A 72,089-nucleotide genomic window follows, 5' to 3' on the forward strand; every position below is an offset into this window, starting at 1 on the left:
CTATTACCATCGACTCTAATTAGACCTAACACAAGAAGTATTCCACAACATCAATTCTATGTTAACACAAGACTATCGCCTGTGAAGAAGAGAATGTTAGCATTCAACACCATCATTTCTATGTTAAGAAAAGGCCATATAAGATTTTATGTGGTTGATAACCTCTAATTTTTTATTTTATTTTTTTGAACACAAACTAGAAATTTATGTGTTTGAAAGTTTTATATCTGTGTTTTATATCCTCTAAATTTTTTTCATTATGTCTATGTTTGAGAAATGTCCTTAGCGACAGAACCTTTTGGCGGCTGTATTTCTTGTAGTGTTACTTCAAACCCAAATCCCCTGCTTGCCACAACCCTCTCCTCATCCTTTACCTCTCCCATCAATCACACGACCACCCCTCCTTCCCTCTCCACTAACACCTATTCCGCCTGCATCTCTCCACCAACTCCTATTTCCTTCTATCTCTCCACTAACACCTATTCCGCCTGCATCTCTCCACCAATACACATTCCCCTTCCACTTCTCCACCAACAAATTTTTCCCTTCCATCTCTCCGCCAAAACCTTTTACTCACCCTTTTCCCTCACCTCACAACCCTTCCATCACCCCTCACCTTCTCACCACTTCACCCCGTCGTATACTCTCTAAACACTTATATGGCCGTCTTGCATCAACTTAGCATCAGAGCTGCATGTGATTTTTCTATATCCTTCATGCATCAGTAAGGCAATAACATGAGTGCACACTACCCACATCTTTGACCTGAGCCTCCATTGCCCAATAACCATCCATTACGAGACTTTCAATAAGAAGACCATAAGCTGCCCCACTTAAGTATTCCAAACATTTCTCTACTACAAGACAAGCAAAAAAAGACACTAGTCAAGAAAGTCTGTCAACAAACATGGAGGTGATAACTTGCATGATCCTCACTCAAGAAATATGGGTTAGACGCATCACCACCCAAACTAGATATGACACCAGGGGAAATTCTTTTTCTTGCCATCTGCCCCAGCCAACTTCTATCAAGGCCCTAATGCTAAGATTCTGAGCAAGAACTGTCAGCCGCGATCTCAAAAGCAACAGTAGCATCAACCCTAGTCCAGAAATTCTATGTCATCAAACAGGGAGGTGACAACTTGCATGACCCCCACTCAAGAAATATGGGTGAGACACATCACCAGGGGAAATTCTTTTTTCTTACCATCTCCACCAGCCAAAATTCCATCAAGGTCCTTACTAAGAATCCAAGCAAGAATTGTCAGCAGGGATCGCAAAAGTAACAGCAACATTATCTGCACCACATTCTTCACCTCTATAAACGTGTTTACATTCTCCCAATAAATGTAGGAGAAAATAACCCCAAAAAAAAAACAGAAATCTGAAATAATAGTGGTAGAATCAGATCTAAATCAAAAGAAGAAAATTGGACTACACTTCAATTGAAGAACAGCTGCAATAGCATCAGGTTTTGTTAAACAAAATGCCAAAACTACACATAATTCCATCCAAAAGAATTATAGCTATCGCTCTAAAACCCTAACTTAAGCTCCAAACAATCCCAACCCTTGATATCAAACAATCCTAAGAAACCTATCTAAGATTGGAAACCAAGTTTTAACAGTATTTTATCTGAGCAAGTCATTCAGAAAAAAGCTAACACTATAGGAAGCACCCAGTACGACCATAACTTGGATGATGGTTTGCAAGTCTCACCAAACCTGATGGAGCTAGAACAGATGAATCTCTCCGTGGAAATATCATTAGAGCACCATCTCCAAGGTCTCTCTCTCTATCTCCCCCCCCCCCCCCCCCCCCCTCTTCCTCTGTTGATGTAGGTGTCATGAAGCATCCCATTAAGCTAGCCAACAACCCAATCATGTGGTCAACAAAGTTGTGGCAAATCCCAAGTGATTTTGCTTTTGAATGGCACCAAATTCCAAGTGATTTCCCCTTCATCTATAACATGGGATCAATCACACTGTTGTTTATGTCCGTAGCCGCCCTATGCCCCTATGCAAGGCAAGATGAGATTCATTGAGATGAGCATCACAATATCATGAAACCATCCAAAATCTAGCTATGCCGCATGCCACGATTCTAAATCTTATAGAACAACATGTCTGCAATGCCACTAATGGCCCTCCAAAGCTCAAGATCTATTGGAGCTAGGCAAGTTAGAGCTACTTGAGAGAATTTTCATCAACAAAATTTTGGCGCTTAATGTATGCTAACAAAAAATACCGTTTGGGGCTTAATTGAAAATAAAGTTTAAAAAGTTTGACTTCTTAGCTAAATCATGACTTTTTATTACAAATTGGGATGTACTTTGTAAGTTGAAGATCTATGGAAAGAAATATTCAAATAAAAAAAAGATCTATGGAAAGATAACCAACGACAATTACAACAATAATATGAAATTAATGTTCCATTCCTTTTGGGCACAAAGTTGTGATCGAACTTGCAACCTCAATGTTGCTGCTTAACAGAACCCAGTTAAAAAATGGCTCAAGCTGAAAATTAATATTTCACATAGCACAAATTTGAATAAGCAAAGAGATTAAGGCCATGCACAAACTTCAAACTACCCATCACATTTCAACAGATAATGAGAATAAAAATTTTGGACATAGTGGACGTAAAACCTGTGCAAAATGATGCCAAAGGTACAAAGGATTAGGTGCCAATCCACAATTGTCAAGAATTATGACACGTACCTAGCTAGACAAGGACAAGTATGCTCAGATGTGAATGGTTTCAAGCAACCCATGTCAGTTATGCTTGAAGCAATTTTTCATAGGGCCTTTTGGGTGATCCGCGCCCAACTAGAATAAGGGCATGTAGAGTGAATTTTTCTTGACCCCTCTACACAGTAGCCAAACGAGACAAACGTAAGGGCTCTCTTAGAAGATTTCCAAATATTTTATTAGAATCGATGTGACAGATAAATTGTTCAAGGCGTCAATTGGACCTCTAAACAACTCAAGATCCATGGATATTGGTGTAGGATGCAGATGAAACGTAGGGATTTTATCTTCGTTAACAGATGTCATTTGCTGCCAATAATGTGTTGAGGAAATACGTTGGAAGGTTTATTAGCTAGCGAAGAAGTTAGTCATAATCCATAAACAACTCCAACAATTTTCGAATCTCTATAAAATATATTGAGAATTGAATAAATGAAAAAAAAAAAAAAAATATCTTCCCATATATACATCTTTTCTGTTTAATGTGAACAAATTGCAAAAAATATCACAAATAACTTGACTTGTGACGTTATGAAAAAATATTTGAACATATACATACAAATAGATGATAATAAAAAAATGTAAAACTAAAACAACTAATGTCAGCTGTATTACTTTTAGAAGGTAAATTCCTATATAAATAGCATCATAATAGTATACTACTCAAGTTTATATGATCAAGGTTTTAAATTTCAGATTCAGTTTCGGTTTCGGTCACCAAGGAAACAGAAAGATTTCGGTTTAGGCTGAGAATTTAGGTGGAAATCCTATAGAATCACAAAAACATAAGCAAATTGTTAAAAGTTAGGCTAGGGTTAGAAGAGAGGAAGGAGTACAGATGAGATGATGGAGTCTCACCATGGTTTAAAATTTCGGACCGAAATTTCGGATTTTGGATTTCGGTGGGGACCGAAACCGAAATTTTCCGAAATTCAATTTTTTGCCATTTACCAAATTTCGGATTTCGGTCCAAAATTTCGGTAATTTCAGAAATTTCGGTCCGAAATTTCAATTTAAAAATTTATTAAAAAAAAAAGTGTTACAAAATTTCGTCAGAAATTTCGAAATTTGGGTCGGAATTTGGACCCAAATTACCAAATTTCGGAACGAAATTTCGGTTTTTCGTGGGGTCCAAAACGGTTACCGAAACCGAAATTTTAAACCATGGTCTTCACTAGGGAGCTCCTCATGTATACAATGTATATATAGGTCCCAAATAAGGCAACAGTGTACAAAGACTACAATAATCCTAATACATGTAATGCCTAAACTATCATTACATGTTATTCAACACTCCCTCTCAAGCTGCTCTCAAGCTGGAGTGTATATACTATGAAACTCCAGCTTGCTACAAAAAAATTACAACAACAACTATAAGTACAACAAGAAGGACCATACAACAAAAGTACAATAATCTCACACACAGCCAGCTTGGTATGAAACTCCTCCTCAAGCTGGTGTGGTGAATACATAATGAAAAAGCATAACAAAAATATAGCAAGAGCCACCGTGAGAGTACAATCGTCGTCTGTCGAGATAAGCGGCTACCAAAAAGGAACAGCTCCCCCTAAAGTAGCACTATGGCGAGAGCGATCAGAAAAGGGCCTCCTCCTGAATGAGAGCCCGGCGAATAAATCTACAAATCATAAAGGATTGAACAGATGCACCTCGGCGGGGAAATAGCAACAATCCATCTAACAAAAAGGGCACACCAAAGGCGCACATGAGCAACGGCGAAGCACCACGAGCTAGAACACCAGCTAAGTAGCACAACGCCAATAGAGAAAGATAACTAATGATGGGGAAAGCATCGGTAACAAGGTCGACGCGAAAACCGTCGCCTGGAGAGAACCAACCAACGATGGGGAAACCATCGTCTGGAGACAAGGTCAACGGCATGAACATCATCGCCTGAAGATAAGAAGAAGATAACCAACAAACGATGGGGAAACCATCCTCTAGAGACAAAGTCGACGGGGAAACAGTCTCCTTGAGAGAACAAACCAACGATTGGGAACCATCGTCTGGTGACAAGGTCGACGGCATGAACATCGTCGTCTGAAGAGAACCAGCTAAGGATGGGGAAACCATTGTTTGGTGACGAGGTCAATGGGGAAATCATCGCTTGTAGAGAACTAACCAACGATGGGGAAACTATTGTCTGGTAACAAGGTCGACGGCATGAACATTGTCGCCTGAAGAGAACCAACGATGGGGAAATCATCGTCTGGTGACAAGATCGACGGCATGAACATCGTCGCCTGAAAAGAACCAACCTGGTGACAAGGTCGACGGCATGAATATCGTCGCCTGAAAAGAACCAACCAACGATGGGGAAACTATCGTCTGGTGAGACAACTAACAATGCAAAGAGCTGATAATGCCAAGAGGCAACTAACAATGCGAAGGAGAACTAACAACCAGGAATTGTGAAATACATCAAAGAGAAGAAAAAAAAAGGCAATGCAAAGAGGAGACAAAACAACCATAGAAGGGTGAACAAAAAGAATCACAACAACACTCCCCCTCGGGGGAGACTACATGAGCCCTGAGACAACAAGACATACGAGAAAGAAGAACACCAACCAAAGACAACACTAAGACAACAAGACAAGAAAAACAAGACAACACTCCCCCTCAAGAAAAGACAAAAAAGAGGACAAAACAGCGAAAAAAGACAACTCAAGAACTACATGACAACAATACAACACTCTCCCTCAAGTTGAACATCGAATACCTTCAACTTGCAACGAAAACAAGACAATCAAGGCACCACACCTCTCTCGGACATTTCATCGAACACTTGGTGTTCGCCTTGAAGAACAACCCAAAGGCCATGACAACCAAGAAAGAGAAAGAGAAAGAGAAAACACAGAGATGACAACAAGACCAGAACCCAAGACATCTGTAGAAATGGGTCCTCGGGTTGGGTTGGGTTGGGCCTCATCGGGTTAGAACTCGGGTTGGGTCGGGTTAGGGTTGCGTATATGGTTCCTCGGATTGGGTTCGGGTTGGCCTCAACCCGACCCAACCCGACCCGAGTTGCATCTCTAGGGGGAGGTAATCGCAAGAACTGGACATGCGATTAATAATCGAAAGAACAATGAGCAGTATGTTATTAATAATCTCAGAGATAATCAGAGAGAGAGAGAGAGATTGTAGGAGATTTTCTTTCTTTTTATTTGTTGGGTTTTCGGCAAACCATAAAAAAGGGAGAGAGAGATGCGAGAGATTTGTTGAAAGAGAGATGAGCACAAATATGGCCTTCAACTTGCCGTAAAGGAAGAGAGACGTGCGTGAGTTGATGTTGGAGGAGAGATTTTAGGGATTTTGTGTCACAAATAGAGAAATATGGAAAGAGAGATATGCGCAAGAGAGGGAGAGAAATCAGAGGGTTTTGCAAATGCGCAATGCACAAATAGATGCACACGACTAGAAAAAAAAGAGAAGTGTGAGAGATGGAATGGCGTAAGATACTCTTCTTCTCTCCTTGAGATCAGCCTTGAAGCTCGGATACCATGTTAGAAGTTAGGCTAGGGTTAGAAGAGAGGGGCGAGGAAGAATAAGAGTATAGATGATGGAGAGTCTCCACTAGGGAGCTCCTCATGCATACAATGTATATATATAGGCCCCAAATAGGGCAATAGAGACTACAATACGCCTAATACTACATGTAATGTTTAAACTACCCTTACATGTTATTCAACACAAATAATAGAATTTTAAGATTAAATTCCAGGAAATGCTAGAATATGAACAAATGCACTTAGAAATCACCATCACATAAGCAAGACAACCATCCATTATGGTTTAATAACATCGAATACCTAGTGGCATGTCTGATAATTCAATGCATACCACATTTCACATGTAATTCATATAAATACTTGTACATAAACTACAATTCACATGCAATTTCTATAAAAATAATTATATAACACATACTGATTTAGCATACCACTAATGCAATTATGATATTAGTTTCAATCTGTTTTTTTATTTCAGCATCATTTCGATAAGGATGGAAACTTAAATATTTCGATCATTTTGTGCCAGTTTCGGTAGATACTAAAATTATCTTAGTAACTTTTTTTTATATGAAGTTGTCATAAGCTTCTTTTTTTCAAAATAATATTTGAAAGCTTTAAGTTTACTAACTCTACCCTTTACATCAAAATAATATTTGAAAGCTCTAAGTTAACTAACTCTATCCTTTACATTGCCATTTCAGAAAAAAAAAAAAAAAAAAAAAAAAACCTCTTTCCTTTACATCTCCGTTTTCGTTTTTTTCAAATGGTTCTTTTCTTCTTTTTTTTGAAATGGCTTTCAAATGGTTCTTTATATCTTTATTTACAATTTATTTCCTGTTTTTCTAGTTTCTGATACATTCAACTACTTTATAAATACTTTTTTAATGTTTTCCATTATTTCCTACCAAAGTCTAAGAAAAACTAGCATATTCTCAAGAACTACGATTGCCAACATTTAAAAAAAAAAGTAAGAATCATTGAAAAGAAATTCTTGAGAACAATATTCATGCGTATTCAATAGTCTAGTTTTTATGTATAGAGCAATTAAGGCCCTCTCACAGCTCTCTTCTTTCACTCGATGAAGTAATCATTTATCAACAAAAGAAAGTTATTCATTGTTGAGAACTGAGTTTTTCGCCATTCAACAAAAAAAGTTATTAGATAGTTTTCAGACAGTTTATTCAATAAGTTCCCAATGAGGTAGTATTCAGATAAAAAAAAGTTCCCAACAAGTTATTTTAAAATGAAAACATAAGAATCAAATAAATAATAATTATAATTAAAACAAAAACTATTAATATTGATAGGGAGATGACTTTCAACCCCCCCCCCCCCCCCCCACACCTTGTAGGATAGGTACACCCCCCTTTTAACGTGATTTGACGTCAAAAAGCGTTAAAGTCTGCCCACAATTCACGTAAAATGGGGGTGTACCATCCTACAGGAGGGGTGAAAAAATCATCTCCCTATTGATATTGTACTTTTAAAATTAAGCTTCTAGAATAAATACACCATTCCGCTTCGAAATAGCTTGGCTTGAAAATCCCAAGATGGAGGAGAAATTGGGCGGGTGGTGGAACGAAGTTTCAGTATCAAGATCGGACGATGTGAGATTATGGGGAAAAAACAAAGGTATATATAAAAAGCAAACTGAAGGAGAGCAGCCGGTAGGCTTGGCACGAAGGGTCGCAGGAAAAACAGAGGGTACTCGAACGAATTCAGGAGATTGCTAGAGCATATGAAAGTGGTGTGGCCATCTCTCATGAGGTCCGGGAGATGGGGTCCTTAAAAGAACAGTTCAATCGCTTGCTGCTTCAAGAAGAAATCTTTTGGAGACAGGGATCTAGAGCTCTATGGCTGAAAGAGGGAGACAAGAACACCGTGTATTTTCATGGGATAGCTAGTGCAAGAAGGCAGGGCAACCACATTGACTCGTTGATAGATGGGTTTTGTCTCGCTTTCTTCCAAAGCTGCTGGGACTCGGTGAAAGAGGACCTCTTGAAGTTCTTCCTCAAATTCTACGATTCCTACAACACTACAGGATAACCTCATTCAAGAAGTACTACTTATATAGAGTGATAGAGCCTCATCGGCTGCAGATTGATATAATGATTTGTTTCAATCTGATATAAGTACTAAAAAATTGAATGTGCTGCAGTACTTCAAAAGATGTACCATGTCGCAACAAGCCATAGCCACAAATTGCCTCATGAATTCTCAGGAAGTGTAGGAAAATTTTTTTAAAAATTGTTAATTTTTGGGTTTATATCGGGAAAAAAGTAGAAAAATAGAATGTGCAAAAATATAATTTAAGGAAAAATATAAAATATAAAGAGAAAAGAGTTTCTACACACTAGTGTAGATAAGTTTCTACACACTAGCTTAAAATACAGTGGGGGTCACATTGTTTGGGTGATCCAATGCATTCATCTGATGGGCCCTCACATAGATAGGGTGTGCCCAAAAAATCAGCTCCATAGGATCATTCTAACCATTCGAACCGTGGAGGCAAAAAATGGACAGATTTATGAAGGTTTATACACGTCCATTTTACCTCCACAAATCGTAGGGCTGGGATGATCCTATGGAGCTGATTTTTTAAGCACACCCTATCTATGTGAGGGCCAATCAAATGAATGCTTTGGATAACCCAAACAATGTGGCCCCCACTGTATTTTAAGCTAGTGTGTAGATAACTTATCTACACTAGTGTGTAGAAACCCTTCTCTCAAATATAAAATATCATAAATCACCATGATATTGTGGGAATAATTTTCACGGTTGATGATATCTTTCAAATTCTTGGGATTATTTCGGGATTTTATCGTTTTATCTAAATATCCCAATAATCAGAGATATTTTTTACTACACAACTAAAGTTCAAACAGAAAAAAAAAATGGTGACTATGCAACAAGCATCGAATAGTTTTATCATTCCAGCACATAACTGGGCGGCAGACTGAAAGGTCCTCCGAGAAGACATACCCAAAAGCAGAGTCATCTTGCATGTGAGTTTCCCATAGGCCAAACGGACAAAGCTGATAAGCGGAAACTCTAAATTAGTTACAGCAACTGTTAAGTTCTAAAGTTCTAATCATACCTTAACCAAAATCATCAGCTAAAACACCAGGTAGATGATATCTGGATACCAGAGTCCATTGATTAAAGGGCCATCAAAACTGTTCAAAATGGTGAAGGTTAAAAGCACTGAACAGATGAGAACTCTCAAAACAGCTAAGTCACATAAGATGTCAGAGTGGACAATGAAGTGAGTGAAAGGCGGCAATCATATCCCTAGCATTGCTACATGACAATACTACAAATAGTAAAGTACTTAAAAATTACATTTGAATTAAAATCATAAGATAATTCAAGTTTAAAAACAAAATGAGAACCTTTACATAAGAGATTCCATAAAAAATAACCATTAAAAACCATTTTAAGATTAAAAATTTAATTAAACAAGACTTTGTCTGAATGATTCAAGAAAAATACAACAGATATTGGCATGTGAAAGCAGAAGCACGCAAAGAATGCAATGGGGAACAGAAGAATCAACATTGCTGGAGGTTAGAAATTTAAAAGAGATAGAGGAAGAGGGTTAAGCATATACAGAGTCCATAAGACTTCGTGATCCGGTAAAGATGCAGAGATCACAGGAGACGACAACTGCTAAACGTTAGCAAATATCTACACAAAAGATGCAAAATTCAATAAAACAAATATTGTCATGTTAAAGCACTAGCGCGCAAAGAATCTAATGGGAAACAGAAGAATCAACATTGCTGGAGGTTTCCATAAGACTTGGGAGCCAGTAAAGATGCATAGATCCCAGGAGACGACAAAGGGTAAATGTTAGCAAAAATTTACACAAAAGATGCCAAATTCAAGCACAACTATAAATTGAAATCTATAGTCATCAAAACTGTACCAGAAAAACCAGTGATTGTCAATACAGGTAATTTGTCCTCTGACCTGCCACAGTAGAACTGTAAAGGCACATCAGACTAACAGTATAAATAACCAATAATTAGCAGCATCAATCCATTGGGATCATAATGCCTAGAGGATTCAATATACCAAACAGCACATACCCAAAGCGTGTCAGTACTAAGACAAGGATACCTCCTGCTCTGGACATGAGAGCGGCATGCATCAGGCAGCTTCATGGACATGTTAGCCAGGTTAAATAAAAAAGCTCCCATAAAACCAGTGTCATCATTGGAAATGGAAGGGAAGTTTAGAAAAGGAACTAAAGGAAGTAGTTAAGAGAAACGAAAAAACGGAATACCATAAAATTCATCTCAAATAAACATTAGAACAGAAAACAAGTCAGTAATTAGATCATCAAGAAAGTTCAAGGTAAAATAACTACGGAAAAAATAGCATATTTGATGCATTGCAGGTGGCAAGCTGCATTCGCACGGGTGAAATCGAGCCCCATGGCCAGAAAGTGGAGCAGTGTAAAGTTTAGGAAGCTGGATGCCCATTTTCTCCAATACTATGCTAAATGAACAGATCTTTTAGCCCACCAATCACTGCAATTGTCATAACAGTACAGCAAAGTTAAAGATATGAGTCTCAAACTTCCAACAAGTTGAAGTCATAGCAACAGGTAATAGATCAGGTTCACAAGAGCTCCAACAACCTCACGCCTGCCAAAAAATCCAATCATAACCAGAAGTAGAGTTAAGAAATGCAAAAAACAAGAATATACCAAAATACATGGGAGAAAAATGGAAATTTTTTCAGCTTAAAACGATCCCATCAAGCATTATGTTCGTCTCCACAAAATCATAACTGGGATGTCCTGTGCTATGAAACATTAAAACCAATGAAACATGCTACAACAGTAAATATTCCATTAGAAAAGCAAAAACAAAAAAATATGTGGGTATGGAGACATTACTCATAAAAAAATCCCCTGAATCCAACCATTTTTTTTTCTCATTTGAATATTTTAATGGCAGTTATGATGGAACCGTTACTACCATATAATGAAACAACTGGTGAAAAACGTGACTTACCTTTCAAGCTGGAGAACAACATTGGCAACTGATCCAAATCACTTCATCTCCGCCATGAATTTCTCGTACTCTGAATCAGCAGCATGAGTTGTCGTTTCTGCGGATGAAACAGGCTGAGACACTTGCAGATTTGCTGCCCATGGTGTCTTTCCAATGCTCTGTGAATGGTCTACTGTCGAATGAGACACAGAAGGAACTGCACCATAATAAGATGGGTAACCTAAAGAAGATGGTGGGTATGTATGTTGTACACTTGGGGCCATTCCAGCTAGTGAATTGCCATAGACATTATTTGGTACAGATTGTACAGATGGATTGTTCTGAGATTGTACTCCAGGTGGGAAGTTCTGCTGAGCCTCACTAGAAGGCATACTTTGTGATGGAGCACCAGATAGAGTAATCTGAAATGAAGTGGGGTATTGGTAACCATAAGGAGGTATAGACTGGCCTTGGACAGGGGTGTACATACTTGAACCTGGAGGTGGCGGAGCATAAGGAGCATATGGAGGAGGCACGGGAGGCCCCCATGGAACTGCACCACCCATGTAGTTTCCAGGTGGGGCATTTCCAAGAGGCCCACCCGATGTGAATTGCTGTGACGGGTACCCACCAACAGCTGGATTTGAACCAGGGTATGAGGGCATTGTTGGAGGTGGCGGCCCAGGAGGTACAGTAGGCTGAGGTGGTTTGCCTGCAACTCTTACAGCTATAACCCTCCCCTCTAAACGATACCCATTCATACTAGTGGTGGCTTGAGTGGCTTGAGCAACATCAGAATACTTCACAAAACCATAGCCTTTACTTAACCCAGTCACCCGATCCTTAATAACCTTAGCCATCACAATATCGCCAAAAGGTAAAAACAATTGAATTAGCCCATCATCGTCGAGATTAGGAGGCAAGTAACCGATATACAAATTTGTATCATCATACTCCTTTCCTGTCTTCGCATCACTTGTCAGACCCGCTTGTGTCGCACTCCCAATACCCCCAGAGCTGGTACTGCTGGCCCATGGAGGATTGCTTCCCAAGCCATTCGAACCAAGAATCGGTAAAGCTGAGTTTTTCCGAGTCAAAGAATCTGGCGCACTCCCTCCTAACTCGGCCAAGAAGTTCTGATACTCATCATCCATTTTCTTGCCTGTTGTTCCTTTCATGGGGCAATCAATAGTGGGGTGTCCTCCATCCCCACAAATCTTACAAAGAACATCACTTTTAAAAGTTGTCATACGAGAGGGGCACGCAAATTGCCGATGCCCCGGTTCACCACACAACCTGCAAAACTCGTCATCTCTAATTGTCCCATTCAAAGCAGCAAGTTCCCTAAGCTGTTGTCGTTTGTGCTCATTAAGCCCTTCATCAACAGGCATTAAGAGCTTCTCTACCATTCCCGCTGCAGCATCAAGTGCCTCCTGAGTCTCGGCTTCAACCAAAACATGTAAATCCTCATTCTCAGCGGGGTCCGGTTTCAAATCACGCTTTTGCTGCAATCTACCTTCTTTCACCGACCCTTTACCGCGAATCACAATCTTTGCCCCTGTCTCCTTCTCCATTCTCTTCTGTGTGTTTCCCCTCGGCCCAATAATAAGCCCTATAAAATTATAACCCGGGAATTCCTTCATCGGTATATAGAGCTTCTTTTGAAGCTTGGGAGGACGGTAATCCGCTGGGGGTTTGAACGCAGGGTTCCTTTTGATCAATTGAGAGATTATTTCCTGTCTCTCCCGCGTGAATTTCTCACGGGCGCGATACTCGCGAGTGTTTATACGAATGCCCATGTTATCATAAATGGGTTCAGGCGAAGGTGACCTTGCACCTTCAGGGCGGTCGTCTAAAGGTAAACCCGACTGTAACATTCTACTGATTTCAAGAAGCCTAATGTTAAGAGCTTGAACTTCAGGGTCTAGATCCATACTTCCAGTCAATTCCTTCATGAAGTCAGGTAACTGAATGATAGGCTTTGGTTCGTCATCGGCCCATCGGGATTTTCTCTTTCGGCCGCCAGTAGAGTTATCATTATTCGCGGGATCTGATTCAGATGGTGGGTCCCACCTACTGCGGCGCCTTCGCCGGCTGGTCGTCTCCTCTTCCCCGCCAGAGTAGTCCTTGTCGGGGCCGCTATGAGTGAAGTTGAAACCATTTTCGGAGAGGAGCGGCTTTTCGCTGTCTGGTTTTGATGTGGTGGGTGTTTGATTATTGTTATGAGTAGTTGGGCAATCTAAAGAATATTTTTCAGGGTCTAGGGTTTCTGATGAAGGTAAAATTTGAGATTCATGGGAATTGAGGGGATTTTGAGCTCCATAGGCTTCTGCAGAGAATAGAGGATCTTTGAAAGGTAGGGTTTCAGAAGGGGGATGAGGAGGAGGAGGAGGGTTTTCATCGTCATGAGCTAGGGTTTCAGGAGGAGGTGGTGGGTTTTGAGAATCTAGAGTTTCCCAAGAAAGTGGATTATGAGAATCTAGGGTTTCTGGTGGAGGAGGAGGAGGGTTTTGATCATAATAATCTAGGGTTTCCCAAGAAGAAGGTGGATTATGAGAATCTAGGGTTTCTGGAGGGGGAGGAGGAGGGTTTTGATCTGAATAATCTAGGATTTGGGAGGGTGGAACTAGTGTTTCGAATAGGGGATGAGGGAACTGAGAATTTAGGGTTTGGGAAAAGGATTGAGGGTTTTGATAGGAGGAAGGTAGGGTTGTGTCATGAAAGGGATGGGAATTTTCAAAAGCTAGGGTTTTGGAAGGAGAAACTGCAGAATCATCCATTAAAACTGCAGAATTTACAAAAATCTAGGGCTTTTGAGCTAAGCACGATTGGATTCGTACCTGGAGGAGGAGAAATGGAATCGCGCTCTTCTATTTTTACACTCCGGAGAGATTTCTCGACGGGACAAGAAAGAAGAAAGATTTTCAACGAAAGGAAAGAACTTGTTTTCGGTCCCTTTTGCGAGACTTTATATTGGGTTTGTTGGGTCCGACAACCACCATAGGGACTCGGGATGAATCCTAGCCGTCATATTTGTGGGCCATGCCAGGGCATGCTTGATTAATCAAGACTGTTGATGATGTAGACTGACATGAATTAGTCTACATGGGATTTTAATACGTGGACACTAATGCCCACACTTCTCCGTATTGTCCACGACTCTTTGGGGACTTGGACTTTAATGTGCGGACACTTGTAACTTTGAGGACTCCGGCAGGAACTTTTTAGACTCATTCAGACATTCAAATCACCCGTCAGTCATCAACAAATTCATAAATTTGAAGTCCTAGAGTTTTATGAAAAATTATATAGTGGCCGACTGTGAAGTCCCGTCAAGGTGGCAAGTCAAACGTACCGCCCTTGATATTTAATCCAACAGCATCATCTTAAAAAGTGCGCTGCTCTTGGATCAAATATCAAGGGTGGTACCGTTTTGACGATACTTGACAGTCGGACACCATATAAAAACTCGAGTTTTATTAATCAATTTTTACTACTATTCAAAAAAAATCAATTTTTACTTTGATCTCATGGATTTGTGGGCCCTTCTAAAATATCTAAGTATTATTGTGCATTTGTGAGTCCTGCTAAAGTAGTCATTTCACTTTGGATAGTGCCAAAGCAAGACTTATCAAATGGACAAGGTGGGACACACTATACCTTTGTGGATGTGTCCTATCACATTTGCTCAGTAGTAGGAATGAATGGCTAATTTTATTTGTAAAGTAACCTTAAAAAGTAGAGAATTTAATCTCAAAAGAATTAAAAATAAATGAATGGCTAATTTTAGAGCAACATAGCTCACATTTTATCAAACACCCATGAGAAAGCTATTTTTCAAAGAGTGCATATTTCTACCACCCATTTTATCAAGCAGGAGGCTTGCACGTATTAAATTCAAAGTCAACAGGTAAACAAACTAAGAACAACAAAATTATGAGGGTTTTAACTGTTGAGTATATATAATATAACCCATGTATGTTCTAATATAAGCCCAATAGGTAATGGACGTGTAGTGGGCCCATTTGGGCTGGAGCCCATTAACCTCTCATAACCCTAGTGTATCTCTATATATAGGGGATGGAGGCAACAAACTTGGTATTCCAAACTAGATACCTTGGGTGTAATGCTTTAAGCATCATTGCTTAAACCCTAATTGCTCTAACAATCTTAAAGCATCACAAAAAAAGAAAAAAAAAAAAACTAATTTTTTTTTTCGACGTCTGCTCCTCTCGAGATTGACCATCGCTCGGTGAAATCCATCTCCAACAGAGGGTTTCTCACGGAATCTTCTATGCCGCCGGTGAAACCCATCTCACGGAATCTTCTTTGCCGGTCGGTGAAACCCATCTCCGACAGAGGATTTCTCACGGGATCTTATTTGCCGTCGGTGAAACCCATCTCCAACAGAGGATTTCTCACGGGATCTTATTTGCCGCCGGTGAAACCCATCTCCCACAGAGGGTTTCTTAAAAAGAAACCAACACAAGAATCGGTTTGGGCGTGACCTTCTTCTCTTTCAAAAATCTGTACAGAAGAGGCGAAACTTGTTGGGCACACAAGAATCGGTTTTCCAGATTGGGCATACCCATCCTCCTGTCTGACCAGCATCCCTCTCTCCGTCGGATTCTCTTTTTCCGTTGGTCTCCCCTGTTGCCGCCGGTTCTATTGGGGAGTTGCAGAAATTTGTCCTGTGTTTCTGTCTATTTGCTCGTCAAAGAAGAGGCGAAACTTGTTGGGTATAGAAGGATTCGGCATGGAAGTTTTGATGGGTAGAAAGGAAATCTAATTAATTCTCTCAACCTCTTATGGTGGGAGAATTGGTTCAGAGGGGAGGTGAAGTGGCATCACCAGAGGGGTACAATAGTGAATTGGAGAGAGAGGGAGGGGTAAAGTTTATTGTTTTTCCCTCTTACCTTCCATCTCATGTTGGTCGAATCACTTGGTGTGGCCAAACCCCCCTTGGACACATATTTGAGCAACCCTTGTGACCGAATCTTGTGAGGAGCTATAGCTTGGGGTGGAAACTACTTTGGGGCTTGATCTTGGTAACCGAAAGTGGTTCTTGCAATTCGGATCACGGATACGGTTCTCTGTTTTGGTTTGCAATTTGGTTCTCTCCAATCAGGTGCACTCTTTCTATTTTTTAATTTCCTCTGAAATATCAAATGGAAAAGATTTCTATGCCTTTTGAGATGGTCAAACTTCACTCCTTTGGTGGATCTGAGTTTAACTCATGGAAGCGAAAGACTCAATTCAGTCTAAAATATATGAATTGTTTTTACACTGTTTTGAGTACCTTTGCTGAGACGGATGAAGAAGTTTATGAATCTCAATGGCTTAGAGATGAGGATTTCTGCAAAGACTACTTGTTGAATTGTCTTTCAGATCGTCTTGCAGAAACCTATAGTAAATATAACACTGCTAAAGCAATATAGGACAACTTAGATGCTCAATTCAAGAAGGAGGCGGAATTGTCTAAGACCCATCTTGTGGACAAATTCATGGATTTCAAGTTTCAAGAGGACAAGGAAATCACTCCTCAAGTGACTGATCTAGAGAATTTGAGATCTAAGTTGAATAATGAAAAAATAGTTGTCTGTGATTCATTTCTTGTGGGTGCAATTATATACAAGTTACCATCTGCATGGCACTCTTTCAAAACCGAGATGTATCGGAAAAAGGTGCAAGTGGGACTGGATGATCTCAAACGATTCATTCGAATCGAAGATGAGAATCGAGCTAGGAATAACTTGGAGATGGTTAGACATCAACAATCTGCTGCTAACGCGGTAATATATCCCAAGAAATTTTCTCGGAAATCCAAGTCACCTAAAAGTGAACATCCCAAGTTGGAGGCCAAAAAGACTATCTTTCAGAAAAAGAAGGGCAAGTGCCACAACTGTGGGAAATGGGGTCACTTTGCTGCAGAGTGTAAACAGCCAAAGAAGGCTAAATCTGACACACCACAAAAGGAAGCTCATATAATGGTGGGCAGTGCTGCGCCTAAGAATTTTATTGCCATGTTAGGCAATGGTAAGGCCAGTACTTCTTCAGACTGGTGGTTAGATACAGGAGCCACCTGCCATGTTTGCAACTCGAAGAAACTACTTACGGATGCTGTTGGCGTGAGAGAGACCGTTACAGTGGCTAGTGGAGCTGAGGCAAAGGTGACTCACACTGGAACTGCGAACCTGGTCCTTTCTTCAGGTAAAATACTAACTTTAAAAAATGTTAAAGTAGTTCCTGCTATTCAAAAGAATTTAATTTCTATTAGTCTTTTAGACAATGCTGGCATGTGTTCATCCTTTTTGGGTGGAAGAGTAACTTTAACTGTTAACTCTTATTATTTTGGCTGTGCTTTCTTAATCGATGGTATGTATAGACTGGGTTTAACAAATGAAACCGTTAGTCAGGTTAGTTCCACTTTGATTGATCCTAAGTTGTTACACACTAGATTGGGACATGTGAACTATAGAAAACTGGTCAAACTTGCTAAAACTTATAATATACCTTTAGATACATCGATTAGATTTGACAGATGTGAAGTGTGTGCACAAACCAAGATCACTAGAAAACCTTTTCGTTCGGTTTCTAGGAGCACACAACTTCTTGAGTTAATACATTCTGACCTCTGTGATTTTAAAAGTTTCACTACTCGAGGTGGTCGGAAGTATTTAATCACTTTTATAGACGATTTTTCTAGATATTGTCATATTTATCTCCTAAAATCGAAAGATGAAGCTTTTGATAAATTTAAAATTTTCAAGAATCGTGTTGAAAATCAATTGAACTTGAAAATTAAGCGATTTAGGAGTGATCGAGGAGGAGAATACACTTTGACAGAGTTCAAGGAATTCTGTGCCTCTCAGGGCATAATACTTGAAACTACTGCTCCTTACTCACCTCAATCTAATGGCATAGCTGGACGTAAGAACCGGACGTTAACTGAAATGTTAAACTCTATGTTATTGACAGCTGGCATGCCTACTAGCTATTGGGGAGAAGCAGTTTTAACTGCAAATCACATCCTGAATAGAGTACACCACTCTAAGTTGACCACTACTCCTTATGAGTTATGGCATAAACATCCTTGTAGATATGACACTCTTAAGACTTGGGGTTGTATTGCTTATGTGAGGATACAAGACCCTAGGAGACCTAAGGTAGGACCTAGAACAAACACTTGTGTTTATCTAGGTGGTGCAGAAGAAAGTGCTGCTGATCGGTTTTTGGATCTATCTACCAATTTGGTTATAGAATCTAGAGATGCAGTATTCTTTGAGAATAACTTTCTCAGAGATCATGGTTTGAACCCACCTGGCGATACTGAAATGGTTACAGAATCGCATGTAGAGTTTGAACAGAATACTTTTGACACCTGTCCTACACTGATTTCTACATCAGAACCTTTAATGCTCTGTTTGGTTGCCGGGTTTTTTTTGTTCCCGGGAGTTATGTGGGAGAAAAAAATACCGGAGAAAAAAAAACCTTTGTTTGGTTGCTTGAACTGTTGGGTAGAAAAAAAATTCTTCTCAAGCTTATTTTTGGTTCCTGAGTTTATTTTTGTTCCTGGGGTTATCTTGGGATGGGATGAAAAGGCAATCATTACAAAAGTGGGATTAAAAAATTCACCCCACAAGTAATCATTACAAGAGTGGGATTAAAATAAACCTAGTGCTAAAAGGCAACCAAACATGGGATGGGACCAAAATTTAACTTACTCTCCCACAAAACTCCCAGGCACAAAAAAAACCCAGCAACCAAACAGAGCATAAGAGTTTCTACCAGAGATAGAGTACCCAAGAACTTTGGAGAGGACTTTGTGACCTACCATGTAGAGAGTGATCCATCAACCTATAAGGAAGCGATGAGATCTAGGGACTCTTTGTTGTTGGCAAAAGCCATTGATGATGAAATGAGCTCTCTGCTACAAAATCAAACTTGGCAGCTAGTCGATTTGCCAAAAGGGGCTAAGACTGTGGGCTGCAAGTGGATTTTGAAGAAGAAACTTAATCCTGACGGATCCATAGCTCGGTATAAAGCACGTTTAGTAGCTAAGAGCTATACTCAAGTCAGTGGGATAGACTACTTTGATGTTTACTCACCGGTCTGTCATTTGGCAACGATAAGAATTCTTCTTGCTTTGGCTTCTATTGAGAAGTATGTTGTGCATCAAATGGATGTAAAAACGGCTTTCCTTAATGGAGACCTCACAGAAGAAATCTACATGAACCAACCTGAAGGGTTTGTCATGGAAGATTTCGATAACAAAGTTTGTAAGTTACACAAATCTTTGTATGGTCTTAAACAAGCACCTAAATTGTGGCATCAAAAATTTGACAAGGTAGTAAAGAGCTTTGGTTTTCAAACCAGTTACTCAGATAAATGCCTTTACTATCGTTCTGTGTCGAATAAGGTTGCGATTATTTGCTTGTATGTAGATGATATGTTGATTCTTGGTTCCGATCTCTCTGTAGTGAGTGACGTGAAAACCACTTTGGCTCAAGAATTCGACATGAAAGATCTTGGTGTGGTTGACACCATTCTTGGTATGAAAGTGAGTTTTGAAAGGCAAGGGATTACTCTTAGCCAAGCCCATTATATTGAAAAACTACTTTCTACATGGGGATACAGTGAGTGTAAACCGATTGAGACACCATTTGATTATACCAAGAAGCTGATCTCTAATGAAGGAGACAGTGTGAATCAGTTAGATTATTCTAAACTGATTGGTAGTCTCATGTATGCTATGAGTTGCACTAGACCAGACATAGCCTTTACAGTTGGCATGCTGAGTCGTTTCACTAGTAATCCTGGCCATGAGCACTGGGATGCCCTTCTGAGGCTGATGAGATACCTTAAGAGTACTCAAGGATATGCTCTATGTTATACTGGCCATCCTCCTATCCTGGAAGGGTATTCTGATGCATCATGGGGCTCAAAATTAGGAGACAGTAAATCTACCAATGGTTATGTTTTTACACTGGGTGGAGCCGCTATTGCATGGAAGTCAAAGAGACAGACTTGTATTGCTCTGTCATCTATGGAATTAGAACTTTATGCTTTAGCTTCTACAGGAGATGAAGCAGAGTGGATAAGAGATCTGATCCTGGACATTCCATTGACCCATTTAAAGATTAACTCTTTAAGTTTGTTCTGTGATAATCATGCTACAATTACGATTGTGAAAAACTCACTCTTTAATGGTAAGAGGAGACATGTCAGGCTGAAACATGCCATGCTGAATTATCTTCTAGAACAAGGTATTATCACTTTGGTTGATGTGAGATCAAAGGATAATATGGCCGATGCTCTTACGAATGGACTGAACAAAGATCGAATATTCAAAACTGTGGGGGAGATGGGGTTAAAGACTGTGTAGACGTGTCTTAACCTACATTCCTATTATTTTGAATTTTTCGAATCTCCCTATCTTGGCCAAGATAAGCACTTGATATGTTTCAATGATGTTTACAGTTATCTTTATGTCATTCCACATTTGATGACATGTCCTTCTTGGGAAAGGTTGTTTCATTCCAAACTTGATGATACAGCTTAACTCAATTTGGATATGATGCCTGTAACATTCCAAATGGAAACATGGAATGGTTCTTTGTAAAAGAAACTATTTAGGTCTTGTTCTTGATTGAAACTTGACATTAATGCTTATTGATATTAATATTTGTTTTTCAGCCATTATGAAATTGTACTAAGTTCTTCTGGTAGAACTAGATACTTTTAGTAAAATACACAAATGATTGGATTCATTTTTTAATGAAATTCATATTTGATAATTTACAGGAATTGGCGAAAATGGAGGAGATTGCCTCAATTTGGATCTTGATGAGGATGACTTACTTGATGAGTGAATCCTTATAGCGCAGTGGGAACTATTATTTTCTTTTTCGTTGATTAAATAGTTCACCTACATATGAAACTGCTTATGATTGAGTTTAGATTATTTCTAAAACTTTTGGTTATTCTTTAAAGTATTTTGTTTTCAATTGGATTACAAATCTTTATTGATATGGTGATATGGGTGCTTCAATAATTTTGTTTGGACATCACATTATCTATCTATTGGATTGTGCTATATGTAGAACATAGGAGGAGATTGTTGGGTATATATAATATAACCCATGTATGTTCTAATATAAGCCCAATAGGTAATGGACCAGGTGTAGTGGGCCCATTTGGGCTGGAGCCCATTAACCTCTCATAACCCTAGTGTATCTCTATATATAGGGGCTGGAGGCAACAAACTTGGTATTCCAAACTAGATACCTTGGGTGTAATGCTTTAAGCATCCTTGCTTAAACCCTAATTGCTCTAACATTAACTTCAATTAAAATTGTGGAAGACCCATCCAAAAGATGGTTTCAACAACTTAGTAAAGGCTGTGAGTGGACACCTGATTAACACCAAAATACATCAAAGTAGAGAAGATTGTATTTCAATCTTCTATCGACCAACCAAGAAAATCTACACATAGACCCCATCAAGATCCCATGTAAATCACCAATTCTTCCCATCAACTCTTCAATTTAACCTATAAAAAGAATTACTAATAAGTTAGCGAATAAAATTTATCTCATTCCGCAAGAAATTTAAATGAGAGAATTATATTAACAATATGATTAATGGTTATTCAAGTTAGTGAATTTATCCAATGACAGTATATGAAAAAGTTAATTGTTGTTGGATCAATTATATTAACAATATGATTAATGGTTATTCAAGTTAATCCAGGGTAATTAGGGTTAGTTAGGTCTTTATAGAGCCGGATGTTACACCTTGGGTTCTATTCTTCTATAACCAATTTGTAGATGACATTAGCTCTCTACTTTCTCCATCTTGCTGTAACATAAATGGGAAAGAGAATGAAAGCTGCAGCTCATGGAGTGCATTTGCATCATCGTCTCTACAACTTTACAATGCATCTACAAATGGGTATGGAAAAATCACATTTGCAATAGCAATTGAATAAAGTATATAAATGTGTATGGATCTAGATATAATCTTGCTTGTTCCTCTCCTAATTAGTAAGGGCATATAAAGCTGACACGTTTATTTGAACTTCAAAACTAACGAGAGATAATTTATGATGAGAAGAATCTGAGAAGCAAAGCTTTGACAACAACTGATTGAGTGTGACAAATGGTTACACTAATACTACAAAGCACTGGTCTTCTAAAAAGTTAACCTCAAATTGACCTTGTACCGAGACAGTTTGCCAAAGATAAATTCAAGGTAATCTTTAGTCGGATTTTAATAAGAAGAATTGATATCTATGTGATATCAACTCAAAATATGGCAGATAAATATTCCTAGGCCAATACTCTCTGTGTTTACTAACATCTTGTCTACATCCTCCCAATCAACTTCAATGTATTTTTCTCCTAATGAAGTTGATTAAGGGTTGCAAGAAGAGTGGGGTACTCAGAATCAATAATAAACATGACAAAACATTATTGAACGCAATGAAAGAATTCATTCAATCCATCTAACAATTTGAGCAGTATCCATCATCTAAGGAAAGGGGTAAATGACAATAAATTCCAAGGTGCTCTGTTTGTTCATGAACAAGATAAAGAAGGTTGGCAAGAAGAGCTTCGTACTCGGAATCAACATTGATGTTTAAAAATCTCTTTTTTATTTCTTTCCCTTCCTAGAAATGACAAATTCATTTTCAATCGCTTACACAGCCTATTATTAAACCCTACAGCTTACCTCTCAGAAACCCTTGGAAGCCCTTGCAATGTCGATTCTTCTCACAGATTAGGGCATAGGCTGGGCAGCGTGGCGGGTACTTTTTGAAGTTTCACCTTTGTAGCGTGAACATTACGAGCAACATTTTTACTTATATCCCTACACGTCAAGTCCCCGCCGAGCTAAAGTTCGTGACTTTAACGGAAATTCCGACTGATGGCATATTTAATAGTTCCCAAAAAAAGTCATACACGACTAAGCTAAGGCTGTATTCTTTAAATCGGCTGAAGATCACGAAATATTGCCGCCACTAACCCCCCTAAACGGACATCTCATCCCTGAATCAAGATCTGAGGTGTACAATTTTTGGTCGTATTGAATCCGATTGGGTCCCCAAATGCTGATTGAGGATGAGTCTAACAGGATCTAAAATAGGAGAAATCATAGGGTGCCCGATTGCCATGCTCGTTTGTGCCCCTTCAAAGGATGAAAAAGGGGGTTGTTTGTTGGATCATATATCAAGGGCAGTGCCTCTTGCATGAGCATGCCCAATCGGGCACCATATAAAATCTATCTAAAATGGCTTATCTTCAATCTAAATGAGATATAAAATTTTATGAAAATACATATGCATATTTAATTGTTGTGGTATTCTAAACCCACAAGCGTCCTTCTGAAAAGGGCGGAAAGGGCGCCTCCATTGGCTAAACGGAAAGGGCGCCCTTTCGGCCCTTTTTTGCAAGGGCGCCTGTGAGTTTAGATAAACAAAAAATAATGATATGGAGACCGAGAAGGGACCAGAGTACCAACAAACAAATAGCCTCTTCACACGTCACTAATCTTTGGTCCTATTTTTTAGCTTTTCTCTCTTTAAAGGTCAAAACTACATTTATGATGTCATTTTATCTATTCATTCACCTCGGCCATTCACGGAGAGGGGAATGAATTAATTTCGGGTGATGTTCGCTCAACGGAGCTGAAATCTAGGGGTGTAAACGGATCGAATTCGAATCGGATATGGCTATATCCGAATTCGATTACAGTATACACTATTCGAATTCGGATTCGGATTCGAATTTGACGGATATTTAATATCAATTACCGAATTCGTATCCGTCGGATATTTTTCGAATTCGGATATTATCCATATCTGTTTATCCGGTCAATTCAAACATTTTATTGCAGTACTTTATCTTTCTTCTCATTCTTACTCCTCGAATAAATTTTCCAAACCCTAAAACCATACCTGTACCTTCTCTTCACAAAATTAACTCTCAAACCCTAAAATATATGAGATTCTCTTCTTCCTTTTAAAACAAAGGCAGAGAGAGAGGCGGTGGGGATGGATGATGGTAGTGGTAGTGGTCTTTGGATTTTTTCTTTTTTTATCTATATGATGGAATGGGTTTGGGCTATTTTGAACAATGGAAGTGGGAGTGCTGATTGTGGAAGATGAAGAGAAATGGGGATGGAGATGATGATTGGGTTAGAGATGGAGGTGACTGGCGATGATGGAGGTGGTTGTGAGAAGGTGGAGAGGGGCGGTGGTGGATATTGGTGGGATTGGAGGCACCAAGGAATGCCGAAGATGGTGTCTCAGCCTCCTCTTTTCTCCTCTCTTGCTTCTCCTTGCAAACCTTAGAAGTCCCCTCTTTTAATTACATTTTGGGTTTTTATATAACCCTAAGTTGGAAAATTGATCTGAGCCGTCCATTTACTATAAATGACTATGGCCTTTTTGCTCTAGAATTCTCTAGAAACTATGACATCTTCTTTCAATCACCATCATCCATTTGTCTTTTTCATCCTATAGCCCACATTTGTTGCTTCATAAAGAAGCCATGTCAAACTCCAAGAATGCCCTTAAATGAGAGATTACTTCATTTCCTACCCAAAACACTTTTTGTTTTTGTTTTTTCTAAAAAGAAAATTTACTTTTCTTTTAGAAACAAAAGATAGTGTGTCATTACTAAAAATAAATATTAATAATATCATTAATAATAAATAAAAAGAATTTACTTATCGGATTCGAATGTTAAACGGATCGGATATACCATTTACCAGATTCGCATCCGCTAAGAGCCGGATATCTCATAAATGGATTCGGATAATATCCGATTGAAACGGATCCGGATAATATTCGCTTTAAACGGATTCGGATCTGGACGGTAATCGAATTTTCGAATATCTATTTACACCCCTACTGAAATCCACTCTTAAATTAAATTACTAGAATAATACAAGTTCAGAGCATAGTTAGCAAAACTTCGTTTTAAATGGCATACTTTTGAAAAATCATGTTTTATAGGTTTGAATTTTTATACTATGTTTAAAACTCTTATAGAAAAAAAAACCCTATGTTTCGTGTTTTAAGGAAAATGTTTAAAATGAATTCTAAGCGTATTAATGAAATGTTTGAAACTTGTGTAACACTGGTTTGACACGTGCAGTAGAAGAGATTGTGTAAGATTCTTGAAGATCATATATGTACTTGTTCGTCTTCTGGCGGTTGGCTAATCATTTGGGCAGCCTTCTTTCTCCACCCATTCATGAAGTTGATAAACGGCTCCTTCGGTTCCTACCTTGTAGTTTCCAAATCATGCCGAGTGATATCAGAATCATCATCATATGTGAACTGCTTAACAAATTGCTCCATTATATCTTTCCAACTTCTTGCATGAGACTTATCCAGACTTGGGAACCATTTTCGCGTAATTACGGTTAGTGACATTGTTACGTGCCTAATCGGCCGTAACACAAATAAACAAGAAAAAAGATAGAAATGAGGGGGAGAGAGGTTGATTCAAGGTAACTGGACCTCCTAGTGGTTCAAATCGAGAGGAACCATGACTCTCCTACAAAGTTTCATTTGCTATAAAATTTTCTTTTTCTCCATTTCATTAGATGATAACATTTTAAATACAAATATATGCCACTTGGCACATGCATAATGCAACCACTACTAACAAACCCCCCCTAACTGACTACCACTACTCACATGACATCAACACCACTACTTAATAACCACACACCACTACCCACATTACATAGCACTACTTAGTAACTACACACACACAACTAACACCACTAACACGCACATAACATTCCTCCCCCCTTAGAAACAACCTTGTCCTCAAGGTTGATTTGTTGGAGAAAATAACCAGGATCCCAAATCGTATAGGACATGCTTTTATGGAACCACACAAGTAACGTTGGATAGTCAAGGTACCAATAAAGTCGTAGAAATATTGGCTTGTTGTCTCGGCGAAGTGGGATTTGATGGTCCTGTGAGCGATTGTGCAAACTCTTCACCCTTGGCCCCATTGAGGTTTCTTCATAGGTTATGTCAATAATCCCTCTGACATTCATTGTTTGGAGTGCTTCCACTCCAGCAAAGACATGTACAGAAATCTCTGGCGTTGGTCTACCGCCATCTTTGATTAGGTTCGGCTCATCATCCCCAAGCTTGTCGTCTGATTCATCTTCGCTTGCTTGAAGATTCCGAGTTTGGTTGAGGGAGCTATCCCTTTGCTCAAACAGTTGGTTGTTGGACATTTGATCAAAGTGAGCATTCATGGCTAAAAACATCTCATTTATCTTCTTAAGTATCATTTCCTAACCATTCGTTAAAGAGCTCACCTTCTTCTCCAAACGCGCCAACTATTGCTCCTCCATTCCTGGCTCTGATACCACTTTCTTACGTGCCTAATCGGCCATAACACAAATAAACAAGAAAAAAGATAGAAAAGAGGGGGAGAGAGGTTGATTCGAGACAACCAGACCTCCTAGTGGTTCAAATCGAGAGGAACCATGACTCTCCTACAAAGTTTCCTTTGCGATAAAATTCTCTTTTTCTCCATTTCATTAGATGATAACATTTTAAATACAAATATATGTCACTTGGCACATGCATAATGCAACCACTACTAACAAAACCACCATAACCGACTACCACTACTCACATGACATCAACACCACTACTTAATAACCACACACCAGTACTCACATTACATAGCACTACTTAGTAACTACACACACACAACTAACACCACTAACATGCACATAACATTTTTTTTTTTGTGCTGTAAAATTTCTCTTCTTTCATTTCATTGGATTACTACTACATAAATACAAGCAAGAGAGAGCGCCACATGGCCCACATCACAAGCACACTTACTCACTAACAAGACACATCACAAATAACTAACCCCACCTACATCTTAAGAAAATACACATAACAAATGTTATGTGTATTTTCTTAGGATGTATGTGGGGTTAGTTAGTGCAAGTAGTGGGTATGTGTTTTAGTGAAATGGTTGTTAGTTATGGCTAATGTGTTTAGCATAGTGGGAGTTAGTTATTTGTGATGTGTCTTGTTAGTGGGTAAGTGTGCTTGTGATGTGTCACTTCCTCTTGTTTGTATTTATGTAGAAGCAATTCAATGAAATGGGGAAGAGGAGAAAAATTTTACAGCACAAAGGAAACTTTGTATGAGAATCATGGTTCCTCTCAGTTTGAGCCATTAGGTGGTCTGGTTGTCTCTAATCAACCTCTTTCCCCTCATTTCTATTTTTTATTTTGTTTATTTGCGTTACGGCCGATTAGGCACGTAACAAATTGGTATCAGAGCCGTCGATCTAGCGCAATGACTGCATCTTCGAAGTTTTGGAAAGCCATTCGTGAAGATTTGCAGGAGATTAAAGCACTGGCTTTGAAAATGATAGAAAAACACCGACGATTTGCGGAAAGCTTGAACAAAATCAGAAGGGAGATCAAGGAAATGCGCAAAGAAGATAAACAGTTGAAACTTGAGGAAGCTGTTGTTCGTGTAGAGAAAAATGCGAGAATTGATGCCGAAAAAGATGAAAAATCATATTTCTTTTCGAGTTTGATCACAGCGGATTTTGAAAGTGGAGTTCCAAGGATTGCAACCGTTATTTTTGAAGATAGAAGCCCAATTTTAATTATGTTGCTCAACGAAATCATTTTCATTACGATTTGAGACCCTGATGGATTAAAGTGTTTTGTTCAATAATTCGACCTTGAGGGCAAGGTCGTTTCTAAGGGGGAAGGAATGTTATGTGTATTTTCTTAGGATGTATGTGGGGTTAGTTAGTGCAAGTAGTGGGTATGTGTTGTAGTGTAATGTTTGTTTGTTATGGCTGATGTGTTTAGCATAGCGGGAGTTAGTTATTTATGATGTGTCTTGTTAGTAGGTAAGTGTGCTTGTGATGTGTCACTTCCTCTTGTTTGTATTTATGTAGAAGCAATTCAATGAAACGGAGAAGAGGAGAAAAATTTTACAGCACAAAGGAAACTTTGTATGAGAGTCATGGTTCCTCTCAATTTGAGCCATTAGGAAGTCTGGTTGCCTCGAATCAACCTCTCTCCCCCTCATTTCTATTTTCTTTTTGTTTATTTCCGTTACGGCCGATTAGGCACGTAACAGACATTTGAAAGATCAAGGCCATTTCCTCCAGACAGACCTCGGGGACCGATGTACATTCTCAAATGCATGGTCAGGCATCCCGTACCATCATACTTCTCAAAGTTGGGAATTTTGAATTATGGCGAGAGCTACACGTCAGGAAACAGGGAGAGGTCCTCTACGTTTAATCCCTTTTGGTCCTTGGCTTTGATTCCCTTATTCTCCTGGGTCATCCCCTGAAGAGAAGAGGCTTCTTCATTGGGTTCGGCCACGATGCTAAGCTCTGAGGAGATTGGGTTCTGACAAGGTGAGATGAGGTTTTGAACTAGGTGGGCTTTGTTTTTCTAGGAGCTATGGTGAATGGGGTTGGGATTTCCTGAAAATGAAAGCAAAGACACTAGTTAAGACTTAGAATGCTTAGCAAATAAAGCATATATAAGAAAGCTGAGACATTAGTCAAAATTATTTCTTGGGTGGGAATCATAAAGATATGAGTGGAATGTTCAAAAATAGAAGAAATTTTTTTTTTCTTTTCATTAAAAAGGTGCACAAAAAGGTGTATAGATCACAAACATATCGATCAAGCTCTATACATAAAATAGGCCTGGAGCTTAGACACTCTATTCTCCCGATCATCTTTTATTCCTAGCAGCCACGGATAGTAATTATCGGACATTTCATCGTGAATGGTCGTGGCAATCTCCCTCAATGGCGCTACAGTCTTTACTTTCCAAGCTAAGGCTTTCACATTGACTAGCTTTCGATCAAACTCCTGGGGCGGGTTGAACGGGACCTGGAGGAATGTCCTGTCGACGGCTCCTATATTGGCGAAGGACGCAGTCGGGGGTGTAAAACAAGGTTTTCTTCAACCTAAACATCGCTTCAGGATCGAGAGCCCAACCATTCTATCCAAACAGATTCGCTACTGAAGTCCATAGTTCGTTGTCGGGAGTGGAAGGCTCTCTAGGAAACGTCGTTAACCGAACAGAACTTGGCGATTCTGAGCTTCGGGATGAAAAGGGTGTGCCCATAAGATGATGAAGAAAGTGCTACGACCACTAAATATTGAGTCCAACCCATGGAAAGTCTCTACTAAGATGCAAGAACTGGATTCTCTATCCGAGAATCTGCTTGAATGCATCCAGGATGGCCAAATGAGCGATATTGAAGTCCTGGCACATCATGATCTGAGCGTACAGACAGAAGACGAGAGCACTGCGACGATGATGCTGGAATGAAAAGGGTGTGCCCATAAGACGATGAAAAGGAGCACGATAGCCCGTCTTGAGCGATGACACGATCAATGCACCCTCCTGGGAGAACTCTAAGAGTAGGCACCACTCCTCAAATATGGGACAAATCTCTTCACTCCCAAAACAAAAGACATGATGGTGGGGGTCCAAAACTTAGCCGCCGCTAGAAGCAACGGCCACTCTACCTTGATGGATGATAGGAACGTAAAGATCTCTATCTTATGGCCTCTTATGCCAGTCACCGTCTTCTCTTTAAAGGTACGATTAATCTACAAGGCTAAATCTTTTGCAGACATGACCTATGGTTGGAATACCTGACACCCTAAAACATAAAATCAACTTGTTATGAACCCTGAGATTGGGAAGAAAGGACTTCTAAAAACAGAGGGCCCTAAGGATACATACCCATGAGGATCCGAATGACCCAAGGTCTTAGACGGGAAGAACTCTACCCTAAGGACGGAGGGGTGGTCTAACCTAGTCCTTTAGACCAAACACTGGGACGAGCTCCTAACTTAGGGCACAAGAAGGGAATCCATACTAGGATGAGATTTTAGATTAGCACTATAAACCAGACACTCTGATGAACTCCTTATATAAGGCACAAATCCATAGTGATTGACCCCAAAACCCCAATTTGGGAATTCAATCATATGGTTATGCCCCTAGGACCCATGATTGTTTGCCATAGACCTTAGGATTTACATAATGGGCTACAGTCACTAGTTAAGGGAATCCATCAACTGAAAACCGAGCTTTTCCATTCCACCCATGCATCAGATTCGTCTCTAATTATACCTTTTGTGTGATTGAAATTATTTTTCTAACGTTAAATATTATATAAAAAATATCAATTTCTAGTTTATAAATAACTTTTGGAGACTGATTTCTATAAACAATCTCGAATGACTAATTTTGGGCGACGAATATATATATATATATATATATATATATATATATATATATATATATATATATATATATATATATATATGAGGAAAAGGATTGTGAGCTTGAGCGTTGGAACATATTCGTGAGCTTGAGCTCAAAAACCATTGAGGCCCACATTGTTAGGATGATCCAAAGCATTCACTAGAAAGGGCCTTACATAGATAGGGTGTGTACAAAAAATCAGCTCTATAGGATCATCCTAACCCATCCATTTGTGGAGGTCAAAATGGACAGACCACAAATCTGCCCATTTTTGCCCTCCACTTTTGGAGGGGTTAGGATGATTCAATGGAGCTGATTTTTGGTACACACCCTATCTATGATAGGCCCTTGCAAATGAATGGTTTGGATCCTCACAGAAATTGTGGGACCCATGTGATTGGTGCACTCAAGCGCACCATTCCTTATTAGAGCTTGAGCGCACGAACATATTCCTCTATATATATATATATATATATATATATATATATATATATATATATAGAGAGAGAGAGAGAGAGAGAGAGAGAGAAGGGTTCCTGAGCTCGAGCGCAGCTATTATTTGCGCTCGAGTGTAGGAAACAAGGGTGGGGCCACATTGTTGGGGTGATCCTAAGCATTCATTTGAAAGGCCCCATCATGGGCCCCATCATGGATGGGGTTTGTACCAAAACTCAGCTTCATTGGATCATCATAGGGTGTCCATTTGTGGGGGTGAAAATGGACAAATATCGTTTGTCCACTAATCTGCCCATTTTTCACCCACAGATGGGCACCCTAAGATGATCCAATGGAGATGATTTTTGGTGGACACCCTATCCATGAACGGTCTTCCAAATGAATGCTTTGGATCCCCCCAACAATGTGGGCACACCCATGTTTTTGCACTCAAGCGTAGATAAGCTTATCTGCGCTCGAGCATAGAAACCCTTTACTCATATATATTAAATCATCACTAATTCAACAATTGTCTTTAGCTACGGATTAAAATACCTTAGATGACAGTGATCCTTTGATGCAGTCGCATCCTGGAAGTTGCCGTGGCAAAATTCCAGTACAAGACTATTAAGAAACCTAGTTATCCAGGGGAACTTGTTTTCCATTATTTTATCTTTATCATTAGAGATTTTAGGAAATCCTTTAGCAATTTTACATTTATTAGGAAGTTAAATAAAGTAATTTTTTTTAGTAATTTTAGTGGTTTTAGTGGTTAGGAGTCCTTTTGTTTTGTTTTGTAGAGAGATACATAAGAGAGGCAGTTGGCAATCGAAAGGGATATGCTCTGGCGTTTTTTTTTTATATTACACACTTTCTCTTCTTGGTGTTATGATTTTTCTTTTCTTTTTTTGGAAAAAAAATCATGGATAAAAGTAGTGAAATTGTATTTGCGTCTTGAGTTTTGTGATTTCTTCTCTTTTCACTCCACTAATTAATGATGCGGATGAAAATGATCAAGAACGTGTGACATGAAACGAGTCTCTTATTCTTAAACTTCTATTTTTGTCATTTTATTTGTAGCCTAAAAATTTTTAGGATCAAATCTTATCAATTTGCTTGACTTTGGTGTCATTAGAAAGTTTTTATTTATTATCTATCTAATGAGCCCAAGATCATGCGATTTTGACTTGATTTTAGAAAGTTATGCCCAACTTACTAATAAGATATTGTAGCGTTCCCCTCTACTAATTTGATCTTCTAGATCTCTTTGATTGATGTTTTTGAAATGATTTGAAATTCTTTTTGTTTTGCATATCAAATCAAGATTCCCATCAGAAATTAATCTGATGAAGATTTGTAAAGTCGCCAGATAGGATAAGGACCTAGCTCCCTTTAATTAACTATGTATAAGGCTTTAGCTTCACCGAGATTCTAGGTCGTTCTAGGTTCCCTCGAGTGGAAGGTGTTAGGCACATCTCCTACCCAGGAAATCTTGCTCTTAAGAATCAAATCTTGCAAAAAGGTTCAAAGACTTCACTAGTTTGGTCTTTTATTCTGAAATATCATAGGAAACCATAGATATTCTGTAATTTCGTAGATAATGATCATTAATTTCATACGAAATTTCATCCAAATTTGAATGTTGAAAGTTTCTCAGGAGTATTGACTTTTTGTACAAATTTTACCATTTTTCATACGAATATTTTATATGAAAATGGATTTAAAAATTCATACGAAACTCCAGTTTTGCGAGGATTCTTGCTTAATTATCCAAAAATTTTGAGATCCAAACTCTAATGACGTTAGAGGAGTTATTAGAAACCTAATTATAATGAATTACCTACTGGATCTCTTTAGAATTCAAATTATATTGAATTCCATTGGAAGTGATTGAAAATTATGGAAGAATTTTCCCCAATTCACAAATTCTCATTGATTCAATAGAATTTGATTTATAGGACCTTATTTTTGAAGTCCTAATCTAGATCTAGTACATTTGAGGTGAACACCTAGAGAATTAGGGTCTACAACCCTAATTCTAGATCTTCACCGATATCTAGATGATTTTTAACTTGAAATTCAACCGAAATAAAATAAGAACCTATTTTGATGAAAAAGGACGGTGAAATCGGCGGAGCTTTGACGCGAAGTCCGGCGACGCTCTGATTCCTCAATCAACCTTCACGGATGATTTGACTAAGAATTCAAGAAAGGAGATCGGACAAGGCCTTTAAAACCTTAGTCTTCTTCGGAATTCTTCTGGCGAATTTTCTGATCGGATTTCAGTGAGCTTTGGTAAGTGTTTCTTTTTTGAAAAATTGGAGGGAAAAACCACCCCAAAGGAACCAACCTCAGGAACCTCTCCAATTTTCTAGAGCTATGGCCTATTTATAGGCATAAATGGGAGGGAAAATTTCTGCACTCGAAAAGTGCTTACAGATCTAATTTTCGTATGATTGAAATTTCGCGCACAAATTTCGTATGATTTAGAATCATACGAATACAAATTTCGCAAAAAAGCAAATTTCACCAAACTTTTAGAAATTCGTACATTTCTAAAATGTACGAAATCAAATTCGTACGTATTTACACATACAAAATTAGTTTCGTACACCTAAAAATGTACGAAAATTCAGCAAAGGTTCAACTGGGTCTCAAAAACTGGCTAGCTTTCTACTGTTTTGCTAGTTTTTGGCTCGATCTCAGGGATCTCAGATATACAAGCTCATGGTTATGGTCGTAAACTGATTGGGTCAAACTTTGTACCGGATTTGGGTGATATTTGGGTTCAAACAAAAGGTTATTGTGTAGGAATTCTTCCCACTATTTATATCTATAATAGTTCTATTGTCCAGGAAATACCAAAACTCCCCGGTTCTCATGCCGGAGATACTATAACACAAGGGTAAGCATCAACTCTCTTAGCACGGATTCATCATTGGAATCATCATCGCGCCAAAAAACTATTATCAGTCCGAACTTGGAAAAATGGGTTGTCTACAGGTATGTGTTAATTACGAGATTTCTATTTTATGATTATTTAGTCTAGCTTTTAGGTTTTATCTATGTTACTTTAGAAGTATGACTTATTAGTTGCTCATGCCTTAAGTTAGCTTTTAGGGTTTCTTATTCTTATAATAGACTTTTTTGAATTATTGAATGAAAATGGCCTTTAGCCTTTTGAAATCTTTGAGGACTTATGAGTATTTTCCAATTTCACTCGGAGAAACTCGACTTTAATGGGATCGAAGTAAATATCTCCCCCTTTGACAGTGATTGAAGTAATATATTATCTACGGAGGTGATTGAAGGGCCCATTTTCTGTTATTTTATCTATTTTACCTCCGCTGCCGCACAATGATGAACCTCTAGGTTTGTAGGATTGCATCATATCCTCTGTGAGATATTTTCCATTAATGATACTATTCCCCATGAGTGTATCAAGTCAGGTTTTATTTTATCCTTGGATAGCCTTGCTATTCTCTGTTCACATGAATAAAATATTACCAATAAAATTGGTGAAAAGCAGAGAAGATAATTTCGGATTTACTTACCTAACATGACAATGATCTATGTGAGATCTTTTCCATTTATGGGATTAATCGCATAGAGATGTCGGGTTTTATTTTAGGGAAGTGATATATTCGCCCCTTTTGATCACCTGGAACACCCCCTGTCAGTGTTTGTGGCAATCAGGGGCATTGAATTCTTCTGACATAAGTACAACAACCCCTCTTTAGTCATTGATACACTGACAGGGGGTGTTCTCGGTGATCAAAAGGGGCGGATATATCATTTTCCTTATTTTATCCTTGAATAGACTTGCTATCCTATGTTCACGTAAATAAAATGGATTTGCTAGGGAATTTTATTGAAAATCATTTCGCGGCTAACTTTTGCATGAAAGAGCAGCCATCTCAAATGAATTAAGGGCCCGTTTGGATGCCGAGAAGATTTTGATTTTGATTTCTCACATTTGCAGCAAATTTTGCGTTGTGATTTGGATCCGGATCAAATCCTTGGATTTTCCAATCAGCAACTGATAGTGAAAAAATTAGATTTCCAAAGATGCTGTGGAAATAAGTAAATGGAAATCCAAAGATCTAGCAGTTTCCTTCACCCTATTTGCTCCTCAACCTCTCCCCTCCATTAGGAAGTACCTCCTTCCTTTCTGTCTCCCTCAACATGAGTTGGCGGATCCATTCATTTTGTATTCAAAACTCAATTCCAAATCTAAATACAAAATATGAGGTATCCAAACGGGCCCTAATTGAATAAGGGAAAATCTGTTGAAAGGGGGCATGTGTGCCTGTTATCTAATGCAAAAGTCAGCCACGAAATGCATTTCCGCGAAATTCCCTAGCAAATCCCAAATAAAATATTCCCTGAGGGCGTTTTCAGGATGAAATTATCCAAATCCAGATTAGCCAATCCAAGAACATTTCATCCAAGGATTTTATAAGGCAGTCCAGCTAACAAAGCTATAAAAAGAACCGTAAAGCGAGTGTGGGCATTGGGGCAACTCCATTATGTACTCTCCATTTTCATGAAGAACTCAGGATAAGATGCAAGGCAATCCCTGTAATTCCCTCTCCTTCTTCTCTAACTCCCCTATCTCACCTCAAATCCCTCCATTCACAGCATTTTCAAGCAACAACACCTCTTCCAAAATTCACAAATACCCCATTTCAAAAAAACCCAACTTTCTCTCTCCCACCAGAAGAATCCCCAAAACCCTAGTTTTCTCCCCAAATTTCTCAATTCAGAACACAACCCATGTTCCATTTTCTTCTCTCAACGACCGGGTCGATGAAATTTCCCAAACTTCCGAAACCCATGTTGAAAAAGAGCTGGAATTGCTTGTAAAACCCTCACCTATGCAGATAGATAGCTCTGTTACAGAGAAAGTTTCGGATTCTCAAAAGCCTGAGATTGGCGAGGCCTTAACGCCATTTTTGAAGTTTTTCAAGGCTAGAGATTCGTCAGAGGAAGCTGAAGAAGAGCGTGAGTTGAATGTGATTGAGGAGCATAAAAAGGAGGAAGAAAAAAAAGAAGAAGATTTAGAAAGGGTAATTGTGGAGTATTATGATCCAAAACCTGGAGATTTGGTTGTGGGTGTTGTTGTATCTGGTAATGAGAACAAACTAGATGTGAATGTGGGTGCAGACTTATTGGGCACAATGCTTACTAAGGAAGTTCTTCCTCTTTATGGCGAAGAGCTTTCGAATTTGTTATGTGATTTGGATAAGGACGCTGAGGAATTTATGGTTTGTGGGAAGATTGGTATAGTTAAGGATGAAGATGCTTTGAGTAGAGATTTAGTGCCTGGTAGACCTGTGGTTGAGACGGGGACGGTTCTTTTTGCGGAGGTTATGGGTCGAACATTGAGCGGAAGGCCGTTGCTGTCGACAAGGAGACTCTTTCGGAAGGTTGCGTGGCATCGAGTGAGGCAGGTTCTCTTCTTGCTTTTGTTTGAATTTTTTTTTGGTAGATGTTGTAAATTGGTTAGCTGAATTGTTTGTTTGTTTTGGGTTCATGTTGTATTTTGTCTTTTCTTTTTATGATTGCTAGTTGTGATGTGTTTCTAGCTTCATATTAAAATGCTCTCAGACTTCATTCAACTAGTCCAAGAATTTTTCGATGCCGAATCCTGGTACATCGACCTTCATTTTAGGCTCTCTCTCATGGACCATAGGATGATCTACTTGGATGCCTAGGTGCTGTCCCCAATCAGTTCTTCCCCAATGTTTGGTTCTTGTCGGAATTGGACAAGATTAATGGATTGATATTTAATCTGGCAACCTGTAGCCCTCCCCATGTTCGATGCTGCAATTTGAATGGGATACTTAGGTTGAATAATTGGAGGCTGAATTGGGTGTTGGGCTGAAGGGGGCAGAGAACCAACTGTCCTAGGTCTCGGGTTACTTCTTGATTTGCCGACAGAATCAAAGGACTGTTTCCCAGCATACTCCTGGTTTGGTGCTTCTGCAATCTTGGAAGCTTTGTTAGAGATTTTCAAAATGCAAAGTGATATTTGAAAATTAAAATGATTTTACAAGTTTTTAATTTTAAATATAAAAACAATTTTCAGAGAGGGCCGGTAGACTGGGATATCCCGGGCGACCGCAGATTGGTTACTGGAAACTTAATTGATTTCCAGGGAGGTGTCGGAGGTCGACCGCGGTTTTTTGGATCGTAAAAATAAAATGGACAGAAGTATGCCGGCGAGCGACCGCGGTAGCTCGGTCGACCGCGACTGTTCGAAAAACTATCCGTTGGGAGAAAATAGATATGACTTTTCACTTCCGTTTTTCATCCTTTCTTCATGTCTTTTCTTTCCCAAGAATCATGGATGTTTTTCAAACACAAAGGACACTTTGTGGGTGATCCAAGACACTTAAATCACAAAGAGTTGTGATCGAATGGTCATTATTCAAACCAATCAAAGGGATGTCTTGAAGAGATGTTTCTCTTGAAGAATAGACATCTAGTGCTCTATAATAAGAGCAGAAATCTGTCTTTTCATGTATGAAAAAAACAGTTATTGCTGTGCAATCTTGTTTTCTCTCTCAAAGCAATCTCTCTATTACTAGTATTTCAAGTTAATTGTTCATAAAAACAGAACACTAAAATCTGTTTTGTGCAGAAAACAGATTTTAGTGTTCTCCAAGGCTTGAAGTTCTTAAAAGGTGTTTTCTGTTTGATTCCGCTTGTGCAAAGCGTCATTAAACAATTGTAGGATTGTCCTACAAGGCTTCATTGTATCTTGGAGGCAATTCGCGGATCCCCTTTGCACACAACTGGTGGGGGCGAATATTGTCTTAAGGAAAGCGATTACGCACCTTGAAGCATCTTCTTCTTCTTTTCATATCCTTGACTGAAGGACATTCCACCAACAAGCTTCACATGGTTTGATCCCGAACGTCGTCTTGGACCCACGGTAGAAACCCATAAACTTCTTGGCGTTCATGGTCTGATACCACATTGATGCTGCTAAGTAGGGCATAAACACAAAGATAATATAATTGCTAGTGGGGCTTTATGTGCCCACTGGGAAATAGTGAAATACGTTACTGTCGGAACTGGTTAGGTTCTGGTGCTTGATTTGTGTTGGGTATTTTTCTGCAAGATTCCTGTGAAACTGTACCAACTACAGTGGTTGAAATACCAAAATAGTAGTTGGGTATTTTTCTGCAAGATTTGTGTTTCTGTGTGCAGTCTTCCACTATTTTTTTCTCTCTTGGAGTAGTGTAAGTTTATGGACCTTGAAGTTCTGTTAAAGATCCAATCTGTATTCCTTCTTGACATCCTACTTTATTTCCTGCAGATAAAACAACTCAATGAGCCCATTGAGGTTAAAATTTCAGAATGGAATACTGGTGGTCTTCTTACAAGAATTGAGGTATATGTTAGTTTGACTTCATCTCTCTCTCTCTCTCTCTCTCTCTCTCTCTCTCACACAAACACACACACACACACACACACACACAAACAGAAGAGTATCTTTGTGATCACATTTTATTGAGAAATTGTGTTGCAGGGTTTGCGAGCATTCCTTCCTAAAGCCGAGTTGATGAATAGAGTTATTAACTTCACAGGTTTGAAAGAAAATGTAAATCTAAATCTCTTTGTGGGTCTTCCCCACAACAATTGAGCTCAATTACTTTAATATTATTATTTTTTTGGGGGGTGTTTTTCTAGCTATTTTGTTGTCATAAATGCTCGAGATTAGCTAAGCTCTCTGGTCTTAGATATATGCTCAGTGCATATTGTTTGTTTCTTCATGCAGGTTGGCCGCCGGATAACTGTACTGATTGATAGAATTGATGAAGCTAATAATGATTTGATAATTAGTGAGAGAGAAGCTTGGGTCAGTTCATGATACTTCTCCCATTTAGTTGGCACTAATTTTGATCAATACGTTGTTGCATTCGTTATAGCGTTTGGTGTTTCTCCTATAGTTATGACACTATTCCTTTCTATGATCACTACTTGTATATTGTTGCATAACTAGATGAAGAAACCAATATTTTTGGAATCAGAAAATAGAAATCTAAAAATTACCGTGTGGAGAGCCGAAAAAGGCCCATATACGGTTTGTGCTAACTGCTTGATAGATTTGATATTAAATTACGGTAAGCACTGAGCTGGCTCAGTGGCTTGATAGTTGTCACCGTTCCATTCCGAATGGAAATTTTGGGAAATTTCATTCTAGAATGGAATCTGAAAGAAAAATATCTATGAAACATTCCAGCCGGAATTCCAAAAAGTTCCTGAAATCCAGACTGGAACAAGGCATTACATCGGAACAACTTGTTCCATCCGGAACAGACCACAACTCATTTTCATGGCATTTTTTTCTCCTGATTTTGCCCACTTTTGTTGAAGTTTTCAAGGGAAGTGAGGTTCCAGTAAGGTATTTCACCTTCCCAATCAAATGGGAATGTTAAAATCCAACCAAAACAAAGGTCTCTTGATAACCTTTCTAAGATCATAATTATGCAAACCATATAATTCTTAAAAACTTGGAAGTAAGATGGCCCCAGGGTCTTTGATGAGGCAAATGATAATTGAATCTATGTATTATCTGAATGCCTTTTTTATCCGTAGGTAAGCTGGGTATTATCTGAAAACCTGATACCTACTCTGGGATCCTTCTTGTGAGAAAAGCTACAGTTTATAAAATGCATAACTTAAGTCTAATTATTACCATCACTATATACATTAAACATCACATAGTATATCAAACCTTCCTGCAGGTTTTCATATTGATTATACAATCCTTGACCTATTTTGCATCTTGTGAATCAGTGTCTATTACATATTATGAGATCAAGACATGCATACGTGAATTTTTGTAGGCCTTAACACTTGATTTCTTTTGCTAATTTATATGTGCATATTTGCCTTTTTGGGCTGTATGCAATTTAATCATTTGCTTGTGCTGTTCCCACAAATATGCTTTGAATTTTTTTATCTGTATATTTCACTTTGGTCTTCGCCTTGACAAATAGTATGATCACTTGTGTTTACTGCAGGACATGTTACACCTTCAAGAAGGAACACTTCTAGAAGGCACCGTTCGTAAAATTTTTCCATATGGCGCACAAGTGAGGATAGGTGAAACTAATAGAAGGTGAGTACACCCTGTATTTAGAATTAATGCTATTAATTAAGTAATAGAAAATTTGACTTTCTATAATATTTATCTGTACGGTTTTAGCGCAAAAAGTGTGTCACATGTGATACTTGTATTATGGATTTTGAAAATCTTCGTCTGACCATATGGTGTAAGGGGTAGATTAAACTTGAGATGAAACTCTTGGAAGAATGGTTCTCCTACCATCTTTTAGAAGTGTTTCTTGACTGTCTACAGACAGGTTCCTGATTTTTTGTTCAGTATAGGAGTCCGCCACAATGTTCCCAGAGTCCACATAGACGGAGTTAACAGTAAACATAACTTTGATGGGAGAAACCCAAGGAATCTTTGCTAATGGTTCTTGGGAGCTCTTCCATAATGATTGATTTTTTTGCGGTCCTTGGTGGTTTGTAAGATATGTATTCCTTGAGAATACCGTACAAGACAATATCCAGTCTATGTCTTCTAAGAATATCGCCAGAATATTTTCTACAAGATATGAAAATACCTTCGTTTGATTTAGCAACTTTTTTTTTTTTTTTTTTGAATATTTTGATTTAGCAACTTCTATTCCAAGAAAATAGTTCATCAAGCCCAAGTCTGTCTGGTGGGGACCATCCACAGTAAAGAGGTAGCCAAGAGAATAACTGTCAATTCAAAGTCAAGCGGAACCCACGTGGCACCTCCAACCCCGATTAGACTCGAATGTGAAATTTACCTTTTTTTTTGCCAAGTTCGACTTTGGTCAAATTGTCAAAATGGGGTATTTTCCCTTTCTTTGGGCTTTTGTACGGGTGTGTGTGTTGGGGGAGGGAGCGGGAGGGGGTGGGACACTTGAGTTGCTGCGGTTTTGATTTTGGGTTGGTTTTATTTTGTTAAAGCGGTCAAGTTAGAATCTTTTGGGAATCAAGTTAAAAGTTAGTTTCCTAGTTAAATTAGGGTGAGAACACATATTTCCCTTAGTTCTTTGGCAGGAGTGGTAGGATGATCAATGAAAGTGTTTCATTTGAAATTTCTGCTAAAATACACCCCCCCTCCCCCTGTCTTCCTCCCTGAGTCCTGAATCCTAATGAGATAGCACTCTCGTCATTGTCTCCTTGAATCCTAATGAGAAAATTTTGATTGGGATAGACGAGATACCCACTTACGTTGTACACAGTTAGAGATTAGAGTTAGGGGAGGGGAGAGGAAAGAAACTCGAAGGAGAGGGGAATTGTCATCAAAACAAAAAAGCAGAAAAATTAAATGTCATTTCTCTTTTTGATTAGGGTTTTTAAATGTTACGAAACTGCACCTCATGAATCGACATACATGTACGAAAATAAATATGAAGGGTATTTTCGTACGTTGATGTCCCTCATTCATATCTAGGACCCTCGATCGGATTTTCTTGCTATGTTTTGGTCACGATCCAAAAATAATTTTGGTCCTTAGGATATGGATTGAATGGACACGGTTCGGATCCCACTGTTGTGCCCAAATCCTTCGTATTAACATTCATATACTTTGGATCCATCAGACTATCTAGGTCCATTGACACCTCTATCAAAACAAAACTAACTCATAACCTTTTACACCATTCATTAGTAGGGACTGATAATAACCAAACTTCATTTCCATGGTAAATCTAAATAGGATCAGCGGCCTCATTATTTTTCTGTTTTTAGAGATTCAGAAAATGCTATTTTTCAAGGATCACCAATATATGTAATCATTAAACAAAAAAAAAAAAGGATCACCAATGTATGTAAACATCTTGAGTTGGCTCTTTTGTTCTTTCTTAATGCTTTCTTTGTATTCTAAATTACAGTGTATGTTTTGCAGTGGCTTGTTGCATATCTCAAACATAACTCGTGCCCGAATCAGTTCTGTCAGTGACTTGCTAACACTGGGTGAAAAGGTGAAAGTTCTAGTGGTGAAGTCAATGTTTCCTGACAAAATATCTCTCAGGTGAACACAGAATGAATTGATTTTTTTCTCTGTTTTTCCCATCATGACGCAATTTAGAAATTCAGGGTTATTGTGTAAATGCTTGTGTAGACATAAATGTTCTATTCCTACGAGGTAACACTCGAGAAGAGTATTTTTTTTCTTTAAAAATTTGTATGAAGTAGTAGCCTTCAACTCTACTATAAAATATAGTTTATGGTCATTGTGAGGTTGGAACTGTTAAATTCAATGAAAGTGGGGAGCTTCAGAAATTAGTAGATTTCATTATCATAAACTCAGAATACTTTCGTATGATCTAGTAGACATTAATACATTTGTGAAGGACTTTAGACTTATACCTCTTCGTTATTTAATGCACTCAGATAATTTGTTTAGGTGCGGTGCAATGCAATAGAAATCCAACTTCAAATGTGCATGTGTGTGATAACTGCTATGGAATGCATTTTCTTTGGAAATCTTAAATCTGATGTTTGCCTTTCTTTTACAGTTGCCTTCTACTTATGCTGCCGGGTTTGCTGGAAAATATTTTTACTTATCAAATTGAATCTTATCAAAATGAATCCATAGCCACTGGTTTTGCTTCTTCTTTATTATTATTTTTTATTATTCTTGTTGCTGTTGTTATGTTCTTGTTTTAGTCCATCTAGGTTTTTGCTGTGTGCAGTCATGGAATCAAACTTCTACTTAATTGCTATACTGTTAACTTATTGCAACTTGTCACCAAGCTTTTAATTATCGGTTTCGGCACGCATGTCAGTTGCCACGGAAATGGAAACATGTCTACTTTGGTCATGGATTTTGGTAAAAAGCTTGTAAAATTACAGAATTTTATGGAAATGCATGCAAATAATGGAAATTTAAGATGAAACTTTAGGAGATGCTATATTAAGCACAAATACACACTTAAAATCCATCACATAAGCAAAAGTCATCCATAATGGTTTAACAAGATCAAACACCTGATGACATTTGTTGTCGCACATGTCTAGAATAGTAAGGCCCATTCTAAATTGAAAATGTATACATTTGCTTATTTATATTTCAAATAAACACAAAATGTGCTAAATATTCACTCGAAATGAAAAAAAATTCCTCCTTTAATCGGTAGACCGAGTAAGAATAACTCACATATAAAAAGATCAGAAGCTAACATCCATATAGAATAATTTTTTTTTTCAGAAACATAATTTTCTCTATTTTTAAAGAATTTTCTAATGAAAAATAAATAAAATACTTATTTTTAAAGGATTCTATAATTCAACTCATTGTTGGTCCGCTTCTTGTAAATATTCAATTTCTTCCTCTCTTCTACTATCTTCTAGAACTCCGCCTGTGTTTTTCACAGCCTGTCCCAAGCCAGGATAAAGGAGGAAGGTTGGCGTCAGGTTGGCAGCCGGCCGAAAAACCTTGCCACTCTTCTACGAAAATTGAGTTTTTCTACTATCTTCTAGCAAATTTCTCTTGTTTATGCCTCCTCTCTAGCAAACCCCACTTGTTCTACTTCTTTTCTCCCAACCAGTCTTCCTCTACTACACTTCTCCTTTTTTTGGAGACCTCTCTTATCTTCTCGTCTCTTCTCTTATGTATCTTGTCTAATTTCAGCCATCTATTTTATTTAATCACATCCTTCAAAATAGAATCTTTTTTTTTTTGACCTCAATGGGAACATCACCATTTTTCCACCATTTTTTTGAATAATGGAAAATATATAATGAAAAGAAAGACCGAGATGGTCAATACAATGGGCGAAAAGACAAAGGAACCTGTTACAGTCAAAATCTATGACACGATATGGTAGTCGAAGGTGAGCTGATCCGACAGTCGAAGGTGAGCTGATCCGACTAAGGTAGGAGTGAGTGAAAGTTAATGAGGTGTTGTAGAGGCCAGTTCAGTACAGAGCTGTGTCCTGCACAAGGTAGCACCCGGTCAGACGACCAATCCGGAGTACTCCGGATAGGTCCTCTGATACTTAAGTCAGTAAAACGTATCAGATATGGAAAGTTGAGCTATGAATAGTAAATTTTGGGATTGAGAACCCTACCTTTGGATTTATGAGGGCTATTTATAGTGGGAGCCCAGGTATTAGATTACCTTTTTACCCTTGGACAGGTGTCAACCTGCAATTGGGCAGAGTTTGCTTTAATGCCATCTTTTGGGGTATTTTTACCTGTTTACCCCTGACTTTAGTGTATAATCTCACTTTTGCCTTAATGCCATGTGTCGACTGGCGATTGGAGGGCTCTTTTTACACCACATCAGTTGCCCCCCGATTCCTTAAGTCATTTTGGTGACTTGGGGAAGCTAGAAGGTTACGAAAGAGATGACTCGAGGAATAAGAACAATTGAAGGTTCACTGAGTCTGGCTTTGAATGAGATCTTACTCCCATGTCTTGAGAATCTGGATGAAATATATTTTTTCTGCATTTGTGATGAGGTCAGCCAACGTTGTAGGGGCTTCACACGCGACCGTGCATCTGAAGTCCTTGGAGTTAGCTCCAGAGAGAAGCGCGTTCATCGCTGCCGAAGGATCTAGGTTGACCACTTGTAGCGCTTCCCTGTTGAACCGGTTCACGAATGCCTTTAGTGACTCATTGTCCTCTTGTTTTTACGCCATCAGCGAGGCGGCTGTTTTTCGGGGTCTTCTACTTCTCATGAAATGTCTGATGAGATTGTCTCCTAACTCCGCAAAGGAATCGATCGAGCACGGCTTAAGACGGGTGTACCAGTCTCTTGCTGCTCCCATTAGAGTGGTGGGGAAGGCCCTGCACAAGAAACCATCGGAAACTTCATGTAACAACATCGTAGTTCTAAATGTTTCGATTTGGTCGATCGGATCTCTGGTTCCATCATATTGTGGGATCGAAGGCATCTTGAACCCGCGAGGAGTAGGAGCGGTTAGGATTCTTTCTGTGAAGGGAGGTTCACTTGTGAATGGCACTCTATCTGTCATGTTACAGCCTCTCGCCAGTTCCTCAGTACGATGATCTAGTTCGTCAAATTTTCTTTGGACATGGTCTGTTCTTTTTTCAACTCTCTTGCTTTTTCCGGGTGCTGTGTCGACTGCAGGGCTCGAGGCGGGAGCAGAGTACTACCAGCACTTCGCCCATGACAACGGTGCTCTGCCTGACTGGGGTGATCATTTCGAGATCGATGTCTATGGGTGGACTTAGATCGGCTCTGCAGATGATGATGTCGAGTCGGTGATGCTGGTATGCCCCAATGGGACCATGTCGGCTCGATGATCTGTGTTGCTGCACATAGTTCGTTGGAGCGCGTTGATGTGCAGAGTCGGCTCTTCCCTTGTGAATGGGTGGGGTCTCCGGACGAACTTGAGGTGGAGGATTGTGAACCAAGTTCCGGTATTGTTCAGTTAAGGCAACCATCTACTGGACTAGCGCGTGGTACTGTTCCATGGTGGGCGCTGCTGCTTGAGCATGTGCTTCGGGCCGATCTGAGGGTTGCCTCTCTATCTGAGGAGGGATTACCACTTGAGAGGTGAGACGGGGAGCTTGTGGAATATTCCTGGACTTCGGATGGGCAGCCTGGTTTGACCCGACTCGGCCGCTCTTTCTAACTACCATTTTTTCTATATGGGATGACTTCTTGTTCGGGTCCCACGGATGATGCCAATCTATTACGGTCAAAATCTGTAACACGATATGGTAGTCGAAGGTGAGCTGATCCGACTTAGGTAGGAGTGAGTGAAAGTTAATCTGAGGTGTTGTAGAGATCAGTTCAGTACAGAGTTGTGTCCTGCACAAGGTGGCACCTGGTCAGACGACCAACCCGAAGTGGTAACTCCGGATATGTCCTCCGATACTTTAGTTAGTAAAACGTATCAGATAAGGAAAGTGGAGCTATGAATAGTAAATTTTGGGATTCGTACCCCTACCTTTGGATTTGAGGGCTATTTATAGTTGGAGCCCAGGTATTAGATTACCATTTTACCCTTCGACAGGTGTCAACCTGCAATTGGGCAGAGTTTTGCTTTAATGCTATTGTTCGCAACAAATTTCACATGCATGAAAAAGAGAATCACACACATAAAATAAATTGGGATCAAATTTCCCTCTTGTGAGAAGAGGTTCTATTAATTTTGGTTGGGATTGTACACTTCCGGCTCTATTGGCCGTTAATTACATTTCTTGAAGAAGAAAACACTTCTAATTATCCATCAAGAGGTTCCCTATCTAAATACAACTTTTGTTAATTGTCCTCTAGAAAGAGGGATTTTTTGAAGATTTGATTTTTGTGAACAAACCTTCATAATTAATTTTTTAGGGAAATGTTATCTTTGTCATCTTCCTCCTGGAGGAGAAAGGTCTTCTCCCTTTAGGGAGTCTCTGAGAAGAGATCCTAAAGGGACCTTTAGACAAATATTTTCTAAAGGAATTTTCCTCCGTCTTTCTTTGTCTTTCTTTTTGGGAGCCTTCATCTTTATCATCCTTCTCCTGGAGGAGAAGGGTCTTCTCCCTTTAGGGAGTCTCTGAGAAGAGATCCTAAATGGACCTTTAGAGAGAGATTTTCTAAAGGGATTTTTCCCCGTCTTTCTTTTTGGGAGCCTTCATCTTTATCATCCCTCGCCTGAAGGAGAAGGGTCTTCTCCCTTTAGGGAGTCTCTGGAAAGAGATCCTAAAGGGACCTTTAGAGAGAGATTCTATAAAGAGATTTTCCTCCTTCTTTATTTTTGGGAGCCTTCATCTTTATCATCCTTCTCCTCGAGGAGAAGGGTCTTCTCCCTTTAGGGAGTCTTTGAGAAGAGATCCTAAAGGGACTTTTAGAGAGAGATTCTCTAAAGGGATTTTCTTCTTTCTCGCAAAGGAGAAAGGTCTTCTTCTTATCTCATTTCCGGAACCTTTTGGGAGAAGTCTGCAAAGAAAAGAAAAGGAAAACATTGTTAGCTAGTCATCTCTTCGCACCTTTCTTTTTCCTTTTCTTCACGTAGCTTTTTCTCTTCTCTCCCAAGATCTGATCCCCTTTGCGCAGCTTTTTTCTCGTCAGGATTGGATCAGATCGGATCCTCCTTTTCAAAGGATATTTCCTCCTATTTATAGAGGTTCCTTGGAGTGGTTGGCAACTGCCACCTCCCCCTTATCTTTCACTTCACGATCTCCACTTTCTTTTTTTAGGAGTCGTTGTGAATGCCACCTCACCCATATCTTTGGATTCCACGATTTCAACTTCCCTCACATAACATCTTTTTTAAAGTGGGTGATTCTCACGAAAGTTCAAACTTTAGTTGATTTAGGAATTTTCTCCTTTTCACGTAAGTGTTTTTTTTTTCCGTATATCCCTTTATTTTAGGGATAGCATAACGTAACGTGTAACCACTATTTTCCTTTTTTTAATAAGGAATTTTACTATTATGCCCTTTTTGTAAAATTTCGGGTCCAATAGCCATCTTTTGGGGGTATGTTTACCTGTTTACCCCTGGCTTTAGTGTATAATCTCACTTTTGCCTTAATGGCACGTGTCGACTGGCGATTGGAGGGCTCTTTTTACACCCCATCAGAACCAAACCAAGAATAGAAGCAAAAGAAGAGAAAACTCAAGGCGGTAAGGAATCCAACAATTCTAGCAAAATATATAAAGTTAAACTAAAGCAATCTTGAGTTATTAACTAAACAAATGAAATATATAAAGATGTATATCTATCTCTTATATACATATACATGTATATATACACGTAAATATACGCAACGTTCTGAAAATCGGAACCGAATCGTAAATCCTAAGGGGGTTCGAATCGTAAATCGGAAGATTTTTTTTTTAGATTTATATATAAAAATAAGAAACAATATTAAAAAATAAGGGGGTTCGAATCGTAAATCTGATTGCACAATGGTAAGATTTTTTTTAAGATTTATATATAGAAATAAGAAACAATATTAAAAAATATAAAAAAGGTAAAAAAGAAAAAGAAAAAGAGTAATTATCTATTCTTCATTCAAATCCATTAAATTAAATATAAAATTCTATGATTAGTAATCCATAGCACAAACTATATTCATCCTAGTATATTGAAATGATTTGCATATTAAAATCACAAACAGCTCTCAAAATCCAAAAAAGAAATAAAAAAATAGCAGGCCTGAATCGGTGAAATTAGAATTAGTTCTAAAAAATCCAAAACAAACAAAAGCTTTATCATTGAAAACAACAGTTTTCCTTCTTTGAGAGTGTCATGTCTTAATAAGGTAATTTCATACAAACAACAGTTTTCATTCTTCTTCTTCTTCTTCTTCTCCCGCTTAGAAGAACAATCTGCCAGTATATAAGGTTGTAGAGACCACGAGCAGGTGCAGCAGAAATAGCGAGCAAGTGCAGGGTAAAACATGATTTATGGGATTTAGGGTTTTCTTTACTTGTTTTTAGGTTATAAGTTGGAGCGGGGCGGGGGGGGGGGGGGGGGGTGTTTATATATGATATATTTCTAATTGTAAAGGGCCAGCCACAGAAAAACGGTACTGAAATCTATACATATCGACCAAAGGATTTCGTTTTTGTAGAGACAGAAATAGAAACATGTTGGCCATTATGTGTTGGTTTCGATCAACATTTAGAACCACGGGTGAAAGAGGTTTTAGATTATCCAATTAGCTTTATCAATAATATAGGGGAGGTTTGTTGGCTGTGAGGTCTTCAAATTAAAATCTTTGGAACTGAATGCTTTAGCTTATGGATTTCTCAATCCATATTTTCCCAAAAGTGGTGGGGTTAAAACATACTTATAAAAGAGGCTTAGGATACACGAGGTGTTTTTGTAGTTTTCATGAGAATATTTCCTGAGTTTATATGTCATCTAGATGATCCTTACTGATTCCCAACATTTACATTGAAGTTTCTACATTTACTGTTTTTTCTTGCCCCCGTGGATTAATTGGGTTTGTTTGTTTGCTCCCAAAATAGCGAAAATCAAAGTAAAAGGACATATTTTCCTTCTTGGTATTGTTTGGTTGCCATTTCCTATTCGCATGATAGTCCTTGCCGGCTGTAAATTTTCCAAATGCAAGTTATTTTAAACTGTTTGACCTTCCTCTCAAGTCAAGAGAAAAAGGAAAGTAAAGAAATGGGAATCTGCTCAAATAATATTTACATGCCTTTCATGCTAGCCAGTCTGCTATTTTTTCCAGCTGAATCATTCATTTCTTAGCTGAAACTGTTGGGGTAGTGAACTTTATATTACTTTGTCTGCCAAAAAACTTCTTCAAATAGAAAAAAGGATATCCAACAAACACCTATACCATTCAAGATATGCAAGGCCTTGATGATATTTTTACTTTGTGAGGTGCAGTATTGCTGATCTTGAAGGCGAACCTGGCCTGTTTCTAACAAATAAAGAGGTGACTTTCTTTAGTTCATTCATATCTTTTCACAATAAAATTGGAACTTGTTTATCTGAATCTTGTGTCCTGTTTGAGCACTATTTTGATGAACAAACTTGCATTTCATTTCATTGGCAGAAAGTGTTTTCAGATGCTGAAGAGATGGCAAAAAGATACAGGCAAAAACTACCCACATTTTCTGTGACTCGTAGGTTAGATCCCTCTCCCACTGATGTGCTTCCATTCGATGATGAAGCTAGACTGTACTCCAACTGGAACTGGTTCAAGTTCGAACGAGGTAATGGACGAGATGACTCGTAAAGAACCTTCTTGTGAGATTTTTCCTAGAGAACTTACGGCTTTTTAAGAAGCGGTCTTTCAATCATACAAATTCATTCCATGAACACATGGAAAAGATTAAAACACCCTTTTTCTTTAGCTGTGGGCAGTCATGAATTTCCTGGTTGCAGATCATGGGTAATTTATGTGAAGATCAATGGAAGAATTACCCCTTTTTTTTAAATCAAATGACTTGATATCCTTGTCCAGTCTTTCTTCAAGCATACATGTTTCATTGGAATTTTTTAGTTAGTGTTGTTTTATCTGTAATATGCCTTCTCAATTCCTTTCGGTGCAATTTAATTTAATTTTGTTCTTTTTACTATTTTGTAGTTGTTTTAGAAAGTGGGAGTCCACTTGGTGGTGTTGTTGGGATATCATTATTGCTGAGATGCACAGTAAAGTAAAAAGGAGGGGTAAGGGGAAGAAAACTCTTTTCCTTCCCTCTTCCAAAAAAGGAATGAAATGATGGAATTGTGTGGAAATAAATATCTTGAAAAGATATTGACTTTGTCCAATGATTTCCTAATTTTGCAATAAAGGTAGATAAATGCAACATTTGGCAGATTTAGTAATAGTTGGTGTTGGGGGTAAAATTCGCCACCAATAGGTAGTAGACACTGTGTGGCGGGCACCCAACCAATGGCAAGTAAGGACTCTAATCTCTCTTATAACTTAGAGGCACAATCTCCAACGTATGGGACGGAGTAACATTTACAAATTTGATTCTAGAGTTCTCATTAGAGAGCTCATATTACCGACGCCAATTCTGCCTTAAGCATCGGAGAGCTTCCATGGGTGGGTTTTTTTAGCATTTGTTCGTGAGCACAGGTCATCTCCTCAGGCATGCTTCTAGCTGGGCCCCATTCAACCTTAAGGTCAGATTTCAGTGGCAACAGTTGGCAATATAGTTTGCTTATAAACACGGGGAAAGTAATAGAGTACCCGATTTGATTACAGACGACCATTAGTTTTCCATTGTCAGTACCTGCTTCAAGAATGTTTGTAAACTGAGAGGAGATGACATTCCTTCCATCAGAGTAAAAAAATTTTGAACTCTTCAAGAAAAAGAGAGTTGTCACTTTTGGGCCATGTTTGGCAGTTGTGAAAGCTTTTTGCATGGAATATTACTTTATCAAGTGGTGGGAGAGGGGGAAGGAGGGTGAGAGAGGAGGAGAATAGAGAGGGCGTGAGTGAGGAGGGTAAGAAGCGGCTAAAAATCAGGTGAAACAACCAGTTACTACAAAAGCTTAAGCTGTTACGAATGGTCTTATTTAATTATTTATACTTCAACACTCCCTTCATGTGTGACCCCTCTTTTGGGTTGCCTGTGCATGTGAATTTTTAGGGGCCACTTGGATACGTGGATTTTAGAATCCAGGATTTTAGTTTGAAAACAGTGTAAAAGAGGGTTCATGATCAAGCTACTGTTTGGGTTCCTGATAATGTTTCTTGGATTTTAAGTAAGAAATTCAGGTTTTAAAAATCTCTCCTGCGCCCTGAGATTTCTAAAACCTGAAAATATGGGAGGATCTATTGCTCTCTTGCAGATGGAAAGAAGGGCGAGAAGTAAAAACGACGGTTGGTCAGCTTCTTCTCTCGTCTCTTAGCTACAATTTTGAAGAAATCCGGAATTCTAAAATCCGCGTATCCAAACGGCCCCTTAATATCAAGGAGTTGTTGGGATTTGAAACCGAGGACCTACTGTGAGGCAGTAGCTCTGGTACCATGTGAAACAATCAATTACTCCAAAAGCTTAAGTTGTTAGAGTCGGCGTTATTTAATTATGGAGACACAAGTTTCCTGTTTTTTAGATACATCACCCGCCCTACCCCTCTCTCACCACTTGGAGACACTGATTTATCATGAAAAAAAATAATTCATGACTGCCAGACGTGCCCTAAGTGTATATATAGTTTTCTAAAGGTATTTACAAATGCATTTGTGGGACCGTACTAAGAGAGATCCAATTCACAACTGAATTGATCACAAAGGACTCTTTGAGAGTCTTTGGTCCACAATTTTTCTAGTCTCCTAGTAGAGTTAGACTCTGTGAAATCTTTGAGCATGGAGAGAGAAAAAGGAAGAGCTGTTTTATAAAAGTAAGATTGTTGCAAGGGAAATGATATCTACCCCAAGTGTTTTGATAAACATACGCTCCACTTGTTTGTCGTCTAGCATTTAAAGGGTTTTAAGCGCTTTTTGAGAACCGCAATATCCTCTGACATCCCTTTAAATACTACACGACAAACAAGTGGAGCGCATGCTTATCAAAACAGTTGGCGCGGATATCATTTCCCTTGTTACAAACGTCCTTAATTTTCTTTTTTGCAAAAGGTAAAACTTAAAAAAATCTCTCTTCTCCAATTCTTGGATTACATTTTTAGTATGATTGTTGCAAACGTCCTTAAATTTTCTAGCATGATTGTTGCAAACTTCCTTAAATCTTCCGTCTTCGCTAGCCCCTTTCTCCTTCCAAGCATCAAACTCTATTACCCACATAATAAAGGCCAAACATTTCAATAACAATAGTAAGTCCCATCACACGCCACATCACCTAAGGAGTATACACAACTTGAAATCAAAGGAAATGTGGGACACTATGAAAACTACATGATTAATAATACTAATACTGATTAGTAGGCTTGCAATTCGTGTCGGGAGGGTCAGGTTTTCCAGAACCTACCCTGGTCGAGAAATTATTTTGAGTCGGCTGGGTTGATTTTTTTTATAGGAAAGCTCGAGTTTCATAAACATGACCCAACCTGATATAGTTTCTCGGGTCGAGTCAGTTTGCGTAGGATTTTTCCACTTCAGTTCTTATTTTTCTTTGAGTCCTACCTGATTCGAGATTGCGCCGGTGTTTTTAACTAGAAAACCAACCCAACCTGACCCAAGACCCATTATTTGTTTACACGACCCAAGGTATTTTGGAATCTGGTCTATGCGGGTCGGGTTTTACCCTACCCAAGATGCATCCATACCAGTTAGGATAGTCACCAAGGTAAAAGTTAAAACAGTGACTATATTTTAACATGTGTGTGTATTTATGTATAAGACTTTGCTTATGAAACGCAAGCTTGGTCTAAAATATGGGCCATTGATAGCCTTAAATGTAGCTACAAGTAGGACAAAGGGATGCAAAAATATTTAACAAAATCCTAGTAAGAAGATAAGAAGCTAGTCTATATAGGGTTTGGGTCTCCATGAAGTAAAGACAGACCACAAAAGACAATAAAAATGTGGGAGTTTGAATCATATGAATGATAGGTAGGCACACCAACCTTGTTTTGATAAATACACCCATTCATTTTTTTAAGACTGCTCACCTACTGTCGTAACTTGTTGGAGTTGTAACAAGTACTAACTACTAATTAGAAATACTTTGCAAGATTTTATATGGTATAAGCCGTTATTGTACCGTATTTTTAAAAAAGTACTGTACGGACCACATCATTGGATGATCCAAACTGTCCATGTGATGGAACAAATAAGCCCTTATTGTACCGTATTTTTAAAAAGTACTATACGGACGGACCACATCATTGGATGATCCAAACCGTCCATGTGGGAACACAAGGTAAATAGGTTGTGCCCCAAAAATCAATTCGAAAGGATGATCTTAGCCCTCCGATCATAGAGGTTTCCATAATATGCAGTTCCTCTACAGATCGGAGGGTTGGGATCATATAAAAACACCTATTTTGCTAGCGAGTTTTGCGGAAAGCCTTTTCCCAGCTGTCTTTTGGATGTCATATGAATTAAATGAATAAGACAAAATCTGCCAAAACGTCAACCTGTGCGGCTGTTCTTACATGCAAAAGTCAGCCGTGAAATGGCTTTCAACAGAATTGCCTAACAAATCCCATTAAAAATACATGGAGGGAGTTTTTCTATCAAACAAGGGAATGAAATTATCAGCTCCATAAATAAAATATTCCAAATGAATGGCATTGAAATTCAATCTGCCTCTCTCCGGTTTATGGGATTTAGAAAGAAAAGGAGTCAATTTAAGCAGACTAGACTACTTTCTATTACTAGTTTAATTATTTGGTTGGGAAATGATGTTTCCACCCTCTTTTTTTGTCTTTTCCTAAGAATGATAAACATTTCAACCCTCTTTTGTTTGGCTTTTCTTGAAAGTGAAATCATTTTTTAGAAAAAAAACAAACAAAATGGGTGGAAAAATCATTTTCCTTCCATAGAATAGAAACATTTTTTATTGTAAATACAAATGTATAAGCCTACTAAACATGGTGCGTTGAGTAGACCACACTTCTATCCCATCAAATAGTAAACTAATTAGCGGGTCTATCACTATACGTTGAATTATTCCCCATACCCAATCTCGACCCAAAACTCGCCGTGTCGATTCAACTCGACTCAACAAAAAATCGAGTCGAGTTGTTAAACTACTAAATGGGTAATTTTCTATGAAAATATTATGGACCTCGATTGACTCAGCTGAGTTGACTCAAATCGATGCAAGAGTCAGAGATCCAAACTATACATGATGGTTATTCTAGTTTACACATACTGATCCCCATGCAAGTAAGAATTCAAGTGGAGGATCGAATAGAATCATAGATCCAACATTACGTAGCGTAGAAGTGAGGCCTGTGTATATCCTGGGCATTGCTTTCAAATCAGTCCTAAAAGACTAGTCCAATATCTTCTTAGGAGACATTTTAATAAACATTACTCTTTAGAAGGGGAAGTTTTTGGCGTCATTTAGGGACACAAGCAATGAGTGTCCGTTAATCTAAAGACAATTTAAAGCAGAAAATCACATTCTTTCTCTTAGTTTAATGATAAGTGGACTAAAAAAGGGATGATTGGAAACAAAAACAAACAACAATGTATCCATGGTTTGTCCCTATGACCATGTTTGGATTGGAGGAAAATCATTTCTTTTACATTTTTTTATTAAGGCTAAAATGAATGCGATACGAATTTTATGCTCATTTTAAGGTCCTGTTTGGATTGCAAGTTTTTTTTTTTTTTTTTTTAAAGTTTGAAAAACTTACTAGCCGGTTGACCGGTTCGAATTGGTGTGAGCCTATTTTTGAAGAGTTTTGTTCATTTGGAAGAAGAAGGGGTTTACGTAGGTGTCTGCGCTGTGACTTCGAGCTCCCTTCCACTTTCGTGTAGTTGTAGTTACAACCGCCGGAAGCGAAAGAATGAGTTTACATAGGCACCATAAGTGGGCACTTGCGCCTGACCTACTGATTCTCTATCTCAGTACCACCTTACTTCATTTACATATAAAAAAAATAACTTAAACCAATCTTATTTGATTTTCACTTATAGGGAGCTTCGATTTATGATGACATTCATCTAAATTAACCATATCCATATTATTTATCTCTAAATTGTGAAATGAAAAAAATTTCCCAGTGAAAAATTTTCTGTCAGAAATGTTTTTCTTGCAATCCAAATGAGGCATGTAGTGTAAAAATCAGCGTAAAATTTGTTTTAACACCCATTTTACGTTGAAAGAAATGGAGCCTAAGAACTTTTTCCCCACAATTTAGAGGAAAATAATATGATTATGACTTTTATAGATGTTCGTTGTAAATAAAATATGAATTGAGGTGGTAAAGTAATGTAATCAAACAATAGAAAATCAGGAAATTGTGTAAAAGTGTTTCTTTTCCAAACTTTTCCGGAAGGGGATTTGTCTAGGCAATTTTAAACAAGCAATTTCTCAGATCAATTTTGCAGGCAACCTCAGATGAATTAAATAGATAAGACAAAATATGCTATGACGTGGCTGCTCTCTCCTAGAAAGTTTGCCACGAAATAGTTTTTTACAAGACAATCCCATTTGGGGAATCATGATCATCTTATTAGCATCGTTTGGACTAGAGCTCATCCATGGTACGGCACCAATTCATGTGAAATGAAGGGGTACCACTTGCTGAGTTTATGATTTCCGGGCACCAATATCTGGATGATTTTAGATTATACGCATAGTTACAAAATTTTCATATAATTCAAAAAATCAAATTCACATTTTTCAAATTAATTACAACTTTTCTGAATTAAACACAAATTTGAAGAATAATTCAACAATTTATCATATATTATTTGCAAAACATAGGAGTAAATTCAAAATTATTAGTAACTTATGATCATTTGAAATTAGGTCTGAGTGACAAACCAGCGTCGGGATCAATCTTAAATCAACAATCAATTTTTGGGTGGGACCTACACGGGGACATGCATGTGTAATTGAAATTATTGATCTTATAGTTAAGAATTTTATATTGATAAGCAGTAGGAAACGTTTTATTTATATTCATGTAAAACACACTTACTTTTATGACTAAATTTCTACAAGCTAAAAATATATCATGAGCTTAAAATGGGGAAATGATATTTCTCCCCTCTGACGGATAAAATCCCTCCCCCCACCCTTTTAATGTCATTCGTTAAGTTTTAAAGGTAAAGATAAACGTTAGAGGGGGTGAATTTATCATCAGGCAGTGAACCATTCTCATAGAAACCATTCGCTAAGTTTTAAAGGGGATGAATTTATCCTCAGGCAGTGAACCATTCTCACAAAAACCATTTGCTAAGTTTTAACAGCTATAGATAATTTTACATTTATTATGTACTGAATAGTTAAAGAAAACTTAACATTTATAAAGTTTTAAGTGCCTTGGGCCTATATATTTACTATAAGGTATTTAGTAGTTATGTAGAAATTTAATAGTTAAAGAAAACATTATATTTATATGGCACAGAAGGTCTTTAATAACTGTAGAGAAATTTACATGCATAAGATATCTAATGGGTACAAAGAAATTTACATTTATAAGGTATTTAATAAATAAAACTTTATATTTATAATGTTTTAAATGACATTTAGGCCACCCAAGTTTTCCCATAATATATAGTATAAGATTTATTAGCCATAGAAAAATTCTCAAGATTTTGACTAGCCAACTAGTCATCATTAGAGCCAATCCTAACCCTCAATCTTTGGGTCTCAAGTACGTCATACATGTGAAATTGAGACCGTTGATCTTGTCGGCTATCAGAAGTTGACCCACATGGTCATGGTCCCATGATGAAAATACATCCCATATGTAAAATAAAGGCCTGTAAAAATCATTGGTTTAGCATTTCTTAAATTCTTAAGGCTTTTGTTTCTTTAAGGCTCCGTTTCTTTCGACGTAAAAATGGACGTAAAACAATTTTACGTCCATTTTTACGTCGAAAGAAACGGAGCCTAAATGTAAATAAAATGGGCAGAAAACAAATTTTATGCCCAATTTTAAATGGAGAAATTGGCGTGAAATTTGTCTAACGCACATTTTATCGTTTAAATTCTTAAATAAAAGTTGCTAAAAAAAGTCACATTCCTATTGAGAGAGATCCAAATTCCCATCCATACTTCATTTCTGATATGCAGTGCCAATCCAACACAACTACTTATTTTCTTTAATTGAATTTGTTTTCTCAACTAACATTCAATTCATATTGACAAGGAGTAAATAAATCAATCAAATTATGGCGGGATCATTTTCCCTAGAGGGGGTAATGAGCTCATGCGTGGGGTTTGGATTGTTGGAATCATGCACCGGATTGCTATCCTGTTCCGATTCCACTTGATTCCAATCTTTGTTCAAAATACTTAACGGACTCAAATGGGGCAGAGGTGATACCAAAACCGAATAAAAAGGAGGAAAATGCCGGAATCTGTTTCCCACCCTACGAGTTTTTTTGTTTGTTTGTTTGTTTGTTTTTTTATTTTTTAAATTCTGCCATCAGTCCGAATAAAATTTTTATTGAATTTTTTTAATTTTAATCCGTGATTCCAGGGAATTATATTAGAGTAGGAATCGAAATAGGAAATCGATTCTAATTCCTGATTCCAGCGATCCAAACTCAGCCGAGCCAAGACCCAGAGTGTGATGTTGGTTCCAAGTCTTTAAGCAGGTCAAGCAGTAGTCAAATCTTCATTTTTTTTGGAAAATGATAAATTCGCGCCGCCTGAAGGATAATTCGCACCGCTCGAAAGGAGAATATGTGGCAGACTTTAACTGTTGTTGCAGTAAGAGCGGTGCGAATAATCCTACAGGGGCTGCGAATTTATCACCACCCTTTTTTTCACTCAAATTTTCTCTGTGTTCTTCTCGTCTCATATTCTCAGCCTAGTAGTAGTTATCTCACCACCTTTGACCGGGCAAAACCCTCCTTTTCCTATAATAATAAAGGAAGCTAAGGTATTTCTGTAAGTGTGCTGTCCAATTCAGGGATTTCAACTATCCAACGTCCATCACGCTGACACGTGGCAACCATCCAAGGCCATCTCTATTTTGGAAAGGCCACTAATATTCGCACTACTATGTTTTAATAAATGCACAAACTCAACTTGACTTTTCCTTTCTAATTGGCTTCCGAGAGCTTCTGGGAACTACAATAACTTTTTTTTATGGGCTCTACAATAACTTTTGGCACCCATTTAAGTAATAAAAGACAAGGTGAGTTCGTGCTATTATCAAAACATAGTAGTGCCAATAGCAGTACCCTTTTGAAAAGGTAAGTGATATTTACGCCCCTTTTGATCACTAGGGACACCCAGTGCCAGTGTATCAATGACTAAAAGGGGGCTAATGTACTTGACTTCAGAAAAATCCAGTGGGTTTGATTGCCCCGTACACTGGCGCTGAGTGTCCTTGGTGATCAAAAGGGGCGTAAATATCACTTCCCTTTGAAAATTATAATTTTTAGGGCTTACATACGCACTATAAAATCGCATAATTGCAATTCCAAAGGGAAGTGATACATCATAGTATCATACATTCGACTCCTTTTCGTCCCTGGGCCAGATTTATCCCCAGTTTGGATTATAAGAAAAACATTTCTGACATAAAATGTTTTGTTGGGAATTTTTTTTTCCTTCCCACTGAGGAAAATGATATGGTTATGGTTAATTTAGAGGGATATTATCATGACTTGAAGCTCCTTCGACGTAAAAATTGAATAGGGTGGGTTCAACTTATCTTTTTCCATGTGTAAAAAAGGTCGGAAATTTTAAAAATATTTTTTCTTTCCCAACTTTTCTAGAAAATTCTTGCAATCCAAAATAGGATATTTATGACTACTCGTTTTACACTACAGGGGTGTGGCGGAGGAAGAAAAGGGCGAATATATCATTTTCCTTCCAAAATTATTTTCAATATGTTATATAACCCAAAAACGTGACGGGACAACTTTGGATGCAAGTAAAATTTTTTATTGAGGTTTTTCATGGAAAAAAGAATTTTCTAGCATTTGGTAAGCACATTTTTCATGGATGTTTTCTAAAATCGAAAATTTTCGAGTTACCTAGGAAAATCGCAAATCTACTGTACCCTAGTTTTTTCGCATGTGGAAATCTTATTCCCTAGATTCAAAAGGCCTATGAAAGGACAATTAAAAATATGTGCTTTATGACTAATCCTTTATGAGGCATAAATACTTTTATGATAGTAAGAACAAGAGCTTAAATTTATGAGTTCACTAAGGTCTCGTTTGGATTGCAAGAAGTCATTTCCAGTAGAAAAAATTTCTTCTTTCCATGATTTAAAGTGAAATGATATGTATATGGCTAGTTTATAAAGATACCATCGCAAATTGAGATGGTCCCTGTAAATGGAAATTGATTATCTTTTTCTGTGTAAAACAAGTAGGAAATTTTACAAATATGTGACCTTTTCAAACTTTTCGCGAAAATTCCTGCAATCTGAACATGGGCTAAGGAAATGATCTTTCTTAATACATGATCCTAATGATCAACCTTAGGTCCAACAAACAAATGTGTGATCAAGACCACTGATTTTGTGGATCCCCGTGAGACGACCTCTGTGATCCTAGTCCCATGTCACATGAATACTCAATTTGTGAGATCAATGTTGACAATAAGAACAGTTTAGATTCTCTTATAGGCTCTTAAAGATCTAGTTCATCCAATTATGAACAGTTCTAGTTCATCCAATTATAGTTTGACCAACTATAACTTGTCAACCTTGTGGTTGTTCGTAAGTTTAACAATTTGATCATGTACTGTAGACAACTCGTTTTGTCATTGATCACACCTAGGGGCGCAGGCACATATAGAACGAGGGGGGCCAATGCCCCTCATTGACTTGCAAAATTCCTTTAAAGGTGCATGGCCGTTCATGCATGCTTAGGTAGTTTAGTGGCCACGGCCCTCCAATGACCAATGCAGGCAAGTGTAAATTAGTCCGCCCCCGAAGTGTAAATTCCTGGCTCCGCCTCTGATCACACCTATCGCCTCTGAGTATTAGATACTTAGGTGTATAGACTATAGAGGAGTATGAAAGGCACATCTTAGAGACTTTGATTCTGTTTTTTTATGCATCAGGGGCACTATTCCTCTCCTCACATGCTAGGGACCAGCTCTTCTTATTGAATTGATTTATCAATGAAACATCCTTGCTACCCCAGGGAGCTTCATCTAACTAGGTTAGAGCTTCTTAAAGGCGTTAGGAGAGTTGCGGGGTGTGATGCTTTAGCTATTCCCAGTATTCATGGTTAATTATGGCCAGGTGTGATGCTTTAGCTATTATTAATATTCCTGGTTAATTATGTTTTGACGTTTATTTCTAGTGGTTTGAGGCGCAACACTTTTGGGGCAATGCTTTATGGTTTAATCCAATTTTTTGACAATGTAGGGCCAACTCAATGGTCCCTAAGACTTAGCGGGGCTTTTCAGCACGAGGTTAGCAGGATGGCTATCGTCGCCAACTGCCTGCCATGTTTTTTACACTAGAAGGGGTAGCTCGGGGAAGAAAATGGGGGTGAATATCTCATTTTCCTTAAATTTGTTTTAGGGCTCAAATTCTATTAGGGGTGCCACTCGGGTCGGGTTGGGCCCGACCCGAGGAACCCAATTTTCCAACCCGACCCGACCCTATTTCCAACCCGACGAGGTTCAAGTCAACCTGACCCGAGGAACTCGACGAGGTTCAACCCAACCTGACCTGAGGAACCCATTTTTCCAACCTGAACCCGAACCGATCTGACTTCAACCCCACCAAATCCGAGTTTTAAGCTTAATAAAAAATAAAAAATCATAAAAAATGTCGGGTTTCACTCGTTCAGGTTGCCAAACCCTCAACCCGAACCTGACCCGAACTCAACCCTTGTTGGGAAAAGTCAACCTGAACCTGACCCAACCCGAGAACCCGACCCTAGTTGCACCCCTAAATTCTAAAGCCGAAATGGACTTAGGCCGGATTTAATTTTCAAATGGGACCAAATCAAGCCCATCTAACCCTGTATCAATACCTCTAACCAAAATCTCCACTTATGAGAAATTAATCTGTGAAGAAGATGCCCATTAGGAGTACAGTCGAAACCTAAAACCCTAATAAAACCCTGACAAAAAAAGAAGGCAAAAAATAATAGTTGTGAATCGTGCCCTCATATTTTTTCATAATCTTTTACTTATATTTCCCATTCTCCGAAACACCCCCACCATTACTTCCTCGGTAACCCAATCCTCTTAATTTTCTTAATTTAACCTTTACCCTCAGTAATTAATCCTCCTCCACCCCTCTTTTCCACTCTAATTTAACCCCTCCTCTATTCTCACGCTCATTCTCTTTCTTTATACAAAACTAGAAATAAAACTCCACATTTCCACATATAAAACATTGAAGTGGTTGCTTACTCCAACCCTTTTACTTTCACAATCTCCCATGCTGCCTCACTCTCATATCATCAAATCTCCTCTTCCCTAGGCGCCCGAATCTTTACCGGAAAATCTGACCCACTTGCCGGAAAATCTGACCCACTTAGAAATCCCTTCCATTCATTTTCTTATGACGAAATTACCCTTTTAACAATGGGTCTTCAAAGGTACTTCTAAAGAGGGTAATTTGGTCATTTGGTGGTAGAGCTAGAGAGCATAAAGCCTATACAGAAACTTGAAATTTGACCCAGCATCACCAAGTGGATTCTTCAGTTCTAGGAAAGTATTTCTTGAATCTAGAGTTTTGATGGGTGGGATTTAACTATTTTCCTCACCATCTCTCTCACATGCATGGTTCTCTTGTGTGAAGTTCAAGCATTCATTACCAGTTTTGTTTCATTTCCTTCTTTAAGTTTCTTAGTTTCTGTTTCAAGTAAACCTTCACCACCCCACCACAATTGGAAGACTCAAAACCTTATCTGCTTTAACTTCAATAACCATCTTCACCACCTCAAAGATAAAACCCAATAACCCAACTGAAAGAGAACCCTACTGTGTGCAAGTTCAACCCTTTTCTCCTCTTCCACCACTGCCTTCTTCACCTTCTAAACAAACCCAAGAACCCAAATAAAGAGCCCTCTCGGGTGTAAGTTAAACCATCTTCTCCTTTACCACCACTGCCTTTTTCACCTTCCAAACACTCCACCAAAGCTTCTTGGGTTGAAGTTTAACAATCTTCACCATCTCCATCACCAGCTGTTCTCAACAACCCAACTGAGAGTGAACCCACTAGGCTATAGGTCAACCCATCCTCTCCACCATTAGCACCTCTTCTTTTGCTTTCCAAAGAAACCCAAAACTCACCATAGTTTCTTGTTGAAACATTCACCATCTTCACCATCTCCACCACCAGCTTTTCTCACATGCATGTTTCCATACTTCAAAGGTCACCTTCAACCCTCACAACCCCATCTTTCTCACATGCATTTTGTCTCTTGGACTGACTTTTAACAACACTTACCCCCATCCAACCCTACATTCTTCAAACCCATCTCTCAACTTTTAACCATTTTCTTCTCCACCATCACCATCTTAAAGAAAACCAAAAACAAAACCACCCCATATCATAAATGAAGAAATCCCACATCCCTACCAACTCCACCACCTCTCTCCTCCTCTTCCTCCTCTTCTTCCTATCCTTCCCTCCCCAAACCTCCTCCCTCTCCTCTGATGGCAAAGCCCTCCTCTCTCTCATCACCGACGTTTCCTCAGCTTCTTCCCTACTCCCCTCATGGAATCCTTCTCTCCCAACTCCATGTTCATGGCAAGGCATCACATGTTCCCCACAAAACAGAGTCATATCCCTCTCACTCCCAAACACATTCCTCAACCTCACCTCTATCCCTCCACAACTTTCCTCCCTCTCCTACCTCCAACTCCTCAACCTCTCCTCATCCAATGTCTCTGGCCCCATCCCCTCTTCCTTTGGAATTCTCTCTCACCTTCGCCTTCTCGACCTCTCTTCCAATTCCCTCACTGGCCCAATCCCCCCGCAGCTCGGTTCCCTAACCGCCCTCCAATTCCTCCTCCTCAACTCCAACCGCCTCTCTGGTCACATCCCGATTCAACTATCCAATCTCTCATCCCTCCAAGTCCTTTGCCTTCAAGACAATATCTTTAATGGTTCCATTCCACCTCAATTTGGCTCTCTAGTCTCCCTCCAACAGTTGCGAATTGGAGGAAATCCATTCCTAACTGGAGAAATCCCTTACCAACTAGGCCTACTCACCAATCTCACTACCTTTGGAGCGGCAGCCACCGCCCTTTCCGGTCCAATTCCACATACTTTTGGAAATCTAATCAATCTCCAAACTCTAGCATTGTATGGCACCGAAATCTCCGGTTCGATTCCTTCCGAATTGGGTTCGTGTTCTGAGTTGCGTAACTTGTATTTGCATATGAACAAGATCACTGGTATGATTCCACCTGAATTGGGCAGATTGCAGCAACTTACAAGCTTACTACTTTGGGGGAATGCGATCTCTGGGCCCATCCCGGCCGAGCTCTCCAACTGTTCATCGCTGGTCGTTCTAGACGTCTCGGCGAATAAAATTTCTGGTGAAATCCCAGGTGAGTTAGGGAGATTAATGGTTTTAGAGCAGCTTCATCTTTCTGATAATTCACTTACTGGACAAATTCCTTGGCAGTTGAGTAACTGTACTAGTTTAACTACCCTTCAGTTGGATAAGAATATATTATCTGGGTCCATTCCATGGCAGATTGGTAATTTGAAATACTTGCAGAGCTTTTTCTTGTGGGGCAATTCCATATCCGGAACCATACCTACCTCTTTTGGAAATTGCACTGAGCTCTATGCTCTTGATCTTTCCAAAAATAAGCTTACTGGGTCAATACCATATGAGATTTTTGGGTTGAAGAAACTGAGTAAGCTTTTGCTTTTGGGGAATTCCCTGTCTGGTGAGTTGCCTAAAGCTGTTTCAAATTGCCAGTCTTTGGTGAGGCTAAGACTTGGAGAGAATCAGCTCTCTGGTCAGATTCCTAAAGAGATAGGTGCATTGCAAAATCTTGTGTTTTTGGATTTGTACACAAACCACTTCTCTGATAATCTGCCAGCAGAGATCGCTAATATTACAGTTTTGGAACTCTTGGATATACACAACAATCACATAACTGGGGAAATCCCACCTCAGTTGGGTGATCTGATAAATTTAGAACAGCTTGATCTTAGCCACAACAGCTTTAGGGGTGAAATCCCTTCGAGCTTTGGTAATTTCAGTTACTTGAATAAGCTTATCCTTAACAATAATTTGCTAACTGGATCATTACCAAAATCCATAAAAAACTTGCAGAAACTAACATTGTTAGACTTGAGCTTCAATAGCCTTTCTGGTCCTATACCCTCTGAGATTGGTTCCTTGGCTAGTTTGACAATTAGTTTGGATTTGAGCTGGAACGGGTTTACCGGTGATATTCCTGACTCAATGTCAAGTTTGACACAGTTACAAGCATTGGATCTTTCGCATAATTTGCTGTATGGAGGTATTAAAGTTTTGGGCATGTTAACCAGCCTTGCTTCTCTGAATATTTCTTACAACAATTTCTCTGGACCAATTCCCATAACTCCATTTTTCAGAACCTTATCAGAAAATTCATATCTTCAGAACCCAGAACTCTGCCAATCATTTGACGGGTCTACTTGTTCATCGGCTTTAGTCCGTAGAACTGGTCTGAGATCTGCGAAAACGGTAGCTTTGATCTGTGTAATTTTGGGTTTCATGACAATCTTAGTTTCTACGTCTTGGATTCTGCTAAACAGAATTAAAAGATCAAAGGCTGAAAAAACATTGGCTTCATCTTCATCATCGGGAACTGAGGATTTCTCATATCCGTGGACATTCATCCCATTTCAAAAGCTGAATTTCACTGTAGACAATATCTTGGATTGCTTAAAAGACGAGAATGTTATCGGGAAAGGATGTTCAGGGATTGTTTACAGAGCTGAGATGCCGAATGGGGAGCTAATAGCTGTCAAAAAGCTATGGAAAACTAAAAAGGAAGAAGAAGCAGTGGATGCATTTGCCTCTGAGATTCAAATTCTCGGACACATTCGTCATAGAAATATTGTGAAGCTGTTGGGTTACTGTTCGAATAAGTGCGTAAAGCTCCTTCTGTATAATTATGTCTCTAATGGTAATCTGCAAAAGTTGTTACAGGAGAATAGGAACTTGGATTGGGAAACGAGGTATAAGATTGCGGTGAGCTCAGCTCAAGGTCTTGCTTATCTCCATCATGACTGTGTGCCAGCGATACTTCATAGAGATGTTAAGTGTAATAACATACTGTTGGATTCCAAGTTTGAAGCTTACTTGGCAGATTTTGGGCTGGCTAAACTGATGAATTCACCAAACTTCCATCATGCCATGTCTAGAGTCGCGGGTTCTTATGGGTATATCGCACCAGGCAAGTAGTTCCTCATCTTTGTTTCCTTTTATACTATTTACTGATATCTTCTGCAGAGATTTGTTGTTTCCTTATAACTTTAGCTGTTTCTAGTCCCTTTTTTGTATTAATTTTGCCAAAGAATTCATTATGATGATCAGGTTAGGCCCTGTTCGTTTGAGATTAATGCAACCGATGGTGAGCCCCTATTATTGGACTAAGAATTAATGTAATTTCAGTCAATAATTGGTTTGGCAGCTCACCATTGGTTGTCATAATCTCAAACGAATAGGGCCTTTAAGTTACTCTCTGATGAGCTGAACACATTATTTCAATCTAGGAACTCCTATATTTTTATTGATATGGGCTTTTTAGTTTTTCTTTGAATGATAATGGGCTTTATAAGTGTAATGTACAAAACCGATTTGAATTAATTTTGCCAAATAATTCATTATGATTGTAAGTTCAAAGTTGCTCTCTGCAGAGATGAACACATTATTTTAATGCAGGAACTCTTATATTTTTATTGATATGGGCTTTATAGTGTTTTTTTTTCTTGAGTGATAATGTGCTTTATAGATATAATGTACAAAACCAATTACAGTTTTCTATGTCATGTTTTACTTCAATTAAACATTTTTCTTGCCACAAAACCACTGTCCACAGTATTTTAGGTTAGACTAGTCATGTTGGGCCTTCTGAATTCATTAGAACTTGGGAAGAATCCGGCTGTCTATTCAAAACAAAGGGCAGAGGGTTTTTTTTTTTTTAATATCCTTTTTCCATCCTAACACAAGTTTCAGTCTTGAGAATGGTTGTTCACAATATTAGATAGCTGATAGTATAACAGATTTGTTTTTCAAAATTTATTATGAGAATTTAGATGAATAATGTACATTCAAAACCCAAAATGAAATCAGACCTCTGTTTAAAAATATGATTGTTTATTAGTTTAAAATCCACTAATGATCTTTAGTTATTGATCTTTTTGGCAGAGTATGGGTACACCATGAACATTACAGAGAAGAGTGATGTGTACAGCTATGGCGTGGTCCTGCTTGAGATCCTAAGCGGCCGCAGTGCGGTCGAGCCACAGATCGGCGATGGGCTTCACATAGTCGATTGGGTAAAGAAGAAGATGGGGAGTTTTGAGCCCGCCATTAACGTACTGGACTCGAAGCTCCAAGGATTACCAGACCAGATGGTGCAAGAGATGCTTCAGACGCTTGGGATAGCCATGTTCTGCGTGAATTCGTCTCCGACGGAACGACCCACCATGAAAGAAGTGGTAGCATTGTTAATGGAAGTGAAGAGCCCACCTGAAGATTGGGGGAAGACTTCACAGCCTCTCATAAAGCCAGTTAATCAGAGCTGAGCCCAACTGAAGATTAGGGGAAAACTTCACAGCCTTTCATAAAGAGAGTAAAGCAGAGGTGAAATGATTTCTTTTTCTTTGTTGTTTTTAAGAATGTCTTGCCAAAAAAATGAGGAGTTCATATGGTGGGAAATGCGTGGTCTTGTTGGTGTTGGGTTTGTTGTACAGTTTAAGCAATGTGGTTGAATTCAAAATCCTCTTCATGGAATTTTTTTCTTCTTCTTTATTATGTTTTTTCTTAGAAAGATGGATAGATAATCCTTCTGTCCAATATTAGTTATTTCTTATTGTTGAATGTGGATGGAGAAAAAAACTATGAATAAGTAATGATCTACATTAAAGAACTGAAAATACTTAGGTAAATGAGTGGAAATGTAGCTAGTTTTAGGAAAAGACAATAAAGGGGTGGAAATGCTGAAAAGGTGGTGGAATGTCAATTCCCAAATTCATTTTATTCGATAATTAGCATTTGGATTGGCATATGATCATATCGACTTGTGTACTTGTGTTGATTCGCTGATGAACCACTGATTGACACTTGTAGGATGCGAATTAGCATAAAGGCGTTGAAGAAAAAGAATGCAAAGCTACATAAGAGAAAGGATGGTAACTTGAAGGCATTGAAAAAAAAAAAGTGACAAGCTATAGAAAAGAAAGGATGATGGGTTGGAGAGGACAAATCGAGGTCTCTCAGAAGTTGAATGGGTGAGAATTGACTCAGGATATGCAATGACTAGATGAGAGTTTACTCATGATATTCTATACTTATGCATTGGAAGTGTTGATAGAGTCATGTGGTGTTCAGAACTAGGATAATTCAATGATGTGTGCAGCTGGTGGTTGTAGAACCAATGGATGTTTGCGATGATGGAAAATATGTAAAGACCCTAGCTAAAAATGTTTAGATGTGTAGAAAACAAGTCGTGGTGGAGATTTTGGGATTGATATCTTTTTGTTTGGTTGGTAGGATTGATATCTTGTTTCCACGCGAGTGAGACTCTCTCTGTAAATTCCTCATATAATTAAGAATGAGAGAGGAGATAGACGGTTGCTAAAAATCGTGGGAATCTCTTGCGTTTCCTTGTGTGTGTGTGTGTGTGTGTGAGAGAGAGAGAGAGAGAGAGAGAGAGAGAGAGAGAGAGAGAAGGGGGGGGGGGGGTGTCGGGGGGTGTGTTTGGAAAACCAAAATAAATAAGGTGTCGTATTAGTGCGCAGTATGGTCATGGGTGTGAGAAAGGTCTCATGTGTGATTAACAAGATAGGAGTTAAGAGGGTTTGGAAGAAGATTACAAGGGCTTCATGTGTTTTATCTAGTTAATTTTATATATGAAGGGGAATCCATTTTTTTTTTTTTTTGCTCGTGGTAATATTTCTCATCTAGACATAGGCATAGTTGATGAACCACGTAAAATACTCATGCTATCTTTGTGCTTTTTTTGGGGGATTTCCTTTGATAGAATAGTACGATCCACATTGTTGGAAAAGTAATTTAAACGGTGTTATCTTGTGGGCCCACTCAAGCCTACCCAAATTTAGTTTTTTTAGGATTCGTATGAAGTATTATTTGTGTTGAGTTGGGTTTCTTTGTTTAAAGTTTTTAAGTCCGTAGTCTTATCTTTTAGTTTCTTTATCTCTTATCAGTACAGAGTCAAGGTATATTGGAAGACCTTGTAAAAATTGGAAACGTATGGTTTACTCGGTGGGGATTAAACGTGACTGGATGGTCTATTTAAAGGGATGTAGAAGATATTTTAGAGATGAATAAAAGTTGTGAAAAAGTACTGTGAGAAAAAAAAAAACGTGTGACTTTCTCTTTTCCCAATAACAGTACTTCTATTCTCTTCTTGGGTTTTATATTTTGGTTCCTCAAATTCTACAAAGTGGTATCAAAGCAGAAGGTCTTGGGATTTCTATTGACCAGAAAAGCTAGGGCGAATTCAAGAAAATACCGGCAATGGTTCGGTAAGTTTGCAACATGGCAGGTAACACCAATTCTTCAAATTTTCAGCACAGTGTTCCTTTATTTAAGGTGAAATTTTTTAATTTTGGTATATTAAGGTAAAGACGTTATTTATGTCTTATGAATTGTGGGAATTGGTGGAGAATGAGTATGAAAATTTTATTACCACAACACAAAAGAACGAATTGAATGAGAGTAAAAAGAAAGATGCAAGGGCTATTTTCCTCATCCAACGAGCCATGGATGAGCCAATATTTTCAAGGATCATGCATGGCTGCAATTACATCAAAAGAAGCATGGGATTTGCTTCAAGAAGAATACCTAGGTACTACGAACGTAATTTCTGTTAAGTTACAAACCCTTCGTCGTGATTTTGAGAATTTGATTATGAAAAATTCTGAATCAATTCAAGTGTTTTTCTCTAGAGTTGGTTCTATTGTAATTCAAATTAGAACTTATGGGGAAAAATTAGATGATCAAAAAATTGTTGAAAAAGTGTTAATGAGTCTTCCAAATAAATTTGATCATGTAGTTGCTGCAATAGAAGAGTCTAAAGATTTACTAAATATGCTATAAATGAATTAATGGGTTTTTTACAAGCACATGAGCAGAGATTGAATAGGACTACAGAAAATCCACTAGAACAAGCGTTTCAATCAAAAGTGGATTCGAAGAAACGAACTGATGATTCAAATAAAAAGGTTTCTGAGGAGGAAGAGGTCGTGGACGTGGTGGATTCCGCAGCAAAGGAAGAGGTAGAGGCCAATTCAGTGGTTATAAAAAAATCAAAGTGGAGGTAACCATGAATCTACTTCAATATTTTGTTCCTTTTGCAAAAGATCAAATCATAGTGATAAGAATTGTCGGTATAAGAATAGTGGAAATCAAAATAGAAATTCACCACAATGTTTTTATTGCAAAAAGTATGGTCATATTGAAAAAAATTGTCATCAAAAGGCTAGGGAACAAGCAAACTATCATGAAAAAAGTATTGTGAGAAAAAAAACGTGTGACTTTCTCTTCTTCCAATAACAGTACTTCTATTCTCTTCTTGTGTTTTATATTTTGGTTCCTCAAATTCTTACTTCTATTCTCCTTTTGTGTTTTATATTTTGGTTCCTCAAATTCTACACACATGATATTGTACATCCAATGTAAGGCCTATCAATTAGACGGTCTTTATAACTAAGAATTGACAGATTCCTCGTTCTCATGCAAATCAATACTCACATTTTTCATGCTTTTACTTAAGATGATGAAAAACTCAGTGCAGTCTCTTGTGTTTCCTTGGAAAACCTAGATAAATAAGGTGTCGTATATCTTATTGAGTTTCATGGTCATATGTGTGAGAAAGGTCTCATGTGAGATTAACAAGATAGGGGTAAGAGGGTTTGGGAGAAGATTACGAGAAGGGTTTTATGTGTTTTATCTAGTTTTATATATAAAGGAAACCATTTTAATTTTTTTTTGTTCTTGCTCATAGCAATATTTTTCATCGAGACAAGCATCTCGAATCACGTAAAATACTGATGTAATCTTTGTGCCTTTTTTTTGGGATTTTCTACCACGATAGGCATGACATTGTAGATCCAATATAAGGCCTGTCAAATAGACGTCGGTCTTGATAACTTAGATGTGACAGATTCCTCATTCATGTGTAATTTAATACTCACATTTTTTTTCTTCCTATTTTTACCTTAAAACAAGTTCAATCCATGTGTATTAATATCTCAGGTGATAAGGAGACAAGGAAGTAACAGTCCATGTCTTCCTCAACTTTCCTCCCTATTCTCCACATGCATGGCAGACAACACCTTGTCTCTCCTCCTCAAAGCACATATTCTGCCCCTTGGACCATAACTTCATTCATCTTCAGACTATCAAACAACAAGAAAATACACTTTACTATTGCCTTTGTATCCTATTATATTTTTGAGCTAGCCTTACACGAGGGGAGAAGAAGGAATTCAGTCAAATCCACAAGCATGCATTTTGTCTGAGAGAAAGCTCCAAAAAAACAAACCTTGTTTTTATATTCAGTTTGAAATGGAGAAAAGGATAGAAAAGTAGGGCTAGATACTGAGTATTTGCATAAGCTTTAAGAACATATATGGAGGAGCTGCTTCTGGTCATGTCCTTTTTATGAGAACCCATCATCCACACAATCTCACTCAATTTCATTCTCAGTCTTGTTCAATTATGAATGTCCCACAATATCTCTTTGGGGTATCTAACATTTTAGCCAACACTAATATTTCAATGGGAAGTGATATTTTCACCCCCTTTCTTCGCCAGACCACTCTAGTGTATTTATGACTACTATTTTTACACTACAAGGGGTGGACCGGGAAAGGAAATGGGGCAAATATATCATTTTCGTATTTTAATTTGTTTACTTTTTCTATACAAGACACCCTACTGGATATTTTAATTTGTTTCTTTGTTCTTTTCATACAAGACACCCTATTGGCAGTTTCTCATAATACGACAAGAAACACTAAATTTCATTGGTTTTTGATGTGTTTGTCTCATGGAGTGCTTCGAGGTGTTAGGGCTATATAGAACAGGTTGTGGAGCAATTTCTAAATGGCTATGATTAAAAGAAGGAAAGTAAGAAGGTCAAAATTTAAAACTACAATAACTTTTGATCTGACCGTCAAATTGATAATGATGATTATTTGTTGAAATCGTCCTCGATGGGCTCTACAAGGACCTAAACCCTAAATCAATGGAACAGGCCCAAAAAGATGGCAAATGAGGCAATGTTTCTTTGGACGTAAAAATGGACATAAAATTTGTTTTATGTTGTACATAAAACAAATTTTATGCCCATAAAACAAATTTTATGTCCATTTTTACGTCCAAAGAAATGGAGCCTAAAGGTAATTTCGGGGGTTAAAATCTTAGTTTTTCAATCTAAATTACTATTTATACCTTTATCTAGGCCAAATTTTAGAATTTTGAGTCCAATTTTATTTAGGGATTGGCGTTTAAGTTGTTAAGGGGAAAAGAGGACTTTTAAGTGTATGTAGGATTTTCTTTCTATTTTTGATAAATTTTACTAACTGGGTTGATTTGTAGAACATTATAACCAAAACGAAGATAGTTTTTTTTTATATATATTAATAATTCAATTATCAAGATAATACTTTTTTTTATAATAAAGTTCAATTTTATCGAAATTTTTCCGGTGGATTCAAGGTTTTGCTTGAGGTTGAAGATGTGATCCTCTAGTCCCTATTTTTTGCGTTTTTCCCATCTCTCTCTAGGCAATTTCATGGAAG

At 38.3% G+C, this 72,089-nt stretch overlaps 2 protein-coding genes and 1 pseudogene across 3 annotated transcripts; 2 read left to right on the plus strand and 1 right to left on the minus strand.

Moving 5' to 3' along the window:
- Positions 1 to 10,545: 10,545 nt before the first annotated feature.
- On the minus strand, positions 10,546 to 14,214 carry LOC143885481 (splicing factor-like protein 1 pseudogene; annotated as a pseudogene). The gene is made up of 2 exons (XR_013253283.1): positions 11,308 to 14,214; positions 10,546 to 10,935 (listed from the first exon to the last, which is right to left on the minus strand). The product of XR_013253283.1 is annotated as a splicing factor-like protein 1 pseudogene (transcript).
- A 21,311-nt stretch (positions 14,215 to 35,525) lies between these two features.
- On the plus strand, positions 35,526 to 50,125 carry PDE338 (Nucleic acid-binding proteins superfamily). The gene is made up of 8 exons (XM_077389693.1): positions 35,526 to 36,500; positions 38,375 to 38,449; positions 38,588 to 38,659; positions 38,837 to 38,917; positions 40,086 to 40,183; positions 42,011 to 42,136; positions 49,431 to 49,479; positions 49,600 to 50,125. The coding sequence occupies exons 1-8, from the start codon at positions 35,613 to 35,615 to the stop codon at positions 49,780 to 49,782; spliced, it is 1,572 nt and encodes a 523-aa protein (XP_077245808.1). The 5' UTR covers positions 35,526 to 35,612; the 3' UTR covers positions 49,783 to 50,125.
- Positions 50,126 to 61,778: 11,653 nt separating this feature from the next.
- On the plus strand, positions 61,779 to 67,061 carry LOC143883737 (Leucine-rich receptor-like protein kinase family protein). Its single transcript, XM_077387055.1, has 2 exons — positions 61,779 to 65,491; positions 66,466 to 67,061. The coding sequence occupies exons 1-2, from the start codon at positions 62,641 to 62,643 to the stop codon at positions 66,843 to 66,845; spliced, it is 3,231 nt and encodes a 1,076-aa protein (XP_077243170.1). The 5' UTR covers positions 61,779 to 62,640; the 3' UTR covers positions 66,846 to 67,061.
- The last annotated feature ends 5,028 nt before the right edge of the window (positions 67,062 to 72,089 follow it).

The sequence above is a fragment of the Tasmannia lanceolata genome, unplaced genomic scaffold, assembly GCF_043159265.1.
Source record: "Tasmannia lanceolata isolate RefF3 unplaced genomic scaffold, GAP_Taslan_0.1 ptg000008l, whole genome shotgun sequence".
Classification (NCBI taxonomy): Eukaryota; Viridiplantae; Streptophyta; class Magnoliopsida; order Canellales; family Winteraceae; genus Tasmannia; species Tasmannia lanceolata.

Bases quoted from the DNA above. Each gene is read 5' to 3' on its own strand.
- PDE338 (XM_077389693.1), top strand. From the start codon at position 35,613: ATGCAAGGCAATCCCTGTAATTCCCTCTCCTTCTTCTCTAACTCCCCT. The intron at 38,450-38,587 runs GTATATGTTAGT...ATTGTGTTGCAG, and splicing joins GTCTTCTTACAAGAATTGAG to GGTTTGCGAGCATTCCTTCC. The intron at 42,137-49,430 runs GTGAACACAGAA...TGTGAGGTGCAG, and splicing joins CCTGACAAAATATCTCTCAG to TATTGCTGATCTTGAAGGCG.
- LOC143883737 (XM_077387055.1), top strand. From the start codon at position 62,641: ATGAAGAAATCCCACATCCCTACCAACTCCACCACCTCTCTCCTCCTC. The intron at 65,492-66,465 runs GCAAGTAGTTCC...TCTTTTTGGCAG, and splicing joins TTATGGGTATATCGCACCAG to AGTATGGGTACACCATGAAC.